Source organism: Dipodomys spectabilis, unplaced genomic scaffold, assembly GCF_019054845.1.
Source record: "Dipodomys spectabilis isolate Male_0828 unplaced genomic scaffold, ASM1905484v1 ptg000062l, whole genome shotgun sequence".
Taxonomy (NCBI): domain Eukaryota; kingdom Metazoa; phylum Chordata; class Mammalia; order Rodentia; family Heteromyidae; genus Dipodomys; species Dipodomys spectabilis.
This window is the reverse complement of record NW_024870739.1, coordinates 922,021-994,109: the sequence shown is the minus strand read 5'-3', so window position 1 is coordinate 994,109 and position 72,089 is coordinate 922,021. Positions and strand designations below refer to the sequence as shown.

Genomic DNA, 72,089 nt, shown 5'->3' with positions numbered 1-72,089 from the left:
AAAATGAACTATACAACTTGTGAGTGGGGATGGGAGGGAAAAACTGTGAGAGCAAGGGAAGGGGTGACATATTAAAAAAGAAATGTACTCATGGTAGAGGGAAAACAAAGGAGGAGGCAACAATACTCAATAGGAAATGTACTCATTACCTTGCTCATGTAACTGTAACCCCTCTGTACAGCATTTTTACAATAAAAATGTACAAAAATGTACTCATTACCTGATTTATATAACTGGAACACCTTTGCAATAACTATACCTATATAAAATATACAACTATAACATATAACTATATAATATGTAAGTATATATAAAACTATAACTAAATATAACTATGTATCTGAGAGCAAAGGAAGAGGTTGCATTTTTCCAAAAATGAAGGCACTTACTGCCTAACTTATGAATTGGTAGCATCTATGTATATTACCTTAATAATAACAATACAAGAAATTTTAAATTAAAAAATTATCTGTGGTTTTCATTCAGTACAAAGAGGTGATGGGTAGTACTGATATCTCCAGTGGACTGTGTTAGGCATGGCTTTTCTCTTGGTTCCATTGTATGCTCTGCTCTTCCAGAATCTGAATGGATTCTTGAAGCCAGGAGGGAGATGGAGGATAGGCCAAAGAGAGATGGAATGTAGATTTAGCTGAAAGGTAGAGGAGACCTTTCAGTGGGAAGTGACTCCATGTACTTCCCTGGAGGATTGGGTTCCTCTGCCCCATGTTCCTCATGTCCCTCTTGTTCCACTCAACACTCAAAATATGGCATCATCACTGCTGTTTCCTTGATTGTCTCTACCAACCCACTAGGAGGAAAGCTTCCCTAGAGTAGCACTCATGACATACATGCTCATCAATTTCTTTTCCAAGCCTGGCATGTGGTGAATGTTGAGGATTTAGTAACAAGCAAATGCTATAAGGGATAGAATCTGGTGAAAATCTGAACTTCTTAGTTGGCCATCCATGTTTGAATGTGTGGGATTGATCCTTAACCTCTAGCCCCACAGAGGAGGAGTTAGCCAGAAGCTTTCTGGGAGTATTACAGACAGATGGGTGGTGGTGGGAAAAACAGTGAAGCATATGGGCAGAAAAGCAGGGATGAGGGATGGAGACCATGGCCTGGATTGCTCAGTCTTCCAGTGTGTGGCTCAAACCACACTATATCTTTGCCCTTGGGTTTCCTGGGACTTTCTGTGTCCGGATCACATCCCCTTTTTTATGTATGCTAAAGATGTGATTTCAACTAAGAGTCCTAAAAAAACACATCAAATCCATTTGGGAATAAGGCAAATAATTCCTAAAAATTATCCCTTTCCAATGTTGTTAAATACATACATAATTGTCAGTAATACCAACCAGCCTTAGAATAATATCAGTATTTGGATCTTAGACCCCTGTCAATCTGGCATCCAAGTGGGGCCCACATGGAGCACTGTGGAGCACTGCAGAAATCCCCATTCCAACTCCATGATTAGGGGCCCTTAGGAAGATGTTAACATAAAATTGCATTCCTAAAATTAGGGAAGAGAACAGCAGTCTGTTAAGTAGACAGGGGATCTAGGATTGAAGAACATGAGCAAGATGTTAGCCATGATTAGGTGATAATATAGAGTATCAGTTAACATAGATGCTAATGGGAAGACAGAATGGACTGCTGAGAAAGCAGGAGAATGGCTATTATTAGGAGGAAAAAAAGGAATGAAAAGGTAACATTGATTAAGATGCATTGTATTAAACTAGCTCTTTGTGAATTTATAGATGCATCCCCAGTTACAGACCTGTGGATGCTGCTAGCTTTGGACCTAGATGGCATGTATGGCTTGGCAATTGTCTCATGAGGGGGTGAACATTGAACTCTGTTCTTTGTGCATTGCCCAGCTCTGTGCTCTTGGGTTAAAGATGCTTGGTTCTCTCTTTCTCTCTCTCTCTTCTCTCTCTCTCTCTCTCTTTCCCTCTCTGTCTGTCTGTCTGTCTCTGTCTCTCTGTCTCTGTCTCTGTCTCTCTGTCTTTGTGTCTGTCTCTGTCTCTCTGTCTCTGTCTCTGTCTATCTGTCTCTGTCTCTGTCTCTCTCTCTCTCTGTAAGCCAGGGCCTTTCAGCCCTCTCTAGTAGTCAAATGCCTTTCAGATTAGAAGGAAGCTAGGGATGCAAAGTAGGTGAGTGAAAAAGACTAGAAGTAGAGCTCACAGGGAGAGTGCAATGGGGGAGGATTTGCTTCTAGCCTCGCCTCCACTCACAGGTGTCCTGGTCTTGCTGCACTTTGTGGATAGGCATGGAGAGCAGCTGGTGGCCCAGGTGAAATCAGTGGACCCTGTCTTGGACCAGCTGCAATAGCTGGGCATGGTGTCATGTATCTGTCATCCCAGGTACATAGGGGATATGTAATGATAGTAAGTAGGGTATCATGGTCTAGGACATCTCTGGCCCAAAGAAGCAAGACTGTCTTAAAAAATAAAATAGCTATAATGGCTGGGATATGGCTCAAATCATAGAGCATCAGCTTCAGAGTGCAAAATCTGATCATAAATCTCCAATCTCAGTAACACTGCTGAGGTGATCACATGCAGTGAACTTGGTGCATCACTGACCACACCTTGGCTTTCTAGTCCTCCAAGGGACTGAGGTGTGTCTGCCCTTGGAGCCTTGGGCTCTGCCTGCAGCCAAGCCTTCCCTGGCCCAGGTCACCTTCCCTTCTTGCAGAGCTCAGCTCACCTCCCTTGGGTGATATTGGTCAATCAGTGGACTCTCCCTGCCCCCAGGCCTCATGGGAGACCTTGTCTCTCCCTACTGGAAGGTGTCTGCCTTGTTCCATGCTGTGTCTCACATCCCCCACATAATGTCTGGTGCACAATGAGTCTGCAGGAAGATTTGAATGGATGGCTGTCCTGAACCTAGGTGCATGTTCCTCTTCATTTTGGAAAGGCCATCCGCTAGATGGAATTCATAGTCATTGGCAGAATTGTGCCAAAGAGAGAAAACCTGGGGGCACCACCCGTTCTCTGAGTGGAAAAATGTGCACTCAGGTCCCCTGACATCAGAGCAGGTGGTCTTCATGTCAAACATTTCTTTGTGTCTTTGTCTCCCTCTTGGGGTGATGGCTTTCATTGGTCCAATCTGTTCATGGAAGGAACCTGTACTAGTGGACACTGGTTATCATGCTGTGCTATGTCCAGAGGCCTGGGTCAGTCAGTCAGTCACTTACTCACTCATTTACATTTTCATTATTTTCATTTTCATCATTTACTTTCTTCTCTTTTTTATTTGTCTAACGGAGGGGTTTAAGCTGGTAGTTGATGTACTACTACTTCTATGAAATAACCCAACCCCCCCTCACTCTAGGTGCTATGGATTCTTGGTTTCTTCATGGCTCTGTTTGTCTCTTCCACCACCCAGGACCCTTTCCTCTTCTTTGACTCTGGACCAGGCACAAGGGCCCATGCTGGTTGCCATTTTTAGCCTTTGCCCACTGAAGGGTCTGTGTCAGGGCAAATAATTCTATCTGTTGAGCAGGGGTTCCATGGGGGTAAGGCTTGAGCCCAAATGACTTGATCTAAAGTTATCCCTGCAGCTCCTGCACACCTTTCCCACTCCTGCACAAAGCTACTGTCCCTGGTTCACCCAGTAGAATATCAGCCAAATCAGAGCACACTGGCTGAGTCAAATTCATCACAACTAAACAATCAAGTAAAGGCACGCTACAGTAATTATCTGGCAGGAAGCTAACTGGATTTATTGCCTGAGTTTTTCTAAAGTGTAAATGGGGGTGGTCTAGCAGCAGGGCCTGATACTGAGTAATTTGACAGCCAGCGCTCTGGTGTGCTGTGAAATAGAGTTTCAACTGCATGTGGTATAGAGATTGAGAGTTCCAGCCATATAGTCAATTTGTCAGCCTCCTTTACCAGCATGGGTACTGGTGGCTATGGCTTGAAGATAAATGGGCCATCCTGTGGCTACAGGCTCTATCGTTTTTGACATATAAGTTACTGGCCTGGGCTAAGGCCCTAAAGTCTGGGTTAGGGCCCCCTTTTGCTTCATGTATGAACAAATGGAAAGGCTTAGTGATATCAGGCAGAGCCCAGGTGAGGGCTGAAGTGAGAGCCTATTTCAGTTGCTTAAAAGATTGCTGCTCAATGTCTATTCAGGCTAACGCTTGATTTTCCCCTGTGCTTGAATATAGGGGCCTGGAATTTCTGCAAAGCTTGGTATTCTAGAGGCAGGAATACTCCATGCCCCCAAGAATTCACATACCTGTCTGTCTCTTGGTCTTAGGCACCAGAATTTTCATGATGGCTTCAATAGGATTTTTTACAAGGCCTGATTACCTTGTTGGAGGATATTTCCTAGATAAGTTGAGATTGTTACACAGACCTGGACCTTCTTGGCAGAAACATGAAAGCCAAGAGTCTGGAGAACATTCAGAAGTTCCTCAGTGGTGGCCTAGCATTAGACTTCTGTCTCTTTGGCCAGGAGCAGATCAATCATATACTGGAGCAGGGTACATTCTGGGTGGCTCCATGGGAACCTTGTCAAGTCCTGATGCAATGCTTCATCAAACAGGGTGGGAGAAGTTTTGAAACCTTAGGGCAGCCTGGTCCAGGTCAGTGGATCTGAGAATCCTACTCCATGGTCTGCCCATTCCTTTTTTTGTTTTGTCTTAAATTATTTTTATTGATACAATATTTAAGAGATACAATATTTAACACAATAGGTAAGATACATATTTAAGAGCATTGATAGACTAGATTGATTCATATATAATTAGTATGTTCATATATACTTAGCATATTAAACATTTACATTTTAACAGGAGGTTCATAGATCTGGTTATATATTAGATTATAAACTCTCACTTGCCACACCACCTCCTGTGGAGTCTGTGTGAGAGATCGCGTTAGACAAAGAGCTTCAAGGAAGCATGCCTGCAGGAAGGGGGTGTTGGTTCAAGGCTTCCCATACACTTGGCTGCACCTTTATAGCCTCTACCTTTATTCTTACTATATTTTTCTTGTCTGTACATTCGTTGTCTTTATTCTCGTTTGGGCTATTTTTCTATTGATCCCCGAACAGAGCATATTGTATCTTTCCAGTCCAATAGAGACGGCTTCTCTAAGTAATAAAGAATAAGACCAAAGATTAAATGTGGGTAATGCCCCAATCAATCTATCATCTGATGTGATGCTGCCTCCAGAAACTCCTACAACTTCACAAGCGGTTTTGCAGCTCACGCATAGTAAATATAGAGACTTAAAATTTCAAGATATGTCCGACAGACAAAATCAATGAATTAAACTAAGTTAGAAAGAGTTATCCCAGTAGTCCAGAGAGTTCTAAAAAAAAAAGGGACTTCTGATTATAAAAGAAAAAGAAAGATTCTCCCAACAGTTATGATTAAGTTTAGTCCAACTTACGTTATAGGGAATAGATGGTGGTTTCACACAAAATATAAAGTTAGTAACATCATATTTCCTGAACCAACCGATGAACCATTTCCTTATACAGGAGCTTATAAAAATAAAAATTGTTGATTAAAAACAAAAATAAAAAGAGTACAATATAAGTACAGCCCTGTCTTAGGTTTGTTAATTATTAAACATAAAAAGGCTGAATCGATGATGCATTCTATTAAACAATATGCTAGACTTGTTTCACACTACTTAGCTTAAACAGTTGGTGGGATAGTCATCAATTTTCATGTAATTCATCAATGCTTTGCCTTTTTAAAAATTGATTATGTGCTTAAATAAACAAAGAATCTATGTCACAATCACACACTGTATAAAAATGTTAATTCTCCTCAATAAAGATACACTCAGATGCAACTCTTTTGAGTCTGTGTCTGTTTGCCACTTTGCCACCTCCTTGCCCACCTATCCTGAGATCCCTGTTCCGTTGGTTCCAGTGCTCCGGCCGAGCTGGTCCGTCACACTCACTAGCTAGATGACATAAAATTTTTCAATTCTACAACAGCATTATAAAACATCAGTAGGAACATCAATAGATCAATGCAAGTGTCTTTCTAACAAGCAAAAAAACCCTGAAAGTCTTCATTTCTGAAATAAGCCATGCTTATATACCAGATACTACTTTTTTTTTATGAAATTGAATGAAAATGTCCCCATGCACCACAAAAGAGAGTATAGAATGCACAGAACAAAGAAAAAAAATCAACAAATGGGGGCCTGGAAGGTGGCTCAGTGGTAGAGTGCTTGCCTTGCATGCCTGAGGCCCCGGGTTCGATTCCTCAGCATCACATAAGCAAAAAGAAAAAACCCAGAAGTGGCACTGTGGCTCAAGTGGTAGAGCACTAGCCTTGAGCTGAAGAGCTGAGGGACAGTGCCCAGGCCCAGAGTTCAGGCCCCATGACTGGACCTTCCCAAAAAATCAACAAATGAAGATGGAGATTAGATAATTGTTACTATTTTTGAACAAACACATCTGAGTTTATCTTTTCCCCTAAGTATTTATTTCATTTGCTCAGATAGCTTTGCTGATGCTTAAATTTTTTCATGTGGTTCGACGCCCTTCTCACTAAATAATACTGTAAATAGTGATGGAGAAACTTTATAGAAAATCAGGCAACATGTGGCAATCGGTATAAGTGCATGATCTGTTGTAATAGAAGGTTCTAACATCTGTGCAGAAAGAAAATCACTATCATGAAACTGACCAGAATCCTCATTAAAAGAGAAATGACACAAATGTGGACGTGGAAATGCAGGGGATAGTATAAAAACTGGAATATAGAGGTTGGAAACAAGAGGAATATGACGGGAACAAAAAAAGGATGGTAGAGCCTACTTGTGGAGATTCTTGGATTGTTTTGGTGATCTTTTTTAACCGTAGTTAAACCTAACACTACAGTTTTACCAACATAACAATGTAGTACCACTTTAAAAGGTATCCCATTAAATTTAAATGGTGTAGATTGGCTCTCCTCTCTTCCCACTACCTATCTCTATCGAAGCATAATTAATACAAAGAAAGATTTTGTATAAATGCATATGGTATACAGGTTGACAGCTTTTCATACCTACACATCATGAAAAATTCTCTAAAATCAAACTAACATATTCATCACATCATAGTTACCATTCTGCGTGTGTGTGTATGTGTGTGTGTGTGTGTGTGTGTGTGTGTGTGTAGAGAATACTTAAAGCTTTTATTTTAGTATGAAGGATTCCCACAGCTTCATGTATTTAATATTTAGTACACAGCTATGCTAACCTTTTCGGAAGTGGGACCCAGCTGCACGAAGTAGGCCACTTGGGGCATGGTTTTAAAGGTTGCACTTGGTCCAAAGTCTTCTCATTGGTTGTGCTTCCTGTCCACATGAAGGGAAGACTATCTTTTGCTACACACTTCTAGGGTCTGCTCATTCTAAAGCAAAAATGGGCTGACTGACTGGTGCAAGAGGAATGCTGAAAAAAGCATCCTTTAAGACCAGGACTGTATAGAACTGAAAAGCTGGAGATGGGAGGCTCGGCAAAGTATAAGTGTTGGGAACAGTTGTGTGGATTGTCTCAACTGTCTTATTTACTTCTCTCAAATCCTGTACAGGCTGATAGTCTTTAATCCCTGGCTTCTAGATTGGAAGTAGGGAAGTGTTCCATGGTGAGTGGCATGGAACTAGGATGCCTGCTTCGATGAACCTGGAAATGTGTTGGGGGGGGGGGGGGGGATTCCTTCCTTTGCCTCTAGGCCCATGGGGTACTGTCTTACTAGACTGGGACTGATATCTGATGTCAACTGTACAACAACTGGTGTCTGTTGTTCTACCAGTTCAGGAGAGTTGGTCTCAACTGACATGTGTGGATATCATTGTTTTAGTTCCTGGAGATAAGTTGCTGTCTGCTTTCCTTGTAGGCCCTCCATCTGCAACAAATACTCCTCTGACAAGAGACAAGTCACAAGATTGCAAACAGGCAGGGGAGCTTCATCTGCTTGGGTGGAGAAGTAGGCTTAGTCCTCCTCAAAAGAAATAGTAGCCTGCAATTTCGTCAGTAGAGCCCATTGCAACAGAAGATACAGACATTCAGGAATTGTTAAAAAGGAATGGGTGATGGAGTTTTTACCCCACTACCCACAATCCAGATTTTTCTGAAGTCCACAGACAAGCAACAGATTTTCCAATTGCCCCTTGGATAAGTGCCTTTTTGGAAGTTGTAAGTCCCAAAGGGGTGATTAGCATAGAATGAAGAGCTCAAAAGTCCACCACAGAGTCCACTGGGTGGCCCCCAACTTTAAGAGTTACCTTGGGCTCCCAGGAGGCTCATATGAAGGGTTACTCAGTCCTGTCAATCTTCCTGCCAGGTTTTGGCAAGGGGATGCATTCTCATTAGGACATGGTAAGGCCCTCACACCAGGACATGGTCAAATAGGATGGGCCAGCATTTCCTATCTTTGATGGGTAAAAATGAGCTGGTAGAAAATGCTCAATTCATCTGATCTTTGGAGCAGCATGAAGGCATGGTCCATTCAGTTGGATGGGTGTCTATGCCCATTCTAAAGCTCCCTCAGACTTGGAACAAAAAGGGCCTGAGCCAGCTTGCTCTGTCCTCAGCAAGAAAGCAGTGGGACTTGCTTGTCTTACATAAGAGCTGTTGTTGAGACCCCAGAAGTTGCAGAAATAAAATGCCTGGGGCCTCGATGATTTGAATGACGCTGAGCATGCAGGCACTTACAGAGTCTTTAAAAAGGGACCCAACAACAGAAGGGAACCTTACTTCATTGTTGGTGGGAATGTAAACTTGTTCAACCACTTTGGAAAGCAGTATGGAGGTTCCTCAAAAGACTCCACATAGAACTCCCCTATGACCCAGCAATCCCACTTTTGGGCATTTACCCAAATGTTTACAAACAAGACCACACTAAAGCTACCAGCACAACTATGTTTATTGCAGCATTATTCACCATAGCTAAGATCTGGAACCAACCCAGATGCCCCTCAGTAGATAAATGGATCAAGAATATGTGGTATATATACACAATGGAATTCTATGCCTCCATCAGAAAGAATGACATTGTCCCATTTGTTAGGAAATGGAAAGACTTGGAAAAAATTATATTAAACGAAGTAAGCCAGGCCCAAAGAAACATAGGCCCCATGGTTTCCCTTATTTGCAATATCTAGTATATGTATGAGTCAAGCGGAAAAGGTCAGATAATGTGATGTTAAGAAAATGAACCCTTAGATATGTATTTTAATGTTTTTTTCTTTCATGCATGTGTTTCTAATGCATTTATAAGATTATTTCTTTGTTGCTTTGTATGTCCCTCCCCCACAGTATAACCCCTGCTTTCACTATATTTGATGTCAGTATAACTTGTGGAGGAGATGGGGATAAACAAATTGTTTACGGATACAGGTGGACCTGTTGCAACAATGAGAAGTACAAGTTGTCATGTCGAAAACGAGCTTTACAATGTTGGTGCGGGGGGGGGGGGGGAGGGGGAAGGAGAAGGATTGGGATTGGGGGCGAGGGGGGAGGATGGGAAGGGATGTGAAGGGTAAACAAAGGAGGAGGCTGCAATGCTTGTAAGAAATGTACGCATTATCCTGCCCATGTAATTATAACCCCTCTGTACAGTATGTTCACAAATAAAATAAAATAAATTTTTAAAAAAAGGGACCCAACAGGTGCTTTTGCTAAAAGCATTGATTCTTCACTAAGGCCTCTATTTATGCAACAATGAGTAAGCAGTTATATAGGTTGACACCTCTGCTTTCATTTCTTGTGTGCCTCTTTTGCTTTGGCTGAGCTTTCAGCTCAACTCAATATGTAAGTGTGTTTATTATTCAAGTGTGTTTATTATTCCAAAGCTATCACAACACCCTTTATTGCCCATGACTCCCCCCCAAGATGTCTGAAAGACTCCATCATTGCCCTGTACCTGCAGTCATCTTGTATTCCAGGAACAGGGAGCATCTAAGCAGATCATCCCACTTTGAGACTGACCCTATAGATAGAGCAGGTACCCCAGGATGGGGCCTGAGGCTGACCTTCCTAAGCCACGAAATTTATGTCATGAACTAGATCATGCCCTAAAATGAGAATGAGAGCCATCATGTAAAGCCAGAGCCAGACTCCAATTAATGGCCATTTCAACCACAGTTTACCAAGACTACTTAATTATATGCAAATATCACTCTCTGCCTTAATTATTCTTCTATTTAAACCTAAGTCATGAACTTCTATTTAGTAGTTAGTCCTGAAGAGAGAGCTGGGAAAGATCCCTATTGTCTTTCTGATACAGCTTTATCGATTCCATTCCTTTCCTGCTTTTCACCATTGTTTTTTCTATTTGAGGATGATGGGTCAGATTTAATTTGTTAAAACTCCCTGAAGCTATCAGTCTAGTAGCAATGTAGACATGAGGATACATGAAGAAATGACTTGATCTATAGGATTTCATCCATTTTTCCTGAAGTAGAAAATGACATCCCAGACTGTTCACATTCTGGGCCAGCAGTTAAGATAACAGACCTGTATCTTACTTATGGACCCACTCATCATATAAAAGAATCTAAAGTGTAATAACTGCTATATGACCTTCCACTGGTGACATTAAACTGGGGAGGGAAAAGAAGATCAATGTGCAGACACCTGCTCTCACCTCCTCAAAATCAAAGATGTTTGACATCCCTCACACCTGGACAGCCACTCTACAGATGTCAGAACATCTGGAGAATAGGGAGGTCTTCACTTTCCCACCATATGAAACTCTGCCTAGTAGATACTCAAACCACAAGCTCTGACAACTTGGTTGCAGTCAACCCTTATCTAACCTGCCTACCCCTCACACCTCAGGGAGTACTTCTTTGCTAATCTATCCTTCCCTGCTATATTCCTGTTCTTTGTGGTCCTTTTGTTGTATCCAGTGCAGCTCCCCATCTTAGATGTAGTGCACAAAGAACACAGGAACATCTGAAACAGCCAAATGCACTGGAAACAAAGCCAACCTCCTGACCTCTAGCCACACATTCTACTTCTGTGAATGTGTCTTGGACTCCCAAGCGTTTATCTTCAAGAGGCCTCCAAGTGACAGAAGGAGGGAGGGAAGAAAGAGGGTCAATATAGTTAGTCAATATAGGTTAGGTAATGAAACACCATGGTTGATGCTTGGGGACATTCATTATTCTTTGACCTCATGATTTTGTGGGTCATTCTCTAGCCTGTGTCTTGATATTAATCTCTGACACTGTCTGTTCTTTGTTGTCTGTTCTCCTAGGAGCAAAGAATAATCGATGCCTGATGATTTCTATGACCAGACTAAGGTGCAGTTTTCTCTGGGGTCCTTGGCAGAATAGTATTTTGTGCATTCACATGTTTGGCCACGTGGGAAGATTTCCTTGCTCCACCCACTATATCATTGCTTTGTCTGGAACAGGTTGTTTAGGGGTTGGCCTGTAGCCCTCATGTGGCCCTTCTTTGAGGAACCGTTGCTCTGGAATCACAGTGGAAACCTATACCTTGCAGGAAGTTCATATGCATGTGCATGTGAGCACATGTACATCCCCTCCCCCCACTGTTTGTATTATCCCCACCTTTGGTCCACTGAGACCTGAGCTCCTCCCTGCCCAAGAGTTCCTGCCCAAGGTGATATAGACTACACACTTACATTCCAAAATGAAGAATTCAAAGGTAGAAAGGCATTATGAGACCACAGCAAGGCTGAGACCCAGCAGGATAAACATCCAGTCTTCTAGCTACATGTCTTGCAACTGGGGCATGAAGTGAGACACAATAGGCTTGGGCAGCCCTGACCCTACATGGTCTTGTTGGCTGTGGCCACAGAGCAGCTCTGCTAGGGTCTCTCTTCTTGCTGCCTCTGGCTTTCTCATCAGAAGTTCCACATTTCCTGGATTCATCAGTTTTTGTCTCCCTGATTGCACCTTTTACTTCATGTTCACAGCTTCATGCATTAACTTCTCAGAGATTCCCTACAGGGATTTGTGTGTGTGTTTGTGTGTGTGTGTGTGTGTGTGTGTGTGTGTGTGTGTGTGTGTGTGTCTGTGTGTGTGTGTACATGTGTACCAGTCCTGGGGGTTTGAACTCAGGGCCTGGGCAGTGTTACTGAATTTTTTTTTCACACAAGACTAGTGCTCTACCATTTGAGCCAGAGCTCTACTTCTGGCCTTTTGGTGATTAATTAGAGATAAGAGTCTCAGGGACTTTACCATCTTGGAACTGTAATTCTCAGATCTCAGCCTGATGTGTAGCTAGCTAGAATTACATACCTGAGTCACTAGCACCTGGCTCCCTATGGGGATTTTGACCCTAGTACATACTGCTGGTCTCCCAGGGTTTCTTGTGAATCTTGATAGATTCATTCATGACCTTCTTACCTTACATGCCTGCAAAATCAGCCTCACATATGCAATACCAAGGTTCACCACCAGCAGGGGCTGTTGTCAGTCATCAGATTACAGCTGCTGTGGCTTCTGAATGTCTGAACAGTTGAATGTGGAGCAGCCTGGGGTCACAGATGCCTAGCAGGGTTCTGTTCTCTGGGGGAAGTCTCAAATGGGTGTATATCCTTAAGGCTACCATGGGTGAAGCCTGGCCACTTCCTGGGATGGCTTCAGGGCTGTCTTTTTAGTGGTATCAGTATCTTCAGTAGCCACATTTTCTTTGGCCCAACATTACCTTTGCTTATTTTCTGGCCTAACTACGTGTTTTACCAATCTTTTCACTTTGCTCTTCTTCTTTTGTTTAAATTTTTATTGTTATTATAAAGGTGGTGTACAGAGGGGTTGCAGTTGCATAGGTCAGATAGAGTCCATTTCTTTTTGGGCAATGCTGCCCCTTCCCCTGCTCTTTCTCAGTTTTCCCTCCCACCCCAGTCACAAGTGGTATAGTTCATTTTCAACATATGTACAGTAAGTATCACTGCTGCATTCATTCCCCTGTTGTGCCTCCGTTCCCCCCAAAAAGCAGATAAAGGAAAAAAAAACAGAATCAAATGGAAAGAAAACAGCAAAAGGGAAAAAATGGTCTTTTGTTTCTTGGAATTTATTTTGATAAATGTTATTTTGTATGATCAGATGCACATAAGCATTAAGCCTTTCTGTTCCTCTCCTAAAAATGTCCTTCTTTGGTCTCTCTGTGTGTGAATGCTTCACTGTAAATCGGCCAAAAGCAGGCACGAGTAACCATGCCACAGATGGAGCACTGGGCTCTCTTCTGATTTCCATACCAGGTTTATCTGTCTGTCATGTGCAGTGGAAGGGAGGTCAGTCAATGGGGGCTCCAGGGCAGTGACTAAGTGGAGAGGGAGGGAAAGTCAACTTTTGCTTTTGAATCCTGGATGGGATTGGTATGTGTGTGTTAGGCTTTGCTCTCATGAGTTGAAGACAATAATTAATTGAATCTGTAACGTGATTGAGTCTTTTGTATTGTCATGATTCATTGGAATCATGGTTGTGTCACCAAAGATGGATGACAGTCAATTAGTACCCAACTACTATCCTATCCCTGGATACTTGTGCCATTTTGCCCTGGTCAGTGACACAGGAAAGAATTTCAGGCCCAGAAATGCAATAGATATGGTAAGGCTCTAACAAAGCTGTATTCAGCAAGTACAGGAGAAAGCAAAGACACATTTCCTAGGCGAAGTGCTAGCACTGAGCAGAATGCAATGAGCCTGCTAGCAGCAGGGGTTAAACTCTAAAGTTAGGGAGTGGCTTAGCTTTAACATTCCTTTAGATGGGAAATGCTCCCTTATTCTGAGAAAGGGTGCATGTCTCATTGTTGTTACAATGTTTTGATATTTCCACGTTGGCTCTGACACATTAAGCCTTGGTCAGTTTTGACTAAATCAGACATATATGTTCCAAAGACCCACATTTAGTACAAAAGGACCAACACTTAACATGTCAGAGCCAGAGTGGGAACATCAAAACATTGTAACAACAATGAGATGTGTATCCTTACTAAGAACCTTGGTGCCATTCCTGAGATGCTTTTGCTCAAGGCTAGTGCTCTATCACTTGATGCAGAACTCAACTTCTGGCTTTTTGGTAGTTTATTGGAGATAAGAGTCTCACAGTCTCATTCAGGGCTTGGTACAATTGGTCTTTGCAGTTCTGGTCCCAGGCCCGGCTGAAGCTGAACAGCTTCTGCATCTGGGCTGGGCTGGTGGCCTCAGCCCGTACCTGCTCATACTGCTCCTCACTCAGCATTTGTCCATGAAGCAAGTCCAAGACTGAGTCCACAGATGTCACTCAGGCCACCAGCTGCTTTCAATGCCTGTCCACAAAGTGTGGCAAGGCCAGGCTACCTGAGGATAAAGGTGAAGCTGGGAATAAGCAAAGAAAGTCTCCCTGGTTCTCTATTTGTGATTCCCACTTCCCTCATGCCAGCACCCAGCCTGGCATTCTGCCTCATCAGGAGGAAGGAGGGGTTCATGATGGGGAATTTAGGTTGTGAGTGGGGAATGCTAGCACCTTCATGGACAGAAGCAATAACAATGGGGTGGAGCTCTGCCCACCCCCAGCATGTACCTCTCCAGCCCATCCCTGCAAGGCTGGTGATAAGAGGAGCCCCTTTCTGCCCTCTTCTATCCCTTCTAGAACTTTATGCTGCACCTGACAAAACTACGGACTTCTGTGTCCTCTGAGATCTGTTACTGACCTTTGGGGGCTGGAGGTACTAGAGTAGTTGGTGATCTGAAATCTCCTGGAAGGAAAGAGAGATGAAGAAACTTGTATAGCTTTGTTAGTTACAGACACACATGATACACCTTGAAACTCCCAGCCACCTCTGAGATGCAAGCTTCAGACCAATTCTGAAATTATTGTAAGGGCTAGAAGGACCTTAAGACATCATGTAGGCAGATCACTTCATTGTGCAAGTGGCAACCTGAATACCAAAGGCTTTCATCATAAACTAACAAAGAGAGAAGATAGCTGAGTGAGCAATAGAAATATTTCCTACATTGGGCTGGGAAGGTAGCTCAGTGGTAGAGCACTTGCCTTGCATGCCTTAGGCCCTGGGTTCGATTCCTCAGTACCACAAAAGCAAAAAGAAAAAAAGCCGGAGTGGCGCTGTGGCTCAAGTGGTAGAGCGCTAGCCTTGAGCTGAAGAGCTGAGGGACAGCGCCCAGGCCCAGAGTTCAGGCCCCACGACCGGACCCCCCCAAAATATTTCCTACATCATCTCTAAAATCCACTTGATTTTATCTTATTTTAGAATGAACAGGTAGGGAACACTTTAGTTTTCTTGCTAGCCAGTGTAAACTATTTGACCCCTTATTCTTAGCAGAAAGCTACTTCCTTGTCCTTGTTTCATCTTCTATATTCACATGCCTAATATGTGTGTCTACAATTTGATTTCAGAGTCAAGAAAAAGAGTACCTTAGCAAACAGGACTAACAAAAGGGTTTTAATAAAAAGTAAAAAAATTAAAAAGCAACAGTAACAACAAATACTAAGGGTTAAAAAACCGCAGAGGAGAGAATGATAGAGATCAGGGTTACCCTGTGAACAAGCCCTGAGAGTTTGAACACCCCCTAAGTTCAGCGTGACCTAACAGTACAAGGAAGTGGGCACAAGGATCTTAAACTGTGATAGGAGCCCTGGATGGTCATGATGCAGGGAGGAGGGGGCCTTCCTATCACTGCTTACTGAACCAACTTGGTCCGCTTTGATTTATATGTAAAATACAGCAGAGAATGTGATAGGGGTTTGGGTGGCTGTGGAATCACCCAATCTCAATTAAGAAAAACGTGAGAGAAGGGATGGGTTAGGAGCGATGGGTGACAATGTTGTCAGACACCTTGTATTCATATACTGTTTTGTAGAATGGGAACTGCGTTGTACAACAACTTAAAGATAATAAAAAATTAAAAATGAAAAATACAGGAAGAAGTAAAGATGCTTGACATATGGAGTGACATAAGGGAGGCCATGGTCCCTGTTCTTTTTAGTATTAGTAGGTTCTTTCTTTAGCATTAGTGAGTTCTGTCTTCTCATCAGCTAAATATGGTAATACACATCACACCCCTGTCCCTCCCACTCACTGACTCTGTGTCTTCCAACCCTGAACTCTATGCACTTGTTCCAGGCTTACCTGGTTTCATCAAGGTCTCCCATATTAGAGTCCTATTTTTCTTCTCTTCCATTTTCAGCCTGATTGCTGAGTCCAGCTCACTAACAGAGATCTCAGAGAAGAGCTGGGATACTCCAGGGCTCCGATAGCACAGCTCCAGTTCCTGAAAAGTGAAAGAATCACCATGTGAGAAGCCAGTACTCATCCTACCAGGTTCTTTCTCCTTTGCCACCTTCTTGGTGCTGATCAACCTCACAAACACTGCAGTCAGGAGCCATCTTCAGACCACATGTTCTGAATCAGAAGGATGAGGACACAGCTGGGCACCACATTCTCCAATCACGGATCATGTTGAATCATATGCTCACATATCCTAAGGCAGAACCTTCTCTACCATGTTGCAGGAGCCCAATTCTTCCAACTTCCCACTGAATCCATGTTGTCTTGTCTCCGACTCATACCCTCACTCCTAATGTATCCTACCCTCAACTAGTTTACAGTAAACCAAAAATTTACATTCAGTATCTTTCCTAAGTTACAGTGAAAGCAAATCTCTTGCTTTCCAACAACTCCAAAAGATACTCCTTCCCAGTTTCCTCAAACTCAATAATAGCACAGGCATCTCCTTTGCATTCAACTTTCAAGTCTTAGCATCATCCTTGACATCTTCCTTTTTCTTATAATAGCATTTAATTCTCCCTGTGCTATTGCCTCTACCTCCATAATAAGTTTAGACACCTGTTACAAAGCCTCATCATGCTTTAGGGTTGGGTAATTCCTTGTGCTGCAATTCCCCTAAATCTACCAACTTTCCTGCTTGTGTTTGCTGTCCAGGCAACCCAGCATCAGTTTTCATCCATGATATCACAATGCTGTTTTGAATTTTCCTCTACTTCTACAATTGTCTATTCATCATCCAGACTCCAGACACTCAAGGCATCCTTGTTTTCCTGGAACTTGATTTTGTTATGTTGCTAAGGCTGGCCTCAGCCTCCAAGTGCTGAGATTATAAACATGTACCACCATGCTTGTCTAGCTTGGTGCATCATTAAGAAAGTACTGTGTTTGAATTTGGTACCCTGAGTATTGTATGTATGTTCAGCTGAACTAGGGAAGGGAAGGGAAACAGCAAAATTGTGAGACAAAGGACAAAGGGGGAACAGTATTACTCACAAGACAATACACTGGAAATGACCTGTATAACTTGTTGGCGTGGGGAGGAGGAAAAGAGGGAGAAAAAGGAGGGGTTAACATTAGGCAAAAAATGTAATCACTACTTTACTTATGGAACTGTAACCCCTCTGTACATCAACCTGGCAATAGAAAAATTTAAAAAGTAAAGAAGGTCTTGTTTGATCATGTTTAGTACATTTTAAGGACTTAACATTGCATTTAGTACAAAATACAAATTGCATACCAGGGCCAATTGGACCAATGAGCCCTGTGAGCTCTTCCTTTGGACTACATATTTTGGTATATGTACTAGTCTCTTCCACACTAGCACCTTTCATTTCTTTATCTCTGATAAGTTCAAACTTGTTCTGGTACCCGTGCTTTTGAATACATCTTTTCATCCTGAGAAGCTCTACTAGAATCACCTAATGGACAAGTGTTGTGTTTTTTTTTAATTTAATTTTATTTTATTTGTGAACATACTGTACAGAGGGGTTACAATTACATGGGCAGGATAATGCGTACATTTCTTACCAAGCATTGCAGCCTCCTCCTTTGTTTACCCTTCACATCCCTTCCCAGCCGCCCCCCTCCCCCCCCAATCCCAATACTTCTCCTTCCCACCCCTTCTCCCCCCCTCTGCACCGACATTGTAAAGCTCGTTTTGGACATGACAACTTGCACTTCTCATTGTTGCAACAGGTCCCCATGTATCCTTAAACGACTTGTTTTTCCCCATCTCCTCCACAATTTATACTGACATCAAATATAGTGAAAGCAGGGGTTATACTGTGAGGGAGGGACATACAAAGCAACAAAGAGTTAATCTTATAAATGCGTTAGAAACACATGCATGAAAGAAAAAAACATTAAAATACATATCTAAGGGTTCATTTTCCTGGCATCACATTATCTGACCTTTTCTGCTTGACTCATACATATACTAGATATTGAAAATAAGGGAAACCATGGGACCTATGTTTCTTTGGGCCTGGCTTACTTCACTTAATATAATTTTTTCCAATTTTTCCATTTCCTAACAAATGGGGCAATGTCATTCTTTCTGATGGAGGCATAGAATTCCATTGTGTATATATACCACATTTTCTTGATCCATTCATCTACTGAGGGGCATCTGGGCTGGTTCCATATCTTAGCTATGGTAAATAATGCTGCAATAAACATAGTTGTGCTGGTAGCTTTAGTGTGGTCTTGTTTGTAAACATTTGGGTAAATGCCCAAAAGTGGGATTGCTGGGTCATAGGGGAGTTCTATGTGAAGTCTTTTGAGGAACCTCCATACTGCTTTCCAAAGTGGTTGAACAAGTTTACATTCCCACCAACAATGAAGTAAGGTTCCTTTCTGTCCACATCCCCTCCAGCATCTGTGGTTAGAGTTCTTGATTTTTGCCGTTCTAACTGGAGTGAGGTGATATCTCAGTGTTGTTTTGATTTGCATTTCCTTTATGGCTAGGGATGTTGAACATTTCTTCATGTGTCTATTGGCCATCCTTCTTTCTTCTTCAGAGAAGTTTCTCTTTAAGTCTTTAGCCCACTTATTTATTGGGCAGTTGTTTCTTTGAGGATTTGTTGTTGGGGGGTTTAATTTTTTGAGTTCCAAGTATATTTTACATATGAGACCCTTGTCCGTTGTATGTCTAGTAAAGATCTTCTCCCAATCCGTGGGCTTTCTATTGATCTTGCTAGCTATGTCATTTGCCATGCAGAAGCTCTGCAACTTTATGCAATCCCATTTGTCAAACCTTTCTTTGATTTGTTGTGTTTCCGGGTCTCTATTCAGAAAATTTCGGCCTGAGCCAAGGAGACCTAGGGTTTCTCCTATTCCATCCTGTAATGTTTTCAGAGTGTCTGCTTTGAGTTCAAGGTCTTTGATCCATTTGGAGTTGATTCTGGTGCAGGGTGATATATAAGGATCTAGCTTTAGTTTTCTACATGTAGTTAACCAATTTTGCCAGCACCATTTACTGAAGAGGCTGTCTTTGTTCCATTCTATTGTTTTAGCTCCCTTATCGAAGATTAGCTGGCTATAGGTCTGTAGGTTCATTTCTGGGTTTTCAATTCTATTGCATTGGTCCTGAGGTCTGTTCTTATACCAATACCAAGCTGTTTTGATTACTATGGCTTTATAGCAGCGTTTGAAATTTGGTATTGATATTCCTCCAGCAGTGTTCTTTCCGTTGAGGAGCGTTTTTGCTATTTGGGGTCTTTTATTGTTCCATATGAATTTTTGGATTGCCTCTTCTATTTCCTTGAAGAATGAGGTTGGAATTTTGATAGGTATTGTGTTGAATTTTTAGATAGCCTTGGGAAGTATTGCCATTTTCACAATGATAATCTTTCCAATCCAGGAGCATGGGAGGTTTTGCCATTTTTTAAGTTCTGTGTTGATTTCCTTTTTCAAGATTTTAACGTTTTCATCATAGAGATCCTTCACTTCTTTGGTTAAGTTAATTCCTAGGTATTTTATTTTTTGTGGGGCTATTACAAATGGAGTTGCTTTCCTAATTTCAGCCACACTTTTCTCATTGTTGGCATACAGAAAAGCCATTGATTTTGGGGGGTTAATTTTATAACCTGCTACTTTGCCAAAGATTTGAATCAGCTTGAGTAATTTGGGAGTGGAGTCTATGGGATTCTTTAAATACAAGATCATGTCATCTGCAATGAGGGAGAGTTTTATTTCTTCTTTCCCTATTTGGATCCCCTTTATGTCTGCATCTTGTCTTATTGCTGTAGCTAGGCATTCTAATACTAGATTAAAGAGAAGTGGAGAGATTGGGCATCCTTGTCTTGTTCCTGAGTTAAGAGGAAATGGCTTTAGTTTTTCACCATTGAGTATAATGCTGGCTGTAGGTTTGTCATATACAACCTTTATTGTATTGAGGAATGTTCCATGGATTCCTAATTTTTCCAAAACCTTCATTATAAAGGGGTGTTGGATCTTGTCAAATGCTTTTTCTGCATCTATTGAGATAACCATGTGGTTCTTATTCTTGCTCCTGTTGATGTGATGAATAATATTAATTGATTTGCGTATATTGAACCAGCTTTGCATCCCTGAAATGAATCCTGTTTGATCGTGGTGTATGATTTTTTGGATGAATTGTTGAAGTCGATTGGCCAAAATTTTGTTGAGAAGTTTTGCATCAATATTCATCAAAGAAATGTGTCTATAGTTCTCTTTCTTTGATGAGTCCCTGCCTGGTTTTGGGATGAGGGTTATGATGGCTTCATAGAATGTGTTTGGTAGTGAGCTTTCTCTTTCAATTTCATTGAAGAGTTGGAGGAGTAATGGTGTGAGCTCTGCTTTGAAGGCCTTGTAAAATTCCGTTGTAAAACCACCTGGTCCTGGACTTTTCTTAGCTGGGAGGTCTCTTATTGCTGTTTCTAGTTCAATGCTTGATATGGGTCTGTTAAGATAGTTTAACTCATCTTGGTTTAGTTTTGGCATGTCAATATTTGCTAGGAAAAGGTCCATTTCTGTCAAGTTCTCAAACTTATTAACATAAAGTTTTGAGAAGTATTCCCTTATATTGTTCTGAATCTTGGTTGTTTCCATGGTGATGTTTCCATTCTCATCTCTGAGTTTATTAATTTGGGTGTGTTCTCTTCTTTTTCTGATAAGATTTGCTAAGGGTCTGTCAATTTTGTTAAGTTTTTTGAAGAACCAACTCTTTGTTTTGTTGATTCTTTCTATAGTTATTTTGGATTCTAATTCATTTAATTCTGATTTAATTTTGATTATTTCTTTCCATCTACTGGATTGGGGTTTATCTTGCTGCTCTTTTTCAAGGAGGTTTAGATGTGACATTAAATTGTTAGTTTCAGATCTCTCCAATTTGTTGATGTAGGAGCTCAGAGCTATAAACTTGCCTCTGAGTACTGCCTTTGCTGTGTCCCAAAGGAGCTGGTAATTTGTGTGTTCATTTTTGTTGAATAGCATGAACATTTGAATTTCCTTTCTAATCTCTTCCATGACCCACTCATGATTCAACAGTGTGTTGTTCAGCCTCCATGTGATACCAGACTTTCTTTGGTGGCTTTTGGTGTTGAGTTCTAATTTTATTCCCTTATGGTCAGAGAGAATGCAAGGTATAACTTCAATGTTTCTGAATTTAGACAAGTTTGCTTTGTGGCCTAAAATGTGGTCTATTTTAGAAAACGTTCTATGTGCTGCTGAGAAAAACGTGTATTCTGATGCTGCTGGGTGAAATGTTCGGTAGATGTCTGTTAAGTCTAGTTGATCTATGCAGCTGTTTAGATCTGCGGTTTCTCTGTTGAGTTTTTGCCGAGTTGATCTATCTAGTGGGGAGAGTGATGTGTTAAAATCCCCAATAATTAATGTCTTTGGATCTATATGGGATTTGAGGGAAAGTAGTGTTTCTTTGATAAATTTGGGTGCTCCATTGTTTGGCGAATAGATATTTAGAATTGTAATATCCTCCTGAAGGAGAGGTCCCTTAATTAGTATGTAGCGACCTTCTTTATCTCTTCTCACGAATTTTAATTTGAAGTCTATTTTATCTGATATTAGGATTGCAACTCCCGCCTGTTTATGGGGGCCGTTTGCTTGGTAGATTTTGTTCCAGCCTTTAACATTGAAATTGTGTTTGTTTTTATGGGTAAGATGTGACTCCTGCAGGCAGCAGATAGAAGGGTCTTGTTTTTTAATCCAACTAGACAGTCTATGTCGCTTAATTGGAGAGTTCAGTCCGTTAACGTTAAGAGATAGGACTGAGAGGTATTTGGGAGTTCCTGCCATGTTATCCACCTTCTTGGGGGCTGCAAAAACTGGGTTCTTCCTATGGTTCTTGGATTCTCAGTTTGGGTGCAGTTTCTTGGCCTTTATTGTGGTCTTGTTGGTTTTCTATGTGTAGGACATCTTTAAGAATCTTTTGTAGGGCTGGTTTCGTGGAGATGTATTGTTTCAATTTTTCTTTGCTATGGAAGGTTTTTATTTGGCCTTCAGTTATGAAGGAGAGTTTAGCTGGGTACAGTATTCTTGGTTGATAGTTGTTTGTTTTTAGGGCATGGCATACATCATTCCAGGCTCTTCTTGCTTTGATTGTCTCTGCTGAGAAATCTGAGGTGATTCTAATTGGTTTCCCTTTATAGGTGATTAACCTTTTCTCCTTGACAGCTTTAAGGATCTTTTCCTTGGTCTGAGTTGATCCTGTGTGGATTATAATGTGACTGTGGGATGTCCTATTCTGGTCTGGTCTATTTGGTGTTCTAAAAGCTTCTTGTATCTGAATAGGCCTTTCTTTTTGTATGTTTGGGAAGTTCACTGCTAGGATCCTGTTAATCAAATTTCCTAGACCTTTAACTTCTGTTTCTAGGTGCTCCTCTACACCCATTATCCTTAGATTAGGCCTTCTGATGGTGTCTTCCAGGTGTTGGATAGATCTATCATATTTCTTGGACTTGTCTTGGATGGTTGTATGTTCTTTCTCTATAATATCTAGGCTGTCTTCAATCCCTGAGATTCGATCTTCTGCATGGTCTAACCTGCTGTCAAGACTCTCTACTTTGTTTTTTATCTCTTTTCCTTCTAATTGGTCAGCTTTGATGGCTTCAAATTCTTTGTTGAAGCTCTGTTTTAGGTCTTGTATGAATTTCTTTACTTCCTTAATTTGGTGTTCAGTGTTTGTTCTCAAATCCCTTAGTTGATTGGTTATGGTTTCTTTGGACTCCCATTCCTTCTGTTGGGTTCCATTCAGCATTCCCTTTGTGGTCTCCCTGACTTCCTTCAGCTCTTTGTTAATGGATTCCATGAATGCCTTTAGTGATCTTTGTGTATTCTCTACCTGGTCTCTCAATTCCTGTATTACTCTTTGATTAGCTTCCTCCTGTTCATGGGATTCTTGCAGTTCTCTTTGAGTGTTCTCAGCCTGCTCATGCCATTCCTGCCTTTCTCTTTGAGTATTCTCAAGTTGTTCACGCAAATCCTGTATCAGTTTTTTAGTAGCTTCCTCACGCTTATGATATTCCTGTATAAACTTTTGGGATGCCTCCTCTCTCTCCCTATCACACTCATACAGAGTCCTTTGTAAGTTGTCAAACTTCTCATTTATCATGTTTGCCAGCAGTGTTTGTAGAGCTATTTGGGAACTCTCCTCTGGATTATTCATTATCTGTTCTGACCCCTGATTATCAAGATTGGGAATTGAGATACCCGGATTTGCCATTTTTCTTGTGTTTTTCCGGCTTACTCTGCCCATTTGAGATGAAAATAGCACCAGTTTTGTGCTAGAACACTATCTTAAGGCAACCATCAACCAAAGTTTGCATTTGTACAGTCAATAGTCTACAGATACAATCTAGTTCAACATATACATCTATTCAACATCAAACAACTACATGTTAATGAGCTTCGAGCCGCAGAGAAGAATTTGGAAAACCAGAAATTATTAGGGTTAGGAAGAGATGTGGGTAAAAAATAGGAATAGATTGGTGTGGGGAGGCACAGGGAGAGTTAACTATGTCCTAATCTCAATGCAGGAAATAGGTTGGGTAGGATGCAAGTAGAGAGAGAGAAAAAAAGAAGAAAGGGAAAGGGAAATGAAAAGAGACCAGAAAAAAATAGAAACATAAAAATTAATATTATTATGGAGATTAGAAGACAATCTATTTAGAGAGGAATGTGAATATATTGAGAGAAGGGGAGGGACATAGAGGAGAAGTGAAAAACTTAAAAAAATGCTTAAAATATTATATAGATATAAAGAGGTAGTACTGCTATTAAGGAATTTAATTCTCAGAGGTTTTGAATTGAGTAATAAATTTGTGGATTAAGTGTGTGTACAATGGGGGATAGGGTCTACTAGTTAACTACGGGTTTATCTGAGGATGTGAAGGACAAGAGTAACTCCTCTGTACAGTATGTTCACAAATAAAATTAAATTAAATTAAAAAAAAGAGTTAAATCACATAAAGCAGAACAAAAGAGAGGAAAAGGTGAAAAGGATAAGAAAGGGAGAAAAAAAGATCAGAAGTTCAGTTAGAGCTAAACAAAAAACAAAAAGATAATTAAAAAAGAAAGAAAAAGAGAAAGAAGACAAGAAAAGAAAGGAAAATGCACATTCACGTATTCCTAAAATAAAAATTATAAGAGGAAAAAAAGTTACTGGAAAACAATTTTTTTTCAAAAAAAGCAAAAATTGAAGATTAATAAAAGTTTTAGAAAAGAAAAAAAATTTTATATATATATATAAGGTACCAAAAGAAGAAGAAGAAGAAGAAGAAGAAGAAGAAGAAGAAGAAGAAGAAGAAGAAGAAGAAGAAGAAGAAGAAGAAGAAGAAGAAGAAGAAGAAGAAGAAGAAGAAGAAGAAGAAGAAGAAGAAGAAGAAGAAGAAGAAGAAGAAGAAGAAGAAAGTTCTTTGATTTTTTTTTTATTTTTTGGGGGGGGGAGGGGTGGGAAGAATCCTGAATCTCCCTTGTGTCTGTAACCAGCCTCTTGTTGGAGTCTCTGGTCAGCTTGAGGTCCTGTGGCTTGATTGGTTTCTTAAGTCAGTTTGTTCAAACAGGCAGAAAAATGCTCTGCTTTACCCAAGATTTTGAGATCCCCCTCCCAGGTTAGTTTAATGGGAGGGTGATCTGCTTTGAGAATCACAAAAGAGGGGGATGCAGTGATGAGGCTAGGTTCTGGGTAGAGTTGAGGCCTTTCAACAAACAGTAGCTTTTCCCGGGGGCTATTTTGTGAAAAACTCACAAAGCCCAGCCTGGAGCCATTCGCAGGGTTTCTGTTTTTCAATTGATTGTGGAGGCTGCTAGAGGGAGGGGCAGCCTCTGGCTCTGGTTACCCAGTGAGGAAAGCCACTCCAATGGCTGGCGCCTGAGCTGGGTGACTTCCCTGGATGGAGCTGAGCCTGGCAAGTCACTTCGCTGTTAAGTTCTTGTGACCTGCTAAATGACTCGTTTTATTCCAAGGCCTGAGTTGGAGCTAGCAGCTCCTCCGAGCTTTGTCGGTATCCAAGATGGAGATCACTGGTGTTGGGTGGGGAGGGGTGGCCTTCCCTCCTCTGCTCCCTGAGAAGGAGTGAGGACGTCAGGCTTCTACTCACACCGAGTCTTGGTTCCTGGGTCGTCTCTGGTCTGCGAACTGCAGGATGAAGATGTACGCTTCTTGTCGGTTCTTGCTGGTGTTGAGTAGAATCCGCTTGCCCGCTGCGTCTGGCTCCTTCGTCCCGGACTCTCTGTGGCTCAGGTTTGGGTGCCCTGCGGTCGCCGCCGCGACCCTGCCGCCACCGCAGTGGCTGCTGGCAAGCACTCAGATGTGTCTCCTTGCCTTGGCTTCCCCTCTCTTGCCTAACTCTCTGTCCTGTGATGGCACACTTGGTGTGATTCTCTGGCTTAGAACTGTTCACTGGAACTCTAAAACTGCTTTCTATGCGAGAGCTTGTTCAGATTCCAGCTGCTCCTCCGCCATCTTCCCGGAACCTCCTCTTGTTGTGTTTTTTTAATCATTTAAAAAAAAAAATCATTTCAGTCTCAATTCAAGTGATATCTCAGAGGTGCATTCCCTTACCACCCTGACTATGTTATACAATTCACTGCCTCCATGTTCTACTTCACATCATTAGGTGTTACTGTGCTTCATCAGGAAACATAACACATAGATACATGAACTCATATCCCTCAAAGGATGCAGCCTTTGGAAGTGGACAGCTTCTGCCTCATATATTGGGTAAGATTGGTTTTCTGATACTTCAACATCCTTCCTTATCTTTTATTCTACTCCTAACCCTTGCCTTTTATTTACCTTTTTTTTTTTTTTGCAGCTTCTGTGGTTTATTTAAGCACAAATAAAGGTGTATGTGAGCTATCTATTCATTTTCTTCATTGTGCAGCCTGGCAATGGGATTGGTGGCTCTGATGGCCAGCTAGGCTGCTCTTTCCATGATGGCTTTTTGGTTCTTGGGCAATCTCAGTGCAGTAAGACTCATTGCAGATGAGCAGCACTTCCAGCTCCTTGAAGTTGTGGACCAGGAACTTCCAGTATCCACAGGGCAGCATGTGCTTTGTTTTCTTGTTGCTCCCATAACCAATATTGGGCATCAAGATGTGGCCCTTGAATCTCCTCTGCGATCTGTTGTCAATTCCCCTGGGTTTCTACCAGTTATGCTTAATCTTGATTGGTGGATGGATGAACTTCTTGGTCCTCTTTGTGATGATCTTGGGCTTCACCTGAGGTCTGAGGGTGGCCATGATGTCTCGAGCAGGAGGAGAGGGCATCCATCTCCATAGGCAGCACCGAGGAAGATGCTTTTTATTTATCTTTTCACCCTTAAAAATGTGTATATGGGGTGGCTGGAAAGGTGGCTCAGTGGTAGAGGGCTTGCCTTGCACGCCTGAGGCCCTGGGTTCCATTCCTCCACACCACATAAGCAAAAAGAAAAAAGCGGGAAGTGGCACTGTCACTCAGTGGTATAGTGCTGGCCTTGAACTGAAGAGCTGAGGGACAGCGCCCAGGCCCAGAGTTCAGTCCCCATAACCGGACCCCTCCCCCCAAAAAAATGTGTATATGGGCAGGGCACAAGTAGCTCACTCCTTTAATCCTAGCTATTCAGGAGGCTTAGATCTGAGAATCATGGTTTGAAGGAAGCAAAAAAGTATATGAGATATGTACCGTTTCTATGCAGTCTCCAGGAAAAAAGCTTATGCCTTCCCACCCCACCACTTGGCTTGGGGGGGGGGGAGTGCTCCTCCTTCCTCTCGTCATCCAGGCAGCCCCCCAAATAAGCTGAGGCTGTTAACTGATGACATTTAGGTGCGGCAATTCTCAAACTTCATGTGAAAATAATTTTGAGTCTATTTGGAATGTGATCAATGAACTCAGGATTATTTGTGAACCAGTAACTTGGTCTCCAGTAGAATTCACTGATACTGACCTTGCACATTATTGCTGCTACAGATACCTTTAAATTACATTTATACTCATTACTGCTTTAAAATTATGGTTGTGTACCATTAGATTCCATTATTTAGTTGTTCAGTAAATATTATGTATATATTAAAGATTTTGAAATTGAAAAAAAAAGTATATGAGAGACTTATCTCCAATTAACCACCAAAAAATTGGAAGTAGAGCTGTCTCAAGTGGTAGAGTGTTAGCTTTGAGAACTCAGCACACAGACCTTGATTTCAAGCTACAGGATCAGCACCATCATAAAACAACAAAAAATAAATAAAACAAAACAAAAAAACAAATAGTATGCTTCTTTTTGTGATTGCAAGAAGAACAAAATTCACTTGTCATTGTTTCCAGACTATAGCTGCTGCTTTGAAGCTAGCTGACCATCAGGTCTGTCATTCTCCATCCTACCCTAAGGAAAAATTCTAACAGCTATTCTTGGGAAGATTTTCACTAGAGTCAATACTTGCTGTACTTACATTTGTTGCAAATGGGACAGTTTATGACTGGTATGAAAAAAATGGTGGCATTGTTTTCTTTAATGGACCCAGTTGATTTGAGATATGTTTTTATTGATAGAGTTTTATGATCTGGGTCCTTGGTTTTGAGACTTCTTGTGAGTTACAAGACTAGCAGCCCTGTTGGTTTGCCCATTGCCTGTGATATAGTTGTGTGAAGCATCCTGTCTTGAGTCTCAGATCCTGCTGCTCAGCTTCTGTCATGTGACACTCATCTGGCCCTGATTCATCTATACACTGTACCATGATGCTTCTCTGATTCTGAACAGCAAACCCAGACAGGGCTGAAAATGGAGAAATCTTAGATTCAAACCTAGTGATCCACTCTCCTCAGCCTTTGGTCAAAGAGTGCGAATGTGAGAGATATGGACAAGAGTAAGCAAAAAGGAATAAATGCAAGCCACACAACTGCACTTCAGTGCCAGTAAAGACTGATTTGAACCTGCAGCTCAGCCTGTACTGAAGGATTGACATACATCCACTCCACATGCGTTAGGAGACAGGCATAAGATATGGATAGTTCACCCTCTAATCGCAATGTATGTAGTGACTGTTGCCACATTTACAGCTTTCTGTTTGTGTCTTTGTAATCTTCTTAGAGGTCAAAATTGTTGATATTTTCTAATATGGAGGTGTCCTACTTTCTGAAAATGCACAGCTCAGAGTTCATCTCTTTCCTTAGACTTAAACTCACCCAACAAAAGACAAAATCCTACAATACCTACTTTTAAAAAACATTGTTTAACTGAGAAACTCCAATTCCCTATGCATGTTTCCTCTTCTGTAACAAATAATATACCAGGTGGGTTCAACTACAGGTGTGCTCACGGTGCATTCTGATTGGCAGGCATTACCAACTGCTAGCCCAGACACTGCCAGTGCCCCCAAGTAAATTCTTCCAAATCATGAAGGTGATTAATTTTCCTGTGAACCATTTTCCTCCCATTTTGTAGCATTCAACTCAATACCCTCTTTACTTTTGTCCTACCTCATTTCTCACCTTCTCCCATAGACATGCCTGATAGAACATCGGCTTTCTGGTTGTCAATCTGGATGAATCTGATGCCCCTTTTAAGGAAGTTCTTTTAAAGAATGCTTTGTGGGATTTCAATGGAGTTTAGTTCTACTTTCTTTGGGATTCCAACCTGCCCTGTCTTGGGTGGTTTGGAGAAGCCTATGGCTTTCAATTTAACAAGACAGACATTTGAACAAATTGATCATTTCCTTTCCCATTCAAAAGACACTCAAACTCCCTAAGGACGTATATCGGTTTCCATCATCTCCTTTCCCATGTTTCTTTCAATACCTGCTTCTATTTGGATGGGACAGGAAGGGCTCTAGCATGGCTGCAGCTCACGCTCCATCAGGCCTGCAAAGCCCTGACAGCTTTTCATGAAGATGCTGTTTCTCTACCTAACATGCTATTGCCCTACCTCCAGGCCCAGTCAATGGAAGCCACAGAGGCTGTCTGGGCCTGTGCAGCAGCCCTTGCCATGGACATGCAATTCCTAGCATAACTCCCTAATTCCATAACACTAGAGCTGGAAGGCAACACCAATGACACTTTTGTCTCTACATGGAGAAATAGAGGTACGTAGAAAGAATGACATTGCCCCACTTGTTAGGAAATAGAAAGAGTTGGAAAAAATTATATTAAGTGAAATAAGCCAGGTCCAAAGACACATAGGTCTCATGGTTTCCCTTATTTGCAATATCTAGTATATGTATGAGTCAAGCAGAAAAGGTCAGATAAGTTGATGGTAGGAAATGAACCCTAAGATATGTATTCAAATGTTTTTTTCTTTCATGCTATTGTTTCTAACACATTTATAAGATTATTTCTTTGTTGCTTTGTATGTCCCTCCCTCACGGTATAACCCCTGCTTTCACTGTATTTGATGTCCGTATAATTTGCGGAGGGGAAGGGAAAAAACAAATCGTTTAAATAGGGATACAGGTGGACCCATTGCAACAATGAGATGTACAAGTAATTATGTTGAAAATGAACTTTACAACTTCGGTGGGGTTGTGGAGGGAAGGGGATTGGGTGGAGGGGCTGGGGGGAGGATGGGAAGGAATGGGAAGGTGAAACAAAGGAGGAGGCTACAATGCTTGATAAGAAATGTACACATTATCTTGCCCATGTAATTGTAACCCCTCTGTAGAGTATTTTCACAATAAAAAAAGAAAAGAAATTGAGGTACCTAAAGGTCAAGCAGTCAGCACTCCAAGGTGAGTGCTTAAACTTCACCTGTTGAGCAGTGAAGACAACACATAGTCTCCACATCACCCCTCCAAGAGTTCCATGATCAAGTGAGGATGTGTCTTCTTCAGGGCTTTGTAGAGTTGGTCTCTGCCGTTCTGGTCCCAGGCACGGCTGAAGCTGAACAGCTTCCGCATTTGGGCTGGACTGGTGGCCTCAGCCCGTACCTGGTCATACTGCTCCTCACTCAGCATCTGTCCATGCAGCAGGTCCAAGACTGAGTCCACGGATGTCACTCGAGCCACCAGCTGCTTTCGATGCCTGTCCACAAAGTGTGGGGAGGCCAGGCCACCTGAGGATGAAGGTGAAGCTGGGGATAAGCAAAGAAAGTCTCCCTTGTTCTCTACTTGTGATTCCCACTACCCTCATGCCACCACCCAGCCTGGCATTCTGCCTCATCAGGAGGAAGGAGGGGTTCATGATGGGGAATTGAGGTTGTGAGTGGGGAATGCTAGGACCTTTGTGGACAGAAGCAATAGCAATGGGGTGGAACTCTGCCCACCCCTAGCATGTACCTCTCCAGACCATCCCTGCAAGGCTGGTGATAAGAGGAGCCCCTTTCTGCCCTCTTCTCTCCCTTCTAGGACTTCATGCTGCACCAGCAAAACTACTGGCTTCTGTGTCCTCTGAGATCTGTTACTAACCTTTGGGGGCTGGAAGTACTGGAAATAGTGGAGTAGCTGGTGATCTGAAATCTCCTGGAAGGAAAGAGAGATGAAGAAACTTGTATAACTTTGTTAGTTACAGACGAACATGATACACCTTGAAACTCCCAGCCACCTCTGAGATGCAAGCTTCAGACCAATTCTGATAGAATTGTGTGAGTGAGGGCTGGAAGGACCCTGAGATATCATGTAGGCAGATTGCTTCCTAGTGCATATGAGAACCTGAGCACTTGAGGCTTTCATCATAAACTAAAAAAAAAAAAAAAAAAGAAGAAAGGGTAGGTGAGTGATCAACGGAAATGTTTCCCATATCATTTCAGATTGATTTTATCTTACTTTAGACTGAACAGGTAGAGAAAAAGTTAATTTTCTTGCTGGATGTTCCAAACTATTTGATTTCTTCTTATGAACAGAAATCTACTTTCTTGTCCTTATTTGGTCTTCTATATTCACATGCCAAATCTGTATATCTCCAATTTTATTTCAGAGGCAAGAAAAAGTACCCCTTAGCAAATGAGAATAATGAAATAATTTTCACATGAAATATATTTTTTAAAAAGCAACAGAAACAACCAATATTAGGGGGGCCTACACAACTGCACAGGATAGTCTAGTGGAGGTTGGAACTACCTTGTGAACAAGCTCTGAGAGTATGAACATGCGGTAAATTCAGTGTGATCTAATAGTGCAGGGAGATGGCCCCAAATTGTGGTCCTGCATGATGCGAGGAGCAGATGGCCCTCATATCACTGCTCACTGAACAAACTTGGTTCACCACTTGGATTTATATAGAAAATGCAGCATCTAATGTTAAGGTGATTAGGTGGCTAAGAAATTTAAAAGAAAAACATAAGAGGAAGTGAAGATGCTTGACACATGGAAAGACACAAGGGAGGCCAGGGAGGCCAGGGTCCCTGTTGTCTAGTATTAGTACGCTTCCCCAGGAGAAAGGCATTGATTTTGGTGATAGAATGAATGGATAGAATGAAAACTGATAGAAGAAAGAGGTTGGTTGGAATAAGGAAAAAGGGAACACTATTGCCCATATTTATTAAGGAAAGGTGCATGAGGCATGTACAAACATTTTATTTAATTCTTCTAAAAATCGTAGCATTAGTTGCTAGGATTCTGATTTTACAGATGAGGAGTGTGAGACTCAACTGAGCTCAGTAACTTTGCTAACATCATGTGGTGAGTAAATACTAGGAGTGGGGCTCAACCTCCTCTGGTGCTTGCTAGTTCGCTCTCCAACTGTGTGTGACCCAACCCAGGGCTGGGCAAGCCTGTCCTCGTTTCACCACATGGTGAGGCCTATGTGCTGCAGGATCTGCTCAGGATTTGCCACCACTCCTGTTTGACAGGGCAGGTGGTATGGAGAAGTAGGAAGTAAGGATTTTAGTATTGTAGGTTTCATGCTAGACTAACAGACTATAAATCTTCCATCATCCTAAAAGTTCATTTTTGGATTTCCTGTTGACAATACTTGCTGACCCAAAAGTGAGAATCTGATGTTGGTAAACTACAAACCACAAACCACAAAACCATCTAGTACCTACTCTTTTATTGCACAGCCTCGCCTCTATGAGAAATTGTGCCAAAGATCTTGTGGGTGTCAGTGGCATCTTCAAGAGCAAGGTAGAGACATCATGGGGCAAAAGAGAGATGATGTAGCTTAGACACAGACTGACGTCAGTTTAAATTCTGATTCTATCATCTATCTGTTCCATATCTTCAAAAAGCCCAACAACTTTTCTGGATTCTTTCTTTTCAACAGCAAAATATGATAATGCACATTGAACCCCTGTCCCTCCAACTCATTAACTCTGTGTCTTCCAACCCTGAACTCTATGCACTTGTTCCAGGTTTACCTGGTTTCAGCAAGGTCTCCCATATTAGAGTCCTATTTTTCTTCTCTTTCATTTTCAGCCTGATTGCTGAGTCCAGCTCTCTAACAGAGATCTCAGAGAAGAGCTGGGATACTCCAGGGCTCCGATAGCACAGCTCCAGTTCCTGGAAAGTGAAAGAGTCACCATGTGAGAAGCCAGTACTCATCCTACCAGGTTCTTTCTCCTTTGCCACCTTCTTGGTGCTGATCAACCTCACAAACACTGCAGTCAGGAGCCATCTTCAGACCACATGTTCTGAATCAGAAGGATGAGGACACAGCTGGGCACCACATTCTCCAATCACGGATCATGTTGAATCATATGCTCACATATCCTAAGGCAGAACCTTCTCTACCATGTTGCAGGAGCCCAATTCTTCCAACTTCCCACTGAATCCATGTTGTCTTGTCTCCGACTCATACCCTCACTCCTAATGTATCCTACCCTCAACCAGTTTACAATAAACCAGAAATTTACATTCATTATCTTTCCTAAGTTACAGTAAAAGCAAATCTCTTGCTTTCCAACAACTCCAAAAGATACTCCTTCCCATTTTCCTCAAACTCAATAATAGCACAGGCATCTCCTTTACATTCAACTTTCAAGTCTTAGCATCGTTCTTAACATCTTCCTTTTTCTTGTAATAGCAGTTAATTTGCCCTGTGCTATTGCCTCTACCTCCATAATTAGTTTAGACACCTGTTGCAAAGACTCATCATGCTTTAGGGTTGGGTAATTCCTTGTGTTGCAATTCCCCTAAATCTACCAACTTTCCTGCTTGTCTTTGCTGTCCAGGAAACCCACCATCAGTTTTCATCTGTGGTATCACAATGGTGTTTTGAATTTTCCCCTACTTCTATAACTGTGTATTCATCAACCAGACTCCAGACACTCAAGGCATCTTTGTTTTTCTGGCACTGGATTTTGTTATGTTGCTAAGGCTGGCCTCAGCCTCCAAGTGCTGAGATTATAGACATGTACCACCATGCTTGTCTAACTTGGTGCAACTTTAAGAAAGTACTGTGTTTGAATTTAGTACCCTGAGTATTATATATATGTTCAGCTGAACTAGGGAAGGGAAGGGAAACGGCAAAATTGTAAGAAAAAAGATAAAGGGGAACAGTATTACTCACAAGACAATACATTGGAAATGATCTGTATAACTTGTGGAGGGTGGGGAGGAGAAAAAGAGGGAGAAAAATGAGGGATTAACATTAGGCAAGAAATGTAATCACTACCTTACTTATGAAACTGTAACCCCTCTGTACATCACCTTGGCAATAAAAAAATTTTTTGAAAATAAAGGTCTTGTTGATCATGTTTAGTACCTTGTTAAGGACTTAACATTGCATTTAGTACAAAATAGAAATTGAACACAAGGGCCAATTGGACCAATGAGCCCCGTGAGCTCTTCTTTTGGACTCCATCTTTTGTTGCATGTACTACTCTCTTCCACACTCTCTTCCACACTAGCACCTTTCATATCTTTATCACTGATAAGTTCAAACTTGCTCTGCCATTTGTGCTTTTGAATACATCTTTTCATTCTGAGAGGCTCCACTATAAATCACCTAGTGGACAAGTGGTTTTTTTTTAATCATTTCAGTCTCAATTCAAGTGATATCTCAGAGGTGCATTCCCTTACCACCCTTACTATGTTACTCAATTCATTGCCTCCATGTTCTACTTCACATCATTAGGTGTTACTGTGCTTCATCAGGAAACATAACACATAGATACATGAACTCATATCCCTCAGAGGCTGCAGCTTTTGGAAGTAGACAGCTTCTGCCTCATATATTGGGTAAGATTGGTTTTCTGATACTTCAACATCCTTCCTCATCTTTTATTCTACTCCTGACCCTTGCCTTTTATTTATCTTTTTGCAGTTTCTGTGGTTTATTTAAGCACAAATAAAGGTGTATGTGAGCTATCTATTAATTTTCTTCACTGAGCAGCCTGGCATTAGGATTGGTGACTCTGATGGCCAGTTGGGCTGCTATTTCCATGATGGCTTTTTGGTTCTTGGGCAATCTCAGTGCACTAAGACTCATTGCACATGAACAGCACTTCCAGCTCCTTGAAGTTGTGGACCAAGAACATCCGATATCCACTGGGCAGCATGTGCTTTGTTTTCTTGTTGCTTCCATATTGGGCATCAAGATGTGGCCCTTGAATCTCCTCCCCAATCTGTTGTCAATGCCCCTGGGTTTCTACCAGTTACGCTTAATCTTGACTGTTGGATGAGCTTCTTGGTCCTCTTTGTGATGATCTTGGGATTCACCTGAAGCTTGAGGGTGGCCATGATGTCTAGAGCAGGAGGAGAGGGCATCCACCTCCATAGGCAGCACTGAGGAAGAGGCTTTTTATGTATCTTTTTCACCCTTAAAAATGTGTGTATGGGCAGGGCACAAGTGGCTCACCCCTTTAATCCTAGCCATTCAGGAGGCTGAGATCTGAGGATCATGGTTTGAAGGAAGCCTGGGCAAAAAAGTATATGAGAGCCTTATCTCCAATTAACCACCAAAAAATTGGAAGTAGAGCTGTGTCTCAAGTAGTAGAGTGCTAGCTTTGAGCAAAAATTATTTAGGGACAGCGCACAGACCCTGATTTCAAGCCCCAGGATCAGCACCATCATAAAACAACAACAACAAAATGAAACAAAACATAAAAACAAGTAGCATGCTTCTTTTTGTGATTTCAAGAACAAAATTCTCTTGTCATTATTCCCAGACTATAGCTGCTGCTCTGAAGCTAGCTGACCATCAGGTCTGTCATCCTCCATCCTACCCTAAGGAAAAACTTTAATAGCTACTCTTGGGAACATTTTCACTAGAGTCAATACTTGCTGTACTTACATTTGTTGCAAATGGCATAGCTCATGACTGGTATGAAAAAATTGATCGTAGCATTTTTTTCTTTAATGGACCCAGTTGATTTGGGATGTGTTTTTATTGATAGAGTTTTATGATCTGGGTCCTTGGCTTCAAGACTTCTTGGGAGTTAAAGACTAGCAGCCCTGTTGGTTTGCCCATTGCCTGTGATATAGTTGTGTGAAGCGTCCTGTCTCGAGTCTCAGATGCTACTGCTCAGCTTCTGTCATGTCACACTCATCTGGCCCGGGTTCATCTATATACTGTGCCATGATGCTTCTCTGCTTCTGAGCAGCAAACCCAGAGAGGGCTGAAAATGTAGAAATCCTAGATTCAAGCCTAGCCCTCCACTCTCCTCAGCCTTTGGTCAAAGAGTGTATGTGAGAGAGATACGGAAAAGAATAAGAAAATGCCATCCATTTGAGCCACACACTTGCATTTCAGTGTCAGTAAGGCTGATCTGAGCCCGCTACTCAACCTGTCCTGAAGGATGGTCATAGGACATCCACTCTACAGGCATAGGAAACAGGCATAAGATACAGACATCACAGCCTCAAATCGCGCTATAAGTAGTGACTGTTGCCACATTTACAACTTTCTGTTTGTGTCTCTGTACTCTTCTAAGAGTTAAAAATTGTTGAGATTTTCTAATATGGAGTTGTTCCTCCTTTCTGACAATGCACAACCTAGAGTTCAGCTCTTTCCTTAGACTTAAACTCACCGAACAAAAGACAAAATCCTACAATTCCTACTTTGTTAAACATTGTTTAACTGAGAAGCCCCAATACCCTGTGCATGGTTCCTCTTCTGTAACAAATAATATACCAGGTGGGTTCAACTACAGGTGTGCTCATGGTGCATTCTGATTGGCAGGCATTACCAACTGCTGGCCCAGACACTGCCAGTGCCCCCAAGCAAATTCTTCTTCCAAATCATGAAGGTGATTAATTTTCCTGTGAACCATTTTCCTCTTATTTTTGTAGCATTCAACTTAACACCCTCTTTACTTTTTGTCCTACCTCACTTCCTCCCAACAGGCCCTGGGAAGGCCTGAGATTTTCGTACAACTTTTTCCAGGCACACCATGATCCTAGCAAGGGACAGATGCCTGGCTGCTCACCTGAGGGATGATATCCATCTTCCGAGATCCAGATACAACATAGCGAGAACCCAGGTACAGGGCATCCAGTGGGGGTGGCTTGTGTATTCTTACAAATTGAAACTTTTCTTCTTCTTCATCTATGGCCTAAGAAGTGTACAGAATAATGATTTAGGGAGATTTCTGCCCCACAGCTTCTAGTTTGAAGGAGGAGAGAGAGAGCAAGCAAATCAGTGCATTAGTACATTCATGTAGGTAAAGAATGGCTACCACATCTTTGTACCCTCATTCCCGTTCTTCCATAATTTGACAATTGGAGAGACCACCCTTGGCCTCTGCCATGTTCAGATGGGAATACAGTCACTGACAGAGAAGGAGGAAGAGGATGGAAAAGGTACAATCTGGGGCATGGAGCTTTCTTGTTCATTTTGCTCCTGGAAAGATGCCACAAACAGTAACCAAGAGATCAATGATGGAGCAGGGAACACAGCTGGGAGAACCCTTGTGTGAGGGGCATGGACCATGGCTAAGCAAAGAACAGGACTGGTCACCCTTGTGCAGGTTCCTGCTTGGGAGAATCCCATCCTCCTTCCCAGGTGAGAGCTGCAGGTTTCTGCTGTGTTTCCTGTTTCCTGTGAGCCCACCCTGTCCCACTCCTCCTGGTTGTCAGTGTCACCTTCTGAATGCTGCAGTCACAGGGGATCAGGTAGAGGTGCAAGGTGACTTCATCAGGACTCAGGTAGTAGTACAGCAATGTGGTGCAGATGATGGGGATGAAGTGCCGGGCGCCAGGAATCATCCTCAGTAGAACTCCTATTGGTGAGAAGCTGGGATTCTCCAGGACTGTACAATGTGCCTCCACACTGGCTGGCTTCCCCAGCAGCATCCCCTCCTCTTTAAAGTGGGCCACGTTGAACTGAGAGATGTCCACATGCTCAGCTGTCAGAAAACAGATTTGAGAGTTGTGCACTTCAGGTCTCATCAGGCTTGGCGGGGACAGTAGGATCCCAGGGTTTAGGATCAGAGATCTTCCCTGGGACCCAGTGTATAGTCTGAATGACTGAGTCCTCCTAAAATTTCCATGTAGAAATCCCAACCCTTCACACACACACCCCCCCATCAATGTAATGGGGTAAGGCAAGAGCTTTGGGGGATGATCAGACATGGAGATGTTAGTGAATGGTACTAATTTAGGGGCTAGGAATGTGGCTTAGTGGTAGAGTGCTTGCCAAGCATGCATGAAGCCTTGGATTGGATTCCTCAATACTACATAAACAGAAAAAGCCAAAAGTGGTGCAGTGGTTCAAGTGGTAGAGGGCTAGCTTTGAGAACAGAGAGGCTCAGGGACAGTGCCTAGCCTCAGGACTGGTAAAAATATAGTGTTACCTAGGATATGCTATTTTCTTATAGCAGCCTTTAGAGACTATAGTAGGGAAGGAAGAATGGCCTCAGATGCTGTGGACCATCTGGTCTCTGGAGTGGGACTATCACAGACACCTTAGGCCTAGAGTCAAACTCATAGATAAGACAATCCCAGCCCCTGGAGCTGGACAGACACAGAACCTGTGTTTCCCTGTGCTGCTGTGGACTCTCCCTGTAAGTGGTGGTGGCAGGTTTGATTCTAAGCAGGTAGACAACAGGAGGAGGGAGGGGCTGTGTGAAGATGGAGTGACCAAGGGCAGACTCCACTGATCAAATGTCTGCCCACCATTTGAAACTCTTCTATTGGGAAGCACCATGGCATCTGCCATTGTGGAGGTCATGGCTCCCTCTTAGGAAGCTGCTACTTCCTGGAAGGTCTGTCAGGGGTGTCTAAGACTTGAATAAGTCTGTGCTGCTAGCCGGAGAGGTAAAATTGAGATAAAGTGACAGTTGGAGACAAGTTTGGATGCGTGATAAACAATAGCAATATTTAATCATTCATGGACTTTTTGGCTTCAATTAGCCCTTGCCACAGATTGGCTGATTTTTCCTGGGAAATAAGCTGCATATACCGTATTTCTGGGATAGACAAACACCTAGATATGCATTTAAATTCCAATGATCCTAGGATTTGATGTTATGATACAGAAATAATGTGATAAATATTTTAATGATAGATGGCTCTTTTTGTTCTCTAAACAGCAGCTACAAACTTGCTTTAAGGTGTTTCTTCATAAATAGCTCTTTGAGAACAGAGACTATGTGTGAAGCACTTTGCAAATTACTCTTTTTAAAATTCATCACCTGCTAGAAATCGATGTTATTGCTTTATGCCGTCAATGAGCATTTGCTTCACTTGTACATGATTCAGGGTCTTTGCTTATTATTCTACCTTGCACTTCGGAGTTCATCTTCCATTTTTCTCTAGGTACATATTTAAGACTTTTGTTCAGGAAGTATTTGTTTTTGGTAATCTCTCTGCTTTTAATTTCTTATAAAGATCTTTTCAAACTCAAAATAATTGTATTTTTGCAATTCACAGTTCTTGATGAACAGTTATTTCTCAGGACCATGAAGACATCTTTCCACTGTCCTCTGCCTTCCACTGTTGCTGCTCAGAAGTCAGTCAACATACCTCTCTAGGTAAGCTTTCCTTCTGGATGCAGTAACCTTTGCTTAAGATTTGGGATTGGCAAGTTTTGCTATAATGTTGACTTGTTTCTGTCCCTTTGTTTTTTCTTTTCTTCTTTGCACTTTTTTAAGTTCTCACTCTGAGAAGTCTTACATTTTTACAGTAATATCACAGTAATTCTCTTGATAATTATCTCTTTTATTACTGCATCATTTCTATTCTCTCAAGCATATTATTCTGGAATTCTAATTAATTATACAGCTATTTTCATCATGGTATCCTCCAAAGTATGTAATATTTAAAAAATGTTATCTGTCAATCTCATCTGTTCCTATTTTATCATTTGTACTATTTCTTGTTTCATGTTCATATTTTACCACTTTTTAAGTGTATTTTGGACACATATATACGTTCTATTCCTGATAATTTCAGTGACTGAAGTTTTAATGGGCTGGTCTTTATGACACAGCTTTCTGCAGGCTTTCATTTCTGGAACACTGATGGTTTTTTGTGATATTTACTTTTTTCCCACACATTTTCTTGATATGTATGTCAGGCTGGAACTTGTGATCTTCCTGCTTGAGCCTCTTGTGTGCTGGCATGCTGGTTATGAGCCACTGCACCCAACTTTCTCTGTGAGGATTGGAACTGTGAACTATTTTGACCATTGTCCTTTCTGAGCCACTTTTGTGTGACTCCAGATCTCAAGTGTAATCTGGCAACATTATGTCTTCTCCCTGCCTGACAGGTGGTGATAGCTTCTCATTGATGATTAACTCTGAGTACTAAATATTTGTGATTAGTTCCTTTGGCTTTATTTTGTACACAGATATGTATTAGAAAATCGTTTTAAAGGGAGGAACAGAGAGTATCCTATGTTTCCTGATGGGACTAAATAAATTTCAACTAATTATCACTGAGGACATAGCTTTATGTTTGGGAAACTACAAGGTAAGTCTAGGCAGAAATAACTGCATGGCTTGGAGACATATATGCTTCCAATTATGTTTAGGGAAGTAGGGGATGAGGAACAGTCTCCATCTCCACTTCCATACCCTTTCTACCTGGCTACCAAGCTCAGGGTTGCTCATCTTCTTTCCTAACACCCTACACTATGTTGTATCATTTTCCTGGTCCCTTACTCTAAAAATCTCCTCCTATGTTTCCATTCTTTACCTTGGAGGTCCACAAAGTGAGGGAGGTGCACAGCAGCTACAGTTCCTTGCTCAGCCCTGATGCCAAACAGAGGCCCTGCTATCATCCAGGTGTGCTGCAGCCAAGTCTTGTCCAGGAAAGTGTCCCAGGAACACAATTCAATGGTGATGGTCACTGCCCTGCTCACCACAAAGCCCAGACCCATGTTGGGACAGTGGTAGAAGCCGGCCACAGGGAAGTGAACACTGTGAAGAGGGAGAGGCAGACATCAAATTACACAAACCCAACAAGCCCCTTCTGGATGCCAAACACAGTAAAGCCATTGTGGGTAGTTCAGAATAGCTAACCCTATTCCACCCAAGGTCACAGGTTTAGTCCTGGCTCCTCTGCTCTCTGAGGAAGTCATTTAGCTTCCCTGATCTCAGTTTCCTCATCTATAAGTGGTAGTTACCATACCTTACAGAGCTGCTAGTGACGAGTAATGTAATGTAAATCAATAGATTAACACATGCTTGGGAGCAGCTGGTCAATGCTATTATGATGGTCATGACAAAATTGGAAAGTGTTGTTATTTTTTAAAGCGTATACTTATGTTTTGAAGAGAAATTTTACCAATAGTGACTAAACCTACATGCTATTGCTCATGAGCAGGCTTTGTAGCTGAACACAGATCAAAATGATTTTTCCCAAGGATCCCCACTTGGTGTGTAGTAGGGTGGTTAGATGATAGCTTCCGAAGTCGAGGTGGAGTGCCTTGTTCTTCCCTGCTGAGGCAGTGCCTGTGGCAGCGAAAGATGAGTGACAGCCTGTTGGATTGAGCTCATGGTTCTGGCTAAATTGTTAATTATGAGACTGGGAGACCTTGGAGGACAGGGTTGCCATGTTCCTCATGACTTCACAGGTATTCTTAATAAAAGGGTGCTTTGCACCTAGTGCTTATGAATAAAGCAGGAACAAACAGATTATAGGATACTGAAATGAGATTGAGGAGAGAAACCAATCAAATGCGGTGAGCAGTCCTTATCAGAAGCTGATTTTAACAAATATCAGCAAGAATACACCTCCCACAAAGGAGAAAGTGTGAACAAGACTGGATTTAGATAACAAGAAAGACCTACTGTCAGTTTTTTAGGAGCAAAAATTATGTTGGATTATGAAAAAAGGTCCTTATTTGTGTTAGTTGAGGTGTATAAGGCCCTAGTTAAAGCTTAAAAAATCATCTAATGTATGCATTTAACATACTGCAATAGCAACAGAAGAGGAAGAAAGTAATTGAAAGTCATTTGGAAAATGAACAAGGATATTCCTAACATGTTCAGCTTTTGTGTGTGCTTGAAAAATTTATAATAAGCCTATTTTTCCCACAATCAAAGTAAACATTAAAAGCATGCTGTCTGAAATTGGGAGTCAGGAGACTGTGGGGAAATTTCAGCTTGCGGTAGCAGAGCCCCTCACTCACCAGCACAGGTGCCTTTCGCTGTCAATTAGCTCAGTATTCACAGGCCCTATGGGACCAAAGAAGACATCTTCTGTTCCTAGACAATCCCTGGGCAGGATGGTTGGTGAGGCAGGAGGCAGATGCAAGAGTTCCAGCTCTGATGCTAGTCGGGCATCTTCCTCTGGAAGAGCAGGACACTTTATTTCTAGACTGTCCAATGAGGTGTTCCCAGGAATTTATAGCTGGCCTATGCTGGGCTTTTCTCAAGCATAGCTTTCCTAGGTAAATCAGGAGTGTGTTTGTAGCCTCTGTATCTGCTGCTATGATCACTTTCCCACTTTTGATGATACCCATCCCACTATCCCGGGGGCCCACACTCTGCCTACCTATCCTTTCCACTGGTATAGTCTTGTACTTCCCACCATATTGCTGTGGGAAGGATGGAAGAGAAACTTGGCTCTACAGATGGATGGACATGGATAGAGAGAGTTTCTTAGGCCTCAGAAACCCAGAATAGAACATCAGACCCTGGGACAAGGTCTGACACAGGATACAGATGCTGGAGGCAGGTAACCCCAGACCCTGAAGCTGGGAAAGAAGACAGATTTTTCTCTAAGCCCTTGGAGCACATGATCTTGCATGAGATGGACTCTTCCAGGTAGGAAATCTTCTCTGGCCCACATGATGGTCAGTTGATGAAGAGGATACTCTACTACAGTTGCCCCTCCCAAAGTCCCTTCAAATACCTGAGTTTAGTCTCTGCTCCTTGAGTGAGGTGGGGCTGTTATCTATCTCTCCTCCATCTGATCTCTCAGTAGGGGTCAGCTCACTTGTCTTCCTATAACAGAGAGATGTTGACTCTCCCTTAGATGTAGGGGATATTTTTCACAATAGATCCCAAATACCCTACATTACTTTAGTTCTGTAGTTTCTTGTTTCATTCTTACCTCTGTTTATCCACCATCCAATGACTCTACCTCTTGGCTCTAGAGCAGCTGCAAAGGCTCAACCTTGGCTCTGGGTCAGCCAGGCCCAACACTTACCACAGTGTTGACATGAGCAGCTCAAGTCTCTCTTCCTCTAGAGCCTTCAGTTCCTCCTTCACTGTGTCACTCAGAGAGGTCTGGTCTAGCCTGCAAGCACAAGGGGAATTGGTTCTCTTGGGTTCCACATCACAGGATCTTCAAGCCCTCAGGCCCAGGATTCTAGACTCTGAGACCTGCTGGAGGCATCTGTCTCAGTCAGGTCCCTGGGAATCAGGCTCTGAGGAGGCTGACTAGGGAGTGCTGTTGGGCTAATACCAGGTCAGAGGAAGGGAGGGCAGCAGAACTTGGCAGAAGGAGGCATTAGCTTCAAGGTGGATTCTGTGTAGGCACTGGTCAGCTCACAGGGAGTTCTGAACCCAGAATGACCCTTTGGACCTGTCCTGAGTTGGGAGGAGGGGTTGAGCTTTTGTGATCTATTGGGTTCAGGCTTCTAACAGGTCATCCAAGGAAAGAGACAGGACCATGGATGAGGTTGTTCATGTTGGTAGAATGTGAGCCTGAGCAAGCATCATTCCCAGTGCTGGGAGGCATTTCTTAGTTCCTCAAGAGACTTTGGGTAGAACTTTAGAACATGTAGAACAGCTGTGCACAGTAGGGACCTGGGTTTTCTCCTCAGAACCTAAAAGATCTGTTGAAAGGAGAGTCCTGGTTTCCATCTTACAGACTTCAGGAACTATAGTTTCCATCGGATCTGGGATGGTTACAACCCTCTCCGGGCCTGTCCATCCCCGTCCCTGACTGGGGACAGGTCTTCTTGCTTGGTTGCTGTGAGGCAGGACAAAGCATCTAAGAAACCTGCACCATGATCATCATTACTTTGTCATGGCAGCGCTCCCATGGGAAGGTAATGGAATCCTGAGAGTGTAAGTTTGCCTCTGTCCACAAGTCCCTCAGTTTTATGAGGACAGGAAGGAGGTAGAACCTTTCACAAGATTTATAAAAGCTAGCTTTCCTCAGAGGTAGCCAAAGTATCACAACTTAGTGTTGAGCTATGACCTGAATACAGATCTGCTGGCAGAGACAGGTCTGGAGAGGAGAGGAGATGCAGCACAAGGTGATGGTTCTGAGGGCTTGGAAGGGTGCAGGCTGTGGAGCAAAGTTCACCTGGTTGTTAAGGTCAGTGTCAGCTGCAGGAGAACCAGCGAGCAGACACTTTTTATTTTTGATGCCATTATTCTATTCTGATTACTCTTTGAAGATGAAGAACAGGCTGAGGGAAGCCACTGGGCTTGGAATGAATCCCTTGACCCTCTAAGCTTAGGAAGGGACAGGGTTCAGAAAATGGAGACTCTGAGCACATGGCAGGGCCTGTCCGGGAGCTACAGGAAGCCTCGGCTAGTAGCTGTTTGTCAGCTTGGATAAGTAAGACAATGGAAGAAACAGTTGAGAGACAGTATGGGGAAGGAGTGCTTGTTGAAAGACAAGTATGAGGAAGATGGAGATTATTCGGGCTTGTATGATCCCCAGGGTTTGGGACCAGCTCAGTGTCAGATGCACATAGCATTGTCCAGCCTCTGGTGCTTAAGCTCCCCTTTTATTCTTCAGGCCTGAAGCCCTCGGAGGTCCACTGATGTAATTCCAACCTGTGCCAACATTTAACTTTACAGTATCTTTATTTTGCTTCACAGTGCACAAAACAGCTTATGAATACGCATTCTTGTGCTGATGGGGGGTCCACACTTCTCCCCTCCCCAGTCTGTCAGCCATAGGAGGGCAGGGCTCTCCAGTGGGTCTCTAGGGCCTGACCTACTGCTTGGCACACAAGAGCGATGTCGTGAATGAAGGCATGAGCAAATGAATGAGTGCAGAGGTGCTTGAGTGAGGAGAACTGGGAGTCTCTGAAATCATACTGCCTCAATGACATGATCTCTCTATCATATCTGACTCTGTACACTGTGCACTAAAATACATTTTATCTCATTGTAATCCATGAGGTGGAAGTGATACTCCCATAACATACAGGTGGAAACTGAATCTCACAGAAGACAGTGATTTGCTCAAGTCACATGGTGTGAGAGTAAGTGGCCTAGCCATCAAGGACTGGCTTCACTGAGCATTTACTGTCCCTTCTCTTAAGCTGTAAGGCTGCCAAGAACCTCCCCTCTGCCCTTCCTCTGCACCCAGACTAGAAGGGACCCCCATGGCCTTACCGTAGGAATGTGAGTTGGCAGGCAGGATGCCTGAAACGCTCACAGACCAGCTTCACACCAAGTTCACCCAGGTCATTCTGACGCAGGTCAAGTTCCCTCAGCGTGCAGCTGTTGCTAAGCAAAGAGGCCAGATCCTGGCCGCAGCTGGAGGTGAGGCCACATCTGGCCAGCCTGCAGCAGAGACACACAAGCTCACTGTCCTGAAGGCTCTCTCATCTATGTAAGTGCAGTCTAATTCATGTTCTCTGTGGATCCTGAGGTGTCATTAAAGGAAGAGAGGCTTTCCTGGCTTAAGAGACCTGGGAAGTCCTCATTTCCTCATTTAGCCAAGTCCTTAGGATACAGCAACCACCCTTGCTTCTGATAAGATTCACAGGAATTTTGTCCCCCATCATCTCAACCTTGTGTTAATAATTTACTCAGTGTTCTAGGTGTATACCTGGGTTTAATTGTTAACTACTCTGGCCCTGCCAAGTACCTATAGGCAGAGAATAATAGCTCCATAGAGATGTGTGGAAGTTAAGGGAATCTCTTATCCAGGAAAATAAAATCAGTGAGTTTCTAATATAATAACTAATGTTGAGAGGAATACAAAAGGTCTAGTAGAACTGAGGGTCAATCCTGGCTCCCCAGTACATGTGGAGGTTTGGAGTCAGTGCTGTCGCAGGCCCAAGCCATGTCTGAACCGGGCGTGCTGGGCTGGCAGTGCCAGGCTCTCAGGCCTTCCTTCCTTATCTGGGTGAATAACTCAGGTCTCCCACAGTGCAGCTGCAGAACCAGTGGAATCAAGGTGGGGGGCCCTACCCTCTTTCTGGATCCCACAGGTCTGCATAGCTGGAGGATCATGGATCTGGAGGGCTCCACACCCATGATGTCCAGGGAACCTGAGCCTTCGCTGTTCATGGGCCAAGAGTCACAAAAGAGAATGAACTTGCAGGATCTAGGCTAAGAAAAGACACTAGGATCCTGCACATGTAATTGTAACCCCTCTGTACAGTATGTTCACAAATAAAATTAAATTAAATTAAAAAAAAAAAAGACACTGGGCAAGTAGAAACCAGGTTAGAGGTTAGATCTAGCTTCAAGTTCTATTGATGCTGATACCTGGTATGTATCCTTTGTGACTCAATTTCATAGTCTGTAAATGTAGTAAGGTTTCAATATTATAGATGTGATAGAATTCCCACTATTCCTGGGATTGCTGAACCCCTGATATTAGGAGATCTCAGCTGGCTCTTATGCCCTTATTCTCATCCCACACACCTCTTTTTCAGGAAAATTGATGGGAAGCCAGCAATGGCTCTGTGAAGATGAATATGTGGAATTGGGATAAAGCAGAGAAATGCAGGTAGAACCAGGGATATGAATATCTGATCTTAGAAGCCAAAAGTGACCCCCATGAAAACTGAAAGAGTGTGTGCACACGTGTGTGTCTGTGAATAATTGTGTGCAGTAGGAACAATAACTTTTTGAGTGTTTTGAAGAAGTGTGCTACACTTTTTTAGTACTGTGTCCTGACAATGATGCAGCAGGCACTGAGAGACACAGGTTTTATTCTGGCACAGTGGAAAGTGTAGAATATGGTGAGTTTCTGGACCCTTCCACAGGAGGATGTATCATTGGATCGAGAGTTTCAGATGGAGACCTGACAGGCAGCTGTAGAAGGTGCAGGAAAGAGGCAGGGAGCTGACGTTGGAGACAGGTTATGCTTCTTTAGTTTGGATACCACAGACGTCTCCCGCTTTATCGTCCCCTTCTCTCCTTCATCAAATAATAACTGCCTGCCCATTAGCCCCACCTGCTTACTCCTTGGTTCCTCTGGACTTCCTTACATGTCTGAAAGTCTAAGGTGAGCTGTATGGAAGGTGTGTCCCAGCACTTGGCATTTGAGAGCCTTGTCCACAGACAATTAATATTTCGTCACTGTTCCCAGTGTTGAGATATCAACCGTACACCCAGAAAGTCAGCATCCAGGCAACATCTGTTAGCATAGCTCATTGTTTACTATCTTTAACAAACTCTGGGAAGATTTTTCTTTAGATGGTCATAGGGCTTGAACCCAGGGCCTGTCCACTGTCCCTCAGCTTTTTTGCTCAACACTTGAAAACACAGTGCCACATCTGATTTTCTGGTGGTTAATTGGAGATTGGAGTCTCATGGACTTTCCTGACCTGACTGACTTTGAACCATGATCCTTAGGTCTCAGCCTCCTGAGCAGCTAGGATCATAGGCTTGAGCCACTTGTGCCTGGCTTCTAAAGATCTTTGTTCACCATAATAACTCTGGCATCTCTCCAAGTCTTGGTCAGAGAGTGGATCCATGAATATTTGATGGCTACAGAAACCAAGCCAAGTTCTGTACTTGGCTTTTGCCTTTGATCTCTTGCCTATCTCCGTTTTGGGGAGAGCCCAGCCCAGCTCTGACTCACCTCAAGGTCTCTAGATGGCACAGGGGGTGTCTTAGGTTCTCACACAGACTCTGCACTGCAGAACAACTCAGTGGATTGCCACTTAAGTCCAATTCCTTCAGGCTTCCACTGACCTTGAGAGTGGAGAAAAGAACCTTCCACGAGGTATCAGTGAGTGGGGTCCGCATGGACCTGAGGCAGAGAGAGGACCAGGAGAAATGTATTATGGGTAGGCAGGGTCTGAGCTGCGCAGCCTTGTACAACAGTGCAGGTTTGTTCCCTGAGCACCAGGCCTCCATGGACAGTGCCATTGTCAGGACTGACCATCCTACATAACTGCCCTTTGTCCCTAATACCTGACCCTTCCTCTATGTTGCTACTCATTCTCTCTCTTAAGCTACATAATGATACTCTTTTTTCTTTTCAGATATCTCCACTTCAGTAGCCCAGTAACTCTTGACCCAGTAGGTTTCAATAGGTCTCTAACCATTCAACTTTTCCTCAAGTCTGAATAGCTTCTATGGACAGGGAGATGAGACTCTGAAGCCAGCAGGCTGCATGCTAGGCTTGGTTCTGTGACTGTGTATTCATCTGTAAAGCCAAGGTAATTATAGTACCTGCTGTGAAGAGGGTTTGTGAGGATTATGAAGTCTTTCTGAGTCTCCCAAAGGTTTACATTCTGTTGAAACTTTTAACACTTCAGAAATATAAATAGTGCATATTCTTCAAAAACATTACAGCTGTCCAATCGTGACTGTAGCAAAAGTTAAAAACTACATTATTCCAATTTAACAACATGAAGTTAATGTGAAAGATACCAATGAATAAAACTTGCAAGGGATATCTTTTTTGGTGCTAGTATCGCATTTACATTGTTTGAAAGAAAAATTAAGACTTGATTATCCAAATGCATGAGGTTTAATTATGAACCAAGGAACCCGGAAGCCTCTCCTCCGTCATCCTCACTCCTTCCTATCACAGGCTGCTCCACAGCTGGGGCCAGTCTTCCCCATGTCTGTGCTCAGCAGCCTCCTTCCCCCACCCTGCCCTTCCTGGCTGACTTAGGGCCTCTCATTTCTTTGTACTTCACTAGCACAAGCTCCAACTTTCCCAAGATCCTCTCCAATCTCCACAAGCCATGGTCCATTCCAAATTGGCTGGCTCTGACCTGGTGTCCCTGGCTCCTTCTGCACTCTCTGGACTCTGTCCTATTCCTGATGAGAGCTCTTCTGAAAACCCAATCGCCTACCACTTGTGACAGCTACATCCATATGCCTCAAAGTCAAATCATGTTATCACCATGAACAATTAGAAACAAACTTACAGGTAGGAGAACAGGGCATTGGTGGGATCCACCATAAAGCTCTGCCAAGGGAACAGCACATGGCCTTTGGAATAGTGTTATATCAGCCTTCTCCGTAAAAGGAGGTATAGCCTTGATATATTAACATCACTAACTAACTAAAGCTGATTACAAGATAAACTATACAGCATGGCTCAATTTCCCTATAGAAAGGACATAGAAAAATGACTACATAGGTATACTTCATTACTGCATGATAAAATTGTGATTTATATTTTTTTTCTTTCTTTTTTTGGTCTGAGACCAAGCTGGGGCCAGAACCAGGCCCGGGGATCCGGCGCCTGAACAACACAACCAACTCCTCCCAACTTAAGTAAAAAGCTGAGCATACGCCTCAACAGAGGGGAGAAAACCAGGAAACAACACTCCCCAGGAAGCACGCCTGTGACAACAAAAGACCTGGAGGCTCAGGACAAGAGAAGCCCAAACCCCACCAAAACTCCATCCATATACCCTAGGCTGGGAATTGGACAACACAGGCTGCCAGCACCTGATAGTAAGCAGGAGCTCAGGCTGATAAGGCAGCTCAGCAATAGAGTGATAGTCTTGGATGTATGAGGCCCTGGATCTGATTCCTCAGCATCACAAAAGCAAAAAGGGTCAGAAGTGGTGCTGTGGCTCAAATGGTAGGGTGCCAGCCTTGAGCTGAAGAGCTGAGGGACAGCACCCAAACCTAGAGTTCAAGCCCACAACCAACCCAAAACAAACAAACAAAAACACATCAGGAGCCCATAGCAGACTCCAGTAATTGGGAGAGTGCATCCAGAGCATCTGATCTTCCCAAGAGCACCTGTAGGAGCAAACACAAGCAGTCTAGGCTGCTCAACCCTTCCAAAGGCGGGAATTGCCAGCAATCTACAGCAGAGAGCTGAGAATCCTAAGTAAGTCAGAATCGCAGCTGGAAATAGGCTCCCAACAGAATCCAGATCAGGCACAGACTCTCCCTACCAATACAGAATCAGCAATCAAGCAAAGACAGACACACCAAAACAAAATTGAAGAGCAGTCTCCTGAACCCCCATGCGAAAATCACAGAGAAAAATCACAAGGTTTACCACTACCCAGGACAGCAAGCTCACCTCAAAAGCCAGCAGCCACGCAGGGGAGAACCCCAGTGGGAGCAAAGCAGGAATGGAAGACAAAAGCTACATCCAAGGGTTGCTGGAGGCAATGACTCAAGAAATAAAGCGAGAAATGGATCAGAAATTGAAAGAGCACAAGGATGAACTATCAAAAGAGATACAGGATATCAAACAAAAGTTGGATGCAAAAATAGAAGCTGCACAAACCTCAGTAAGAAGTGAGATAAATGCAAAATTAGAGGTAATGCATACCTCATTAAGAGGTGAGATCAGTACTCTGAGAACCAACATTGAATCCATAAAGGGATCCATTTCCTCCATACAAACCACAATAGAAGCCACAGTCAACAGAGTGAATGAAATGGAAGGTAGAGTGTCAGATACAGAAGACAGAATACACCAACTGGACCAAAAAGTGACAGATACGGAAAAATCACTCAAATTAAACCAAAGGGAAATTCAAGAGCAAGCAGATAATGCCAAGAAATTTAACCTTCGCATAATCGGAGTGGACGAAGGTGAGGAATTCCAGAGCAAGGGAATGCAACACCTATTTAACAAGATAGTCAATGAAAATTTTCCCCACCTCAAAAACGACCATCTTAACTACATTACAGAAGCTTATAGAACACCTAACAAGCAAGATCCCAGGGGAAACACTTCTAGACATATTATAGCAAAAATGATACATCTGAATAATAAGGAAACAATCCTGCATGCAGCAAAAATGAAGAAGGAGCTATACTACAACGGGAAAAACTTAGAATCACTGCAGATCACACCACACAAACAATGAATGCAAGAAAAGCCTGGGAAAGCACCATAGGAGCTCTGAGAGCCAATAACTACCAACCCGGACTAATATACCCGGCAAAGCTAGCATTCACATTCGATGGAGGACTGAAAACTTTTAATAGCAAAGAAAAACTAAATGAATACATAAACATTAAGCCAGCATTACAAAGAATTCTAAGAGGGGGGACACAACCTGAAGAAAGCAACCAGGAACTGGGACCTGCCCCAAACAGGCGTTACTCAAAGTCTAACTGAGCAAGCACAGGAGGAAAGGAAAGAAGAAAAACTTAGGAAAACGGAATGGCAGGGACAACAATGCATCTCTCCATAATTTCTCTTAATATAAATGGGCTGAATTCGCCAATTAAAAGAAAACGAACTGAGGACTGGATCAGAAAACAAGACCCATCCATCTGTTGCCTTCAGGAGACCCACCTCTCAGCCAAACATACAAACAAACTCAGAGTGAAGGGGTGGAAAAGGATCTACCAATCAAATGCCCCCAGTAAGAAAGCAGGTGTAGCTATCCTGATATCTGACAAAATAAACTTTTCATTAAAATCAGTACAGAAAGACTAGGACGGACACTACATATTAATAAAGGGAACAATCCAAGAGGAGGATATAACCATTATCAACTTATATGCCCCAAATATTGGTGCACCCAGATATGTCAAACAAATGCTCTCAAACTTACAGAATAAAATAGATCCCAATATGATAATACTAGGAGACTTTAACACACCACTCTCACCAAAGGACAGGTCTACCAACCAGAGGATAGGCAAAGAAGCTACCGAATTAAGTGAGGCCATATTTCAAGCGGAATTAACTGACATCTACCGAGTATTTCACCCTAAAACAACACAATACACATTCTTCTCAGCAGCTCATGGAGCTTTCTCCTAAATTGACCATATCATAGTTCATGCAAGGAACTTAAGCAAATACAAAGGGATCGACATAATCCCCTGTATCCTATCTGACCACAGTGGAATCAAGCTAGCTCTCAATAACAAAGCATACTGCAGAAATTTCTCTAATACATGGAAATTGAACAGCACACTCCTTAACAAGGCCTGGGTAACAGAAGAGATCAGAGAAGAAATAAAGCATTTCCTACAACTCAATGAAAATGAAAACACCTCACAAAGAAACTTGTGGGACACAGCAAAAGCAGTCCTGAGGGGCAAATTTGTTGCCCTCAGTGCCCACATCAAGAGAATGGAGACAGACCAAGTAAATAATCTCATGTTGCAACTAAAACAGCTAGAAAAACAAGAAAAAATGGGACCTAAAGCTACTAGACGAAGCCAGATAACCAAATTAAGAGCAGAGATTAACCAATTAGAAAATCAGAAAACCATAACCAAAATAAACCAAACAAAAAGCTGGTTCTTTGAAAAAATAAACAAAATTGATGGCCCGTTGGCAAGACTCATTAAAAAAAGAAGAGAGGAAACCCATATTAATAGGATTAGGGATGCCACGGGAAACATCACAACACAAACACAAGATATCCAAACAATTCTAACAGACTACTTTCAAAAGCTATACTCTCTAAAGGAAGAAAATCTGGCAGAAATGGATGCATTTTTAGAGAAATACAAGTTGCCCAAACTGAGCAAAGAAGAAGTTAACCAATTAAATAAGCCAATATCCTATAATGAGATACAGGAAGTTATCAAAAGTCTTCCAAAAAAAAAAGCCCAGGACCAGATGGATTCACAGCAGAATTCTATAAGACCTTTAAACAAGAACTAATACCCATACTCCTCAAGCTCTTCAGAGAAACAGAGAAGGAGGGAGCTATCCCAAACTCATTCTATGAAGCCAATATCACACTCATCCCCAAACCAGGAAAAGACCCAACCAAAAAGGAGAATTGCAGGCCAATTTCCTTGATGAACACAGATGCAAAGATCCTTAACAAGATTCTAGCTAACAGAATCCAGAAACACATTAAAAATTATACACTATGACCAGGTAGGCTTCATCCCAGAGACACAGGGATGGTTTAACATACGTAAGTCAGTAAATGTAATCCAACATATCAACAGAGCCAAGGTCAAATATCACATGATTATCGCCACAGATGCAGAAAAGGCCTTTAATAAAATTCAACATTCATTCATGCTAAAAGCTCTGGAGAAAATAGGAACAGAAGGAACATTTCTAAAAATAATAAAAGCCATTTATGACAGACCAATAGCCAATATTATACTTAATGGGGAAAAGCTACAACCAATCCTCCTAAAATCAGGAACAAGGCAAGGATGCCCACTGTCTCCACTCCTCTTCAATATAGTCTTAGAACCCTTAGCCAGGGCAATAAGGAAAGAAAAAGACATTAAAGGGATCCGCATAGGGAAAGAAGAAGTTAAACTATCCCTTTTTGCAGACGACATGATACTATACCTCCACGATCCCAAAAACTCCATCCCCAGACTCTTAGAAATCATAAATCACTTCAGCAAAATAGCAGGATACAAAATAAACCCACAAAAATCAGTTGCCTTCCTATACACTGATAACGTACAGGAAGAGAGGGAAATAAAGGGAGCAACCCCATTCACAATAACCTCCCAAAAAATAAAGTATTTAGAAATTAACCTAACCAAAGATGTAAAAGAACTATTTAATGAGAACTATAAAAAGTTAAAGAAAGAAATTGCAGAAGACACTAGGAAATGGAAAGACCTCCCATGCTCTTGGATAGGCTGACTTAATATAGTAAAGATGGTAATACTTCCAAAACTAATATACAAATTCAATGCAATTCCTATTAAAATCCCAATGACATACATCACTGAAATACAGAAAACAGTCCAAAATTCATATGGAACAACAAAAGACCTAGAATAGCCAAAACAATTCTAGGGGATAAAGACAATATGGGAGGGCTATCCATACCGAACTTCAAACTCTACTACAGAGCTATAATAACAAAGACAGCATGGTACTGGCACAAAAACAGACCCGAAGACCAATGGAACAGAATAGAAGATCCAGAAATAAATCCACAGGCCTACAGCCAGCTGATATTCGACAAAGGAGCCAAAGATATACAATGGAAGAAACATAGCCTCTTCCACCGCTGGTGCTGGGAAAACTGGGCAGCCACATGCAGAAAACTAAAAGTGGACCCCAGCCTATCACCATGCACCAACATCAACTCAAAATGGATTAAAGACCTTAACATTAAACCTGAATCTCTGAAACTACTGCAGGACAGGGTAGGAGAGATACTTGAACTAATAGGCACAGGAAGGAACTTCCTGAACAGAGTCCCAGGGTCACAACAAGTTGGAGAGAGACTCGACAAATGGGACTACCTTAAAATAAAAAGCTTCTGCACAGCTAAATCTATGGCAACTAAGCTAGAAAGACAACCAACGAATTGGGAAAAATATTTACCAGCAATATATCAGACAAGGGGTTAACATCCTGTATATACAGGGAACTCAAGAAACTAATCCCTCCCAAACCTAACAAACCAATTACTAAATGGGCAAGGGAACTAAAGAGGGACTTCTCAAATGAAGAAATAAAAATGGCAAAGAAACACATGAGGAAATGTTCATCATCCCTGGTGGTGAAGGAAATGCAAATAAAGACAACCCTGAGATACCACCTTACCCCAGTCAGAATGTCCCACATCCACAAATCAGCCAATGACAAATGCTGGAGGGGATGTGGAGAAAGAGGAACCCTACTACACTGCTGGTGGGAATGTACACTTATACAACCACTTTGGAAAGCAGTCTGGAGGGTCCTTAGAAAGCTAAAGATTGACCTCCCTTACGACCCAGTCATACCACTTCTAGGCATCTACCCTGAACAACAGGAACCAATATACAAGGACACGTGCACCTCCATGTTCATTGCAGCACTGTTCACAATAGCTAGGATATGGAAACAACCCAGATGCCCCACCACAGATGAATGGATCCAAAAATTGTGGTATCTATTCACAATGGAATATTATGCAGCCATTAGAAATGACAAAATAATGGCATTTGCAGGGAAATGGATGGAGCTAGAAGGAATCATGTTGAGTGAGGTAAGCCAAGAACGAAGAGACAAACGGTACATGGTCTCCCTGATAAGTGGATGCTAAATCCAAAATGTTAGGTGATATGACAAAACTAACAGGACTTAAGAAACAAAGAACTCCCACTCATCTGGTTGAACCACTACTAAATATCCGCATGCTGCTGATCACATATATGGTATAAAACATGTGAACACCGTTATATATTACAGACTGTGATAGACAATTTTCTCCAGGAAAGTTAGAATGAACTTGTGACTTTAAATGAGCATCATTATTCCACAATACTGTGAATTTCCGGAAATTATGTAATCACTTAATCACAATCAAAAAAAAAAAAAGAACCTCGGGGAAGGGAGGAAGGGAGGGGATGGTAGGGGGAAAACAATGGAGGGGGGTAACAATGTTCAAGAGGAAGTGTACTCATTACCTCACTCATGTAACTGTAACCCTCTGTATAGTATCTTTACAAAAAAAAAGTCTGAAAATAAAAAAACAAAAATGTTTAGATATAACAACTTTTAAAAAGTCTGAAATAGAGGAATCATATAAGTAGACCATTTCTTCCTTTGAGATCTTTCCCTTTCTGCTCCCCATGTTGACCACTTCTTCCTCTGTACTTTTGTTATTGTATTATATTGTATCCCTTGATTGGCATTGCTGCCTGATGTGTCTTCTCTCCTAGTTTCTGAGCACTTTAGGGATTTTGCTCTTCAATTTGCAATATTTAAGGCTTGAATGCTTAGTGAGAGAATTTATGAAGAGTGAAAATCATCAGCTAACACACCACTGCCCAGGGCTGGCACAGTGAGAGGCAGAAGACATTCTCAGTGCAGTTAGGTTGATGGTGGTTAGAGAGCACTACACTTCCAAGCTCCCCTTTGGATTCAGGTTGACTGCCTACAACAGACATAAACAAGGAACCAGGATTGCAGGGAAAAGTCAACATTTCCTCTCAGACACCTGTATTCTGAGGTGATGAGAAATGGTCTCAAGGCAAAGGTCACTGAAATGGGGGAGTATCTGAAGTGCCTGAGTGACAATTTCTCAGAGAAAGCCAATGAAAAAAGAGGTACAGAGGCAGATTTCCTGAGTCTTGGAGAGGTTAGGGCGATGTGAAGATCAGCATGAAGTTGGGAGAGTGCCCAGCAGAGGAGGTGGTGGCCCTCTTAGAGCTAGGAAGAGGGACAGCAGGACTTGGCAGGTCTGTCACACAGCCGTACCAAAGCTCTTGGGTGGACAGACAATGGACATCAGTTTGGGCAGTTAGAAGTCACCAATGACCTCCATCCAGAGCCCTGGGACCAGATTGAGCATGTTTCTGGGGCACAGCACAATGGGGCTCTTGACACACAGAGGAGCTGGAGGAAGGGTTTGGTGGGATACTCACAGAACTACTCCAGGGAATCTCCGTACTTGTCTCTGAGGCCCAATCAGCTGAAGCCTCTTTACATGGCTGCCGAATTTAATGCAGAAAGTGGCCACCAGAAGTTCCATGTCTGTATGGAGGTACATTCTGGTTCTCCTGAAACTTTGCATAACTTGGGTCAGAAACTCTTCATCCTGAGTCTCATAAAGACAGTGAAGCACTTTCAGCGAAAATGGCTGCTGGTACCTGTATTTCATCTGTGCCCAATATAGCAGCTTCCGTTTCCTCATCTGAGGCAGTTGGTGGGTAATGTATTTCATCTCTTTTGTTACTTGTTCACTTAAAAGACCAAAGAGGAAGTGAATGGTTGGTTCTTCAAACAGGAGATGCCTTCTATACTCTATTTGCAAGTCTTTCTCTGCTACCAGGAAGATAGGATAATCATACTCTAAGGCAAAAGACACTGCTGCGAGGAACTCCTGGAAACATAGGTGAGTGAAGCTGTAGCTCATAGATTGGTGGTCTTGAAGGATACCAATCCCTATGAAATTGGAAATGGCATCCTGTTTTAAACCATACTTCCTCAAGTCATTTATAGTGAATACAGTCTTTCTCCAACGGATGCCTTCAGCAGCCAGAGAGCAGATCCCCCTGAGATGGGTCCCCAGGAGCTGAGCTGGGAGATTCTGGACAAGGTAGCGCAGACAGAGGGCTGTGGTGGTCTGGGAGGTGAGTATAAGATCCCCCCACCGCTCCATCTGCTGCTTGAGGCATGTGCAGACCAGCCACGACACCCAGGGCACCAGACACAGAGTCAAGAGTTCAGGGTTTGATTCAACCAAGCTAAAGGCTCTGAGTGCTTGGCTCTCGTCTGGGAAATATTTGTAGAAGTATTCCTTCCTGCTGAACTCAGAGAAACCCAGGACTTCCACCTGACATGGCTGCTTCAAGAAAGGGACCAGCTTAGAGAGAGCTGTGGTCCGAGCTGTGATGAGCAGGAAAGCCTCAGGAAGCATGATTCTCCTCAGCAATTTGCTCAGTAGCATGTAAATTGGCTGACGCTTGCTCCAGTGCAGATCAAGACAAGACATCTTCCTCTCTACAGTCCATTGTAACTCATCCACACCATCTAAGATGAAGAGCAGCTGCTCTGGACTAGACAGGATCTGATGAATGGGAACTTCTGGGACAACTGGGTCCTTTTCAAGAAGCTCAGCCAGACTCGAAATGCCATGCTGGTCTAGCTCCCTGCAACTGATGAAAAAGATGTGCTGGAATCGGTCCCTGTACAGCCAATCTTCCTCCCAGGCTCCTCTCACCTGCCTGGCCAGAGTCGATTTCCCAATTCCGGCAGACCCATACAGTATGACTGTTGGAGATTGTCCCTGAGTGTCTAGACTTGGGCCAAATAAATCTTTGATGTCAATCAAATGTCCTCTCTCCACTTCATCCTGATGCCAGCTTTTCCTGAAGAGGGGCTCCTGGACTTTGGAGTAAGGTTTTTGTAGAAGTAGCAGTTGAGTGAAATACTCATTTTTCCAAGGGAAAGGCTTCTTTGTCTTCTGGTCCTTGAAACTTATTTTTGTGTCTTCTAAGTAAGGGAGGGTAGAGGGAACATAAATGAATGGGTTAGAATGATTTATGATTTATTTGTTTGTTAAACAATCATGAACTTTGTGCAGACTCTAAGCTACATTTCACATCAGCTGCAGACTGTGGAGCATTCTTGGTAGCGCAGTAAGGGAACATGAACATAGATAGAGAGGATTCTAGTTCTAGTCCTGATGTGACCAAGCCAGATGCATGACTTTCTTTCCTTTTTTAAATATGTATCAAGGGCACTGCTTCAGTGGCTAGAATAAAGACTGAAGTTTCACTGTTTCTTGGTTTCTCATCTCTGACTACTTGAAGGCTATTAGAGCAGGCTTAGATAGTTGCAATGAAGACCTATAAAACATACTTTGGGTGGTGAGATATAGGGCCTTGTTTTCGGAGCCTGGAGCTCTCCCTTACGTTTTTCACTTGAGGATGGTGCTTGACCCTTGAGGCATATTCCCCCTACTGGCTTTTTGTCAATTAATTGGAATTAAGAGTCTCATAGACTTTTCTGTCCAGGCTGGCTTCAAACTGTGATCCTCAGATCTCAGATCCTGAGTAGATAGGATTGCAGGAGTGAACCACTAGAGCCTAGCAAAAACCCACATATGAATGTTCTCTCTTTACACACACATCCCTACCTGTACTTCGATATGTCAAAATATGTCATATGGGTTTTGTACTTGTTCTGGGATACTATTTTATTCAAGTGCTCCACTGAAGAATTCCCTTAGAATTTAAAGTCAGGCGAAAAAATGCAATTAAAGGTGACATTGACCAAGACCCATTGTATTCATAAACTGCTTTGGTGAATGGCCACACCTTTGTACAACTACTTAAAGATAATAAAAATATTTTAAAATGCAATTCTATAAAATCAGCCTTTTCTTATATATGATAGCTACTATGAAATCCATTTTATATATATCCATTGTGCTACTTGCTTGGACACTCATCACTAATATAAACATCTTTTATGCCTACTAATTTGTCCTCCCACCTTTTTTGTTTCAATTTTGTGCATATATCATTTTAATGTTTACTTCACCTGCATGTTTCTGTAAGATGATTCTAGTCCTTCCTTCCTTCCTTCCTTCCTTCCTTTATTCCTTTATTACTTCCTTCCTTCTTTCCTTCCTACCTTCCTTCCTACCTTCTGAAGCCAATAGACTAGGGAAAAAGGAGGTATAGTCAGCTTACAGCAAATACAGGAGATATTCTTTCATTTCCATTAAGATTAAGGGAACAAAGTCATTTAAGGAAAATAAAACAGGATAACTTAAGGAAACTGAGGCCTGGTGAAAGCAACTTGGAAATATAGTATTTAGAAACATAAAAATGCTATCATTGCTTCAAGAGACAACAGGATGCATTCATTCCTGATGGATGCATTTATGTATGCCTTCCTGAGAAAAATGCCTTCCCAAATTTAAGCTACCTGGCTTAAAATGCAAATAGCAAGGTACCGCCTTATCTCAAGGATAGTGTTTTTTGGCAGGATGCATTCTTACTTGGAAACTTAGAAAATAACGCCAGATGTGATCAAAGTAAAGACAAAGAACCCAGCTTTGCATAACTTGAATTCCAGACCCCCCTTGCCCCGTCTTTACCCTACAAATACCCTAACAGCCTGAGAAGCAGTGTGTCTCTCACTATTAGAGTATGCACTCTGGGCTGGGAAGGTGGCTCAGTGGTAGAGTGCTTGCCTTGCATGCATGAGGCCCTGGGTTCGATTCCTCAGCACCACATAAGCAAAAAGAAAAAAGCCAGAAGTGGTGCTGTGGCTCATAGTGGTAGAGTGCTAGCCTTGAGCTGAAGAGCTAAGGGACAGCGCCCAGGCCCAGAGTTTAGGCCCCACAACCGAACCCCACACACACACACAAAAAAGAGCATACACTCTGTTAGAGTGTGATCCAGCCCTTCTGTGTGTTTTACTGCATTTTTCTGTTTGCTTGCTTGTTTACTTAACAAAGCTCTGTCAAGTTTTCTTACCATATTGACTTGTCCAGAAAATTTTCTGCTATCAAAGTCAAAGACCCTAAATGAAGAGTTCCTACAATTTTTTTATTTTGGTAGTAGGGCTTGAGTTCTGGGCCTGACCTCTGTCTCTTAGCTCTTCAGCTCCAGGGTAGTGCTCTACCACTTGAGCCACAGCACTTCCAGGTTTTTCCATTTATGAGTTGCTGAGGAATCGAACCCAGGACCTCATGCATGCGAGGCAAGCACTCTATCACTGAGCCACCTTCCCACCCCTAGAATTCTTGTATTTAAAGGAAACTTCACAAAACCTCATCTCCACCCAGTGACACTTCCTTCCTTCTTCCCTATTTTGGATGGAGAGTGGTAAGACTTATGAAGTCAGTTAATATACATGGAGCATGGACCACATTTTAGAACCATGGAGTCTATGAGTTTATTCCTAAATTCATTAATTGAACATCTCTAAAATTTCCAAGGTGGCATCTCCTAAAGCTGAGAGGCAGTGTAATTAATTCATGGTTAAGACCATGTCACTGGACCCTGTGTGCCCATGGCTTTGGTGTGTCTGTCCTCATTACCCAGATGTCATAGGGCATAGAATTTAGGGGCTTAATAGGATAGAGATGTGGACTATGGTGAAGGAGACAGTGATAGTTTAACTCCAGCTCTGCCACTGTGTGACTTTAACTTTAGAGCTTTGCTCATCTCTACAGTGGTGCAATAGTTATCTTTCTGTCACAGAGTGGTTGTGAAATTGTAGAGCATGCAAATGAAGCCCTGGGACCAAGGCCTGACCTGGAGTGAGGTCATTTGAAGGGACATGACTTGTTCTAGGCACTTGGGTAGAGAGATGCTGAGGGCCCCTGTGGGAAACAAATACTACTTTCCTGATCCCAGGCCAGTGCCCTGCCCACTAAGCCAGGTGGTGTGTTTCCTGTGCTGAAGAATGAACCTGCATTTTCGGGGCTTCTTGGAGGCAGTGTCAGAGCCCATTGTTGAGACTTCCAAGGCAGGGTTGGTAGAATTGTTTCAGAGGATTTCTAGGTCTTTTGTGTTCAGTCTTTCAATCAGTTCCCCAGGGGATTGATTCCTGGTTCATGCTTTTGCTGTACCCCTCAAAAAAAGTAAAGAAAGAAAAAGAAAGAAAGCAAGTTGTTGCTGGTGGCTCATGCCTGTCACCCTAGCATTTCAGGAGGCTGAGAGCTGAGGAATACAGTTTAAATCCAACCTGGGCAGGAAAGCCTTTCTCCAATTAACCACTAAAAAGCCAGTGGTGGAGTTATGAGTCAGGTGGTAGAATGGTACCTAGTGGATGGGAATCTGCCTTGCTTTTTTTTTTTTTAATGAACCCAGTGTGGCTCCCAGAGCCTACTGAGTTCTCCCCACCTCCCTAGAACCCCTTACTGGGAACTCCCATCTGAGCAGTTCTTGGGAATGCACACACACCCGGAATCATCTAAACTTAAACCATTCTTTTCAGCCACCATAGTGGCAATGTGACCTTGTGACCTAAATGTTCACCATAATGGACATGACTGCCTTCTACTGTTCACCATAACTCAATTCAACATGTGTCCTTGACAAATTGTACTTAAGCTTCAGATCTCCTTCCTTCCCCACTCTTTGTTTCTCTGACCCTGCTCAGTGTTGCACGGATTCTTCTACAATAATGATTAAAGCCTGCTCATGTCTGCTGAGGTCTCTGACTTCTTTGTCTCCTGTCATCCTCTTGATTGTTCCTAATGCTCATGACTCTGTTTCCTAAGATGGCTCCCTCACCAGGAACAATGTTCCCCTGAAGGACTCTTGTCCTTGTAGGGGATACTACATTCCTCTATCTCTCTCCCACCATCTCCCCTCTTTTCTTTCCTCCCCAGAGGCTTTCTGAAAGCCAGTTGGTCCCTCCTGCTTACTATAACTGAATGATGGCTGGAATGGGACCCGGAGTCCCTGGTTCTAGCTGCTGAGCTGCCAGGAAAGGATGCTCGGCCTTGACCTAGGCATATTGACTTGATGGGCAAACTCAGTTGTAAGACTACTGGCAATCTCTCTCTCTCTCTCTCACTCTCCCTCTCCCACTCCCTCTCCCTCTCCCTCTCTCTCTCTTTCTCTCTCTCTCTCTCTCTCTCTCTCTCTCTCTCTCTCTCTCTCTCTCTCTCTCTCTCTCTCCCTCTCTCTCTCTTTCTCTCTCTCAGCTATTCAAGAAGTGAAAATAGGAGGAACACAGTCTGAAGCTAGCATGAGCAAAAATGCTGTGTGAAAAACTAAAGCAAAAGGACTGAAGGTATGGCTTGAGTAGCAGGATACTTACCTAGAAAATACAAGGCCCTGACTTCAATCTCCAGTATTACCACACATTCTCTCTCCCCCCCCCCTCTCTTTCCTCTTCTATCTACTCCTCTCCTTTCCTCTCTCCTCTTTCTTACTCTCCTCTTTTTTTTTTTTTTTGTTTTCACAAGTAGTAGCTTCCAGAGAGCCAGAGGTTCCTTTGAGCCTACCAACATGGGGGATTTTGCACTCCTGTTCATCCCATCCAATTATCCTCCCCACCCTGTGGCTAAATTGTTGGCTGTGTGCAACTAGAAGCCTCTACTCTCACCAGCTCATGTCTTCAGCTACCTAAGTAGGTGAGGGAAGATCTTGACCTAGGTCTTTATTGACTGGATTTGTAAACTCTGCTGTTAGCTATTCCCCTTACTGCCCCCCCCCAATCCCCACATACCTCTCAATAAAAGTTCTAGCAAGGTTGTTTTTTATTATTATTGAAGTCAATGACCCTCAGTGAAGAGTCCCTCCTTCAAGAGGGAACCTTCACAAACCTTCCCCTGCATCTGGTGGCGTGACTGTAACAATACTCGTCAGTCTCCTTGTGAGCCTCACCTGCCTTCTATGTGAACTCTGGGAGTCAGTGGAGTAGCATCTCGAGCCAGACATCCAGGCTTCTAACATTGATAACTTCATTCCTTGTAGTCATTTTTTATTCTCTCTTTTTAATCAATGGAGTAATGTCTGTAGTCAGATCTCCTGGCTTCTGCCAGTGATACTTCTATCTCTAGTGATAATTCTTTTTTTTTTTTGGTTGGTCATGGGGCCTGAACTCTGGGGCCTAGGTGCTGTCCCACAACTCTTCAACTCAAGGCTAGCACCCTACCACTTGAGCTACTTCCAGCTTTTTCTGCTTATGTGGTGATGAGGAATCAAACCCAGGGCCTTATGCATGCAAGGCAAGCACTCTACCACTGAGCTACCTTCCTAGCCCCTCTAGTGATCATTCTTATGGTAACCTTTTCACATTATTTAAAATATATATTTTTTAGAATTTTTTAACCTATCTCATAACAGCCATCATACAAGCCACCACCCAGGAGCAAGTCAAGGCCATCCTACTACTGCAGGCCACTGGAGGCTTTGCTTAACACCTTCTTGACCAATGCAGAACTAGCCCCTGAAGACCCTAGCCCCAGTGACCTCTTGGGGCCCCTAAGGCAGCAGGAACTAGCCAGAAAAGTCCACAATGCCCTTCAACTTTTTATATCCCTTCAGGGTCTCAAGTGATGGGAATCTGTCTTGATTGTTTTCATAACCCAATGTGGCTCCCCTGGCCCACTGAGCTCCCTTGCCCTCCCTGGGACCGCTTATCAGGAACTTCCATCCTGAGTAGTTCTTGGGATCATTCTCACCTAACACAAAATAAAATTCAAATCACAAACACATCTAAATTTAAATCATTCTTTTCAGCCACAATAGATGGCAATGTAGACTTTTGGCCTAAATATTTGTCATAATGTCTACTTTACTGTCTGCTACCCTCCACCCTAACTCAATTCAACATGTGTCCTTGACAAATTGTACCTAAGCTTCAGACTCCCCTCCTCTTTGTTTCTCTGATCCTGCTCCCTGTTAACATGGCGTCCCTTTGCAGACATAATTAAAGCCTCTCTGGTCTGTTGTGGTACCTGCCTTCTTTCTCTCTTTTCATCCATTTGATCTTTCCTAACACTCATGACTCATTTTCCTCACAGTACACTTGAGCAAAAAAAAAGCTCAAGGACAGTGCCCAACCCCTGAGTTCAAGCCCTAGGACTACTAGGACCTCAAGACACACATACACACACACATACACACACACACACACACACACACACACAGAATCAGCTGGGCCTCACCTTTCTGGTAGGTTTTACCTGCTTTAGCAAGAGGCTGTTGTATCTCTAATATTCTTGGATTTCTTGACTCCGTGTCAGATTCAGAGACTGTTTCTGAATGTGGGATGACCTGTGTCTCTGGGGATGTTGGCTGTAGGGCTTCTTGTCTAGTGGTTGATGTTATTGACTTTCCTGAGTGTGACTGAAAAAGAGGTTTTCTGGAAAGAAAAATGACAGGAATGAAATGAGTAGCTTATGATTATCCATTTTATTTCAGTTATAGACATGGAGTCTGACTTAGTCTGTTTCTGATGTCGAGACCTATGGCAGAGAGAAACAGCTTCATGAAAGGAAAGATTAATTTTGCTCAGGGTCTCAGAGGGTGTAGTCTAAGATTGGCCAGTTCTATCACGTGCAGCTCAAGTGAAGACAAATATCATGGCAGCAGGATGTGAAAGAGGATGCTTACTCCACGGTAGCCAGGAAGAATAGAGGGAGAGGAAGAAGCAAGTTACAGCTTCCAAAGGCACTGCCTCCATAACTTATTTCCTCTACACAAGTCCCTACCTCCTAGTTTCTACCACCTCCCCACAATTCCACCAAAATTTAGATCGATGAATAGATGAATCTTTTGGTTAGGGCAGAGCACTCATGATCAAATAAGCTCCAAAAATGGAATCCTAAGGTATTGGACCAAGACTTCAATACATGAGCCTTCAATACAGGGAGACAGCCAGGTGCTTGTGGCTCACTTCTATAATCCTAGCTATTCAGGAGGCTGAGATCTGAGGATCATGGTTCAAAGCCAGCCAGGGCAAGAAAGTCCGTGAGACTCTCATCTCCAATAAATCACTCAGAAAACCCAAAGTGATGCTGTGGCTTACGATGTAGAGCACTTGCCTTGAGCTGAAGAGCTGAGGGACAGCGCCCAGCCCCAGAGTTCAAGCCCCATGACCGACAAAAAGAAAAAATACAGGGGGACAATTCATATCCAAACAATAACAAACCCTTGCAATAATTCTCTAAGTGGGTATTAGTGATCTTTCTTTTAGGGACATGTAAAAATAAACACATGTTTTCTTAGTAGACTCTCTAAAAGCTCTAGGTGGGTTGACAATATGAGTTAGGTAAATAACTCTTTGATTAAGTCCTTTCAGTTTGAGTTTGCTATTTCCTATAAAGACAAGCAGTTACTGTGAGGTATTCTATAATTGTTAGGCCCTCCTGACTGCCAGGAATACTTTGGCAAGGCTCTGAGACATGACCATGCAAGATGTGGCAGAGCAGAATTTCTCTGTGTAACAAAGAAGAGCTAGTGAGGTTCAGAAATGCATGGGGAAGAGAGATAATAATGTTATGATCTTTGCTGATATACATATGTGAGAAGTTTTACATGTCCTATCACATCTTCAATAGAATTTTTTAATTATTAATTATTATTGTAAAGGTGATGTACAGAGGGGTTACAGTTATCTAAGTCAGACAGAGTGCATTTCTTTTTCAACAAGATAACTCATTCCCATGCTCTTTCCCAGTTTTTCCCTCTCACCCTACCCACAAGTTGTTACAGCTCATTTTCATCACAGTGTCTAGTGAGTATCACTCTTTACCCTACCATTTCTGTGCCCATCCCAAAGACAGATAAATGAACAAACAAGACAAAAGGAAATGAAAACAAAAAACAGCAACAAAGAAAAAGCCCTCATTTCCACTTTCTGGAATTCATTTCAATAAATGTCAGATGCACATAGGTATTGGGCCTATTTGATCCCCTCCTAAGAATATTCTCCTTTGGTCTCACCCTGTGTGAATGTCTAGAGACTTGTGTACTTTATCATGTCCCAGTGCATTTTTTTCTTTTACTGTCCAGTGTGTTGACCTGTAGATTTATGAGCACATTCTTGTTATCACAAATGAGGGGATCGTGCAAGGTGATTTCTTTGAATCTGGCTTACTTCACTTAGTATCATTTTTTCCAAGTCTTCCCATTTCCTTATGAATTATACAATATCATTCTTTCTGATGGATTTGTAGAATTCTGTTGTGTACATATACCACATTTTTCAATAGAAGGTCCTCTCAAATTTTGTACAAGTGGATGTTTTGGGGATACAAAGGTGCAGTTCCACACTGTGAAGTAGAAGATGAAGGTTCAGATAGAGAAAATTAACACAGGAGTAGAGTCATTCTTGCCCATTCACACCAAGTGAGTAAGGTTATCTATAAGGATATCTAAGGGCAGTGGAGTTTGGCTTGTCACCACCATTGCCAAGGTGTTGGGCTAGGGTTAGGTAAGAGTGGGCACAAAAAAAAAGACAAAAAGAAGTAAAGAGAAGCAGGTGGGATTTTGATAACACAGAAGCAGATTAGAAAATTAAATCACTATCTCAGACTTCGATTCAGGACCTGGTGATGCCTCTAAGTGTGGTGAGACTGGCCATATGAACTGCCTTCTCTCCAGCCTGTCTGCACTGGTAAGTAGGGGCTACTGTAATGCTGGCATGGAGGAGGAAAAGGTAAGGGTAGAGCTGACATATGTAGACTACATAAGTGAGTCTAAAATAAGAGGAATCAGAAGAGAGAAGTGGCTGGGCTCAGGGATGCACCAGTCCCTTCTTGGGTCCATTTGGAAACAGAATCTTACTTGGAACTTTTGTTCCATACTGACCCCAGGGATCTTCAAGTGCCTACCAAGATTGTGAGTACTTGATTGAGACTTACCCCCTGACTCAATGAGGTCTCAGTTTTCCCATCTGTCAAATGGGGAGGAAGCAGTTTCAGCATGGAAAGGTCGTGCAGGACAGTTAAGGAACCCCATGTTTGATGTGATTTGGGGGGACCCTTGACAGAGACTGGACTATGAGAAGGAGACAGAGAGGTTGTAGGCTTATTAAAGACAGGAGCCAGGGGATTGAGGCTGGGTTTCTTTACATTACTTAGGGGCCCTATCTCAACAGTGGGTACTAAGATCCTACAAATGTGCTGCAACCTGCACACAATCCCCCACAGGCTCATGCAGAAAGTGAAGTTCTCATAGTTGCTGCTAAGAAACAGTTCTGATTTGAGATCTAGGGAAATCCATGCCTCTGTCTTGGTTTTCCATGCTCCTCCGCATAATTACCATTCCTCTCTGTCTCTGCACTACCATAGGGAGCTATGAGCTTCCACCCTGCAGTTATACAGTGATCAGAGCAGCAGCAGTGGCAACAGCAAAAGCAATAGCAAGCACTCCTAGTTGTTGAACATTGGACTCTGGTAAATGTTTACTATAGACGATCACTTTTAATTCCTACAAATCCAAGGGGTTCATCTCTTCATTTTACAGATGAAGAAACAAAGACAGACAGTGAAATGATTTCCCCTCTAGCTCCCAAATCTGTGCTCATAACTTCATTGCTGAGCAAGCACTCCTCTTGGAAGCCAGTCTGGAACTCATATCTATCCCTGTAGTGCCATTCTGAATGGCAGTCTCTCCCCTGTTCAGCCCTGGAAGACTTTATCCTGGGTGTTATGGGAATCACATGGGGTCTGGGAATGCGCTGGAGTAGAAGAGAATGTGGGACTCTGTTGTCCAGTAAGGCCTCCCCAGTCATCCTCCCAGCTCTGGCCTAGGGTGAGCTGGAATCCTTGGACTAGGGCCATGAAAGTCACCAACTGAGGAGAGGTTGGCATTTAGGTATCAGTAGGAGTGGGTTTGGGTCTTGGCTTACTCACTTGATATCCACCATCTTCCTGATTTTGTATGAGAGCGATTCATCTAAAGACAGTCTCAAATGGTCATGTACTCGGCTGCATTCTGAGTCATCAGTTCTGAGGTCATCTTCATTTCGCTTGCTTTCTCTGACTGAGCTGCCTTGTACCTGGAGGTGCTCTTCAGGGGTGTTTTGTTGCATAGTCAAAGCTGGAACTCTTTTAGAGCCTGCTTCTGTAGTATCTCCAGGCCCCCAAAGCTCGGCTTGTTCCCTTGACAAGCTCTCCTTAGAGACAAACACAGAGGGTAGGAAGTGAAGGGCATGAGGCAGGCAGACATAGTTTCCATGTGCCTTGGCTCCTCCCACTTCCCAATGCAAGACTTTAATGTGGATCATTTGTGTAACCCGGCAAACAACTCCTATTCAGCATTCAGAACCCAGTCCATAAACCCCAGGGCATCAGCTAAAAGATGGTGTGGGAGGAAGGAAGCAGTGTGATAAGAAAAGCCATCATACATAGGAGCCCTGGGTCAGATTATGTAGGGTTCCTGGACAGGGCCCAAGACTAGTCAGGAAATGTGAAGTGGAACAGAAAACAGGAGAAAGGTGGGAGATAAAGGAATGGAGGCTACAGGGGTAAGAGACAGCAATATAGGTGAGGGTGTTACTCACCGATCTGCATTCGGATGCTTCCTTTGCCATGCTTCAAGATTCCTGGAATCACCTGTTGAGCTGCAGTGCTTGTAGGAAGCTCTGTGTATGTGTGTGTGTGTGTGTGTGTGTGTGTGTGTGTGTGTGTGTGTGTGTGTCTGTGTGTGTCTGTGTGTCTGTATGTCTGTGTGTCTGTGTGTCTGTGTGTCTGTCTGTGTCTGTCTGTGTCTGTCTGTGTCTGTATCTGTGTCTGTGTCTGTGTCTGTGTGTGTTAAAGCTAACCTCAGAGCTCAGACTGAGGTCTGGGCTGCCCTTTTTCAGGCTCTCCAAAACTCTCTAGGCCCTAGGACACCAAAAAAAGAGAAAATTCCTTCCTGTTGGCTAAGCAGACAACTATGAGGGTATGGCCAGGGAAGGGGCTGGGCCAGGACAAGCCTCCACAGCAGCAGACACAGACATACAAAGCCCACAAGGCACACAGTTTCTTGCTACCACCCAAAACTTGCCTGCAGAGTCAAGGTGCAGACTCCAGCCTAGGACTGGGTTCAGGATCACAGGGCCCTGTGTCTACAGGGCAGTTACTTATAGAAACTTTAGAGCTGGGCCAAAGGATCATTCCTGCTTCATCACCACAAACTCACCATAAAGACCAGCACAGACCTTCTTCCCCTATCACATGAACAGCATTCCAGGACTGCAGATTGAAAAAGGATGTCACATCACTCCATCTGCTGCTATGAAATTACTCCAGGAATTTCCTGAATATGCTTTGATTTGCCCTGAGCTGGAAGACCCCCACACCTGATGAGCTGCGGCCCAGCACATGCTTAGACCCTGACTTCCTGGGTGACTGATTCATGTACCTAAACCTTTATTTGATTAAAAATTTTAACTGGAGCAGGGTGCTGGTGGCTCACACCTATAATCCTAGCTACTCAGGAGGCTGAAATCTGAGGATCTCGGTTCAAAGCCAGCCTGGGCAGGAAAGTCCATGAGACTCTTATCTCCAATAAACCACTAGAAAACAGGAAGTGGCTCTGTGGCTCAAGCAGTAGAGCACTTTCCTTGATCTGAAGAGTGCAGGGACAGCACCCAAGCCCAGAGTTCAAGCCCCACGACCAACAAAAAAAAAAATTTAACTGGATATTGTAGGCTTTCTTTTTTCTTTTTCATTGTAAGTTTTCTAAGAACAAAGGCTTTTGAGCATGGCAGATATGAGCTTTCAGTACAACATGTCTTTCCCTTCTCTTCCCCCTACACTACACTGTTAAGAAGCAGTAAATGATTGCTGGGGTTCCAAACTCTTGTGTCAGCAGACCAACACAAAGAGACTAACTCTTTGCCAGAGAAATAATTGATGTATATCAAAAATATCATCATGACAGCAAGTGAGAGGGTCTGGAGGCAATATTTTAGGAGTAGGTGGGTGTTGAGGACTGGACTTCTCATGGCTGCAGGTGAGGGGGCACAGATGTGGCTGCAGCAGGATAGGATTTGTCAACTTTTCTCCTGAACTCTGTGGTGAATGCTCCCTTTTGGTTTTGAAGGGCAGAGAAAGGAGACGTGTTCCATGAACACGATGGAAAGATAGCACCTCAGTACATTTTCAGCCATCTTCAGAGATACAGACACTGCCTTCAGATTAAATACAGAGAATTGGGAGCAGAGGATAATAGCATTGTGAAAACAATTCTAAGCCACAGGTGTGGCCTGATTGACCATTAACTCAGTCTTGTTTCCAGCAGGGATTTTGGAAAAGTCATGATCACTTTATTACTAGACAGAATAGGAGTGATTCGGATCTCCTGAACTTGAAGATAATAAAAAAGAAGATATTTCTTTTTGGAGGGGCAAGTCTACTTCCCACGCAAGATGGATGTCATCACCGAATCTTCTATTTTCTCTGGTGAACAAGTGATATCAAAGAAACTGCAGCAGAGAACAGCTTAGATCACAGGACTCCGAGACAAAGCAGAACTTTTAGTTCACTCACAGTTCCAGCAGAGCATCTTTAAAGCAGTTGACTCTTTAAATGTCTCCCCTTCTGTTTGAAAGTTCCCCAGTCTTGAAGGAACTGTGCTTGAATGGGAAGGGGGACAAATCACTGAAATATGTAAGTCAGAATACAAGACAAAATAAAAGTTCAGAGGACATCCAACTGAATAATTTATATATGAGATCCTTTATTCTTCTGATCCTGGGGCTTGAATTAAAAGCCTGGATATAGTTCCTTCATTTTTTTTTTCTCAAGGCTTGTTCTACTTCTTGAGCCACAGCTTCACTTCTGGCTTTTGGGTGGTTAATTGGAGCTAAGAGTCCCTTGGACATTCCTCCTGGGCTGACTTAAGCTGTGAAAGATTAAAAATTAGAGTTATATTTTACCATTGCTAACTGCTGATTTTGCTTTTGTAAACTTGCTTGCTTGCACTAACACCAACCCCCTCCCTGGAAAGGAATTGGGTAAAGTCTCAGAGCCCAGATGTCGGCCCCAGGACAAGGTCAGGGGTCGTAGATAAAGAACAGACAGTATGTGTTCCTCAGTTCCCATTTAGCAATTCCCCAGACAGGACCTTGAGATAACGACCACCTGGCAGGACCAGCAAACTAGGCCAAATGTCAACCAATCACAAGTCTGTAACTATGTGAACTCCCCTAACCCTTATTGTCCAAAGTAACCACCCCCCCCTTGAGTCCCCCCACACCAGTCATTTTACAAAGAGTGTTACAAAATTTCCCGCAAGGCAAAGTGATTATTGGTGTATATGGTGACCTATAAATGGACCAATCATGGGATGCTTTGTGTTATGCGTTAATCTTGTGGTTTTTGCCTTTAAAAAGGCTTGTAACCGCTGCTCGGGGCTCTCTCCCTTCCCGAGGCGGAGAGTCCATTTGCACAAATGCCAAATAAACTCCTCTTGCTTGTTGCATTTCCCGGCCTGGAGTCTGAGTTTCTGGGGCGCCCTCCCGATGACGAAAGTATCCTAGGGGACTAGGGTCTTTCAGCTGTGATCCTCAAATCTTAGCCTCCCCGGTAGCTAGGATTACAGGCGTGAGTCATCAGTGTTCAGCTGAGGTCCTCTTTAGAAATAATTCTATATGAGCCTGGACTACTAAAAGATGTTGGGAAGCTGAGCACCAGTGGCTCATGCCTACACAGGAGGCTGAGATCTGAGGATCATGGTTCAAAGCCAGCCCAGGAAGGAAAGTTTGTGAGACTATATCTCCAATAAATCATGCAGTAAACGCTAGAAGTGGCACTATGGCTCAAGTGGTAGTGCACTAGCTTTGAGCAAAAGAAGCTCAGCACCCAGGCCCAGAGTTGAAACCCCAGAACTGGTAAAAGTTAAATATTAAAAAATGTGGAGGGGGGACCAAGATGGCGACAGGGCAGTAGGGAAACGCCACAGCTCTCTCCAACCAAAAAGAGAGTTCCAGTTCCAACGCTTAATCTCCCCAAGAGACGAACACTCAGAGAAAAACCAGAGGTGGAAAATAACAAAAAAAGAAAGAGAGGAAAAGAAGAATTTCAGAACAGAGAAGAGTGAAGATCCCTCCCCCAACCTTTACTGGCCGCGCGGCAGTGCGCCAAGCCGCCGGCCAGCCGGCCCGGCGGGGGTTGCCAGAGCCCCAGAGACACAGGGGGCTGCTTGCAGATCACCAGGTACCGGATTGCAGAACAGCGGATCACCAGGAACAGAGAAACCTACCAGCCGGGAGTCTCCACTAGGATCCCACCCCCACCCCTCACTCTCCACCGGAGCAGAGAGGCTCCATCCCACCAAAGCCGCCCGGCACCAGCAGCGCGACAAAGGGACCTGTCTGCAGACCACCCGCCTGATCGCGATCGCAACGACCCGGCGGGGGCCGCCCAACCCAGCCCGCAACCACCCAACTGAACTCGGATTGCAACAACAACTGACGACCTACAGGGTGAGTACCCCACAGGGGACAGTGCATCCCTCCAAGGAGACCAGAGCTGGAGGGAATCCCCAGACCCAGACCTAGACTCCCTACCCCAACACCCGGACCACAGGACCCACTAAAACTGGGAACTGTTCGAGAGCTCCACCAGCCAGTGGAGCACACTCTGCTGGCCAGGCCAGAGCAAGAGTGCCTCTGGAAGGGAGCTTAAATGCCCAAGCCAGGAACAGC

General features: G+C 43.0%; 1 protein-coding gene and 2 pseudogenes across 1 annotated transcript; all 3 read right to left on the bottom strand.

The window, feature by feature from the left end:
- Positions 1–26,068: 26,068 nt before the first annotated feature.
- LOC122108595 lies at positions 26,069–26,450 on the bottom strand (annotated as a pseudogene).
- A 3,457-nt stretch (positions 26,451–29,907) lies between these two features.
- Positions 29,908–67,988, bottom strand: LOC122108603 (NACHT, LRR and PYD domains-containing protein 1a-like). Its single transcript, XM_042680591.1, has 16 exons — positions 67,959–67,988; positions 67,309–67,571; positions 66,316–66,451; positions 63,616–63,796; positions 55,895–57,464; positions 47,232–47,402; positions 44,804–44,974; positions 42,651–42,740; positions 42,354–42,445; positions 41,629–41,788; positions 40,191–40,414; positions 37,137–37,399; positions 36,482–36,607; positions 32,471–32,612; positions 30,582–30,635; positions 29,908–30,247 (listed from the first exon to the last, which is right to left on the bottom strand). Exons 1-16 carry the CDS (start codon positions 67,986–67,988, stop codon positions 29,961–29,963), a joined length of 3,960 nt encoding a protein of 1,319 aa, XP_042536525.1. The 3' UTR covers positions 29,908–29,960.
- Positions 34,426–34,793, bottom strand: LOC122108597 (annotated as a pseudogene).
- Positions 67,989–72,089: the final 4,101 nt, after the last annotated feature.

Bases quoted from the DNA above. Each gene is read 5' to 3' on its own strand.
- LOC122108603 (XM_042680591.1), bottom strand. From the start codon at position 67,988: ATGGCAAAGGAAGCATCCGAATGCAGATCG. The intron at 36,608-37,136 runs GTGACACTGACA...TACACTTCTTAG, and splicing joins GTGACTGCAGCATTCAGAAG to GCCATAGATGAAGAAGAAGA. The intron at 32,613-36,481 runs GTGAGCAGCCAG...TTCACTTTCCAG, and splicing joins AGATGGATATCATCCCTCAG to GAACTGGAGCTGTGCTATCG.